General features: G+C 35.3%; 1 pseudogene; it reads right to left on the bottom strand.

Annotated features, from left to right (window-relative positions):
• Positions 1 to 13,422: 13,422 nt before the first annotated feature.
• LOC110221560 (serine/threonine-protein phosphatase CPPED1 pseudogene) lies at positions 13,423 to 69,343 on the bottom strand (annotated as a pseudogene).
• Positions 69,344 to 72,089: the final 2,746 nt, after the last annotated feature.

Genomic DNA, 72,089 nt, shown 5'->3' with positions numbered 1-72,089 from the left:
AGACTTAGGTCTTCTCAGCAATGCAATGATCTAAGACAATTCCAAAAGACTCATGATGGAAAATGTTATCCATATCCAGAGAAAGAACTATGGAGTCAGAAAGCAGATCAAAGCATACTATTTTCTCTCTCTCTCTTTTTTGTTTTTGTTTTTTCTTTCTCATGTTTTTTCCCCTCTTTTTATCTGATTCTTCTTTCACAACATGACTAATGCAGAAGTATGTTTAATATGACTGTACATGTATATCCCATATTTTATCCTCACAACAACCCTGGGAGGTACAGAAAGGAAAATGAGGCAAATAGAAGTTAAGTGATTTGTCCAGGGTCGTATAGTTATTGCATAGCTGAGACTCTTTTGGAACTCTGGTCAAACTGACTCCAGCCCCAGTGCTCCATCCACTGTACCACCTACCTACCTACCTGACTTTGTAATTTATGTCTGTGCCTTTAAGTAAGGAGGACTTTGTTATGCTTTTTTAGATAGTAGTTCCCAGGATCCACGGCCAAAACAGTCTACTAGTTCCCACGATTTTGCATTATAAACAATTTCTACTGTGACTATGCAATGAGATATAAGGAAGAGATAATGTAAAATTGTGAGGCTATTGTTGGCAAATTGCCTTCTTTGTGTTCTTCTCTATAAATCAAGAGAGCACTGGTCAGTGAGTGGGGATTTGTGAATGTACAAGCCTCAAACAGCCCCCATTGAGGCTTAGGGGGAATATGCTAACTAGAATGCTGTGTGTGCCTTGACATGCCCCCATCAAAGCTTGGGGGAATTTGGAGGAATTTAGGGGAATGCACAAAATGGAATGCAATGCCTGTCTCAAATGGCCCCCATTGAGACCTAGGGGTTTTTTGCTCCCACTTCTTTCTGGCCCCTGCAAGAAGGATGATTAGGGGATCCTGTAGGAGTTAGTACCACTATTATCAGGAACCCATTGAGAAGAATAAATTGTTATATAACCCTTCATAACTTCTCTGTTACTGTACTTCTGGCTGCCCAGATCAAGAATGAACCTGCTAGAGGCTGGAGCCCAAAACCTCCACTGGTGGCTCCTGCCCGATATTCTGTATAATTCTGGAAGGGATCTCTGGCCTAAACTTGTCTTCTTACACCTTATGCTGATTTCAAAACTCAAACTGTGGGCCTGTAAATTTTCAGTGCTTCCCGAATTATTTGATCAAGGTTAAGATCAAAGTTGGGTGACTGTCCTCTGATCTGAGTTCTACAAGTTCTTGACCCTGGTTTTGGTATTTCTTCTTGGTTGGGAGTTTCAGTAGACCACTGCTGGAATCAGACACTATTAGCCTGCTGAGTGGCTCTTGAAGTTCAGAGTGACTGAACTCCTAGCTCTCCTTTGGTCTGGAACTCCTGCCTCTATTATTCCACTGGAGGCTTCCACCCTGAGCTGGACAGTAGAGCTAAGTCCCACACCACTATAATTTGTTCCATAATTTTTTTTTCTTGCTCAGTGCAGGGCTGAGGCCTGTTGTTGTTGACCTGTGGTCCAGAAGTGGGTAGTGGGTGACAAAATTTCCATATGTCACTCTATTTTGCACAAAGGCTAGTTCAGAGACATTCTGGGATCTCTTTCTGCTTTTTTTTTTCCCTCATGTCCATTCTGAATCTTTTTTTCAGTTCTTGGGCAGTGAAATGCTCCCAGCCATACCGGCTCCTAGAGAGACTTTGTCCCTCAGTCTGAAGACCTTTCTGTCCCTTTCCCTAAGCCATTTTGGGCTGGAAAAATGATTAATTGTAACCCTTTTCATGGCTTTCTATAAAATAATTCAATCTGATGTATTTTTTAGGTCTTGATGAAATAGATAGGGTGGGAAGCTAGACTGTACTCCTCTTCCAGCTTGACTCTGCCAAAAGCCTCTTAAATCAGTTTTTTTCTTCCTATGTGGTACAGTAAATCAGGCAGGAGGTGCATTAGTTAGCATAGGGTCCTAGAATCAGGAAGAACCAAGTTTGAATTGGACCTCTGACACTGAATAGCTGTATGACTCTGAGTAAGTCAGTTAAGCTATGTTTACTTCAGTTTCTTCAACTGAAAAATGGAGATATAATAGCATTTAACTCCCAGGGTTGTTATGAGGATCAAATGAGGTAAAAATTGTAAAACTCTTTGCATAGTGCTTGGCACATAGGAAGTGCTATATGTATGTTGGCTAGTATTACTGTTATTACTCTTTTTTTTTGTATCCCTCTTAGGGTCTTAATGTCTCATGTAGACTAAGTATATAAGGAAGTATTTTTGTTGTTGTTTAGTCATTTAGATCATGTCTGACTCTTTATAACCCTATATGGGGTTTTCTTGGTAAAGAAATTAGAGTAGTTTGACATTTTCCTTTTCCGGCTCATTTTACAGATGAAGAAACTAAGGCAAACAGGGCTAAGTGATTTGCCTAGGGTCACAGCTAGTAAGTGTGAGGCCAGATTTGAACTCAAGTCTTCCTGACTCCAGACACAGCACTTTATCTGCTGTCTGCCTAAGGAAATATATATATGTTGGTTAAATTGAATTCCAAGCATAGTATAATGTGATGTGGTCAACAAAAACAAAATAACATTTTTTTAAAAGAAAAAAAATTGCTGGCCTACCTGGTTTATGGCCTTGGTTTAAAAATTTACTAGTTGAGAGATCATTAGTGAGTCACTAAATCTTTATGATCTTAAATTTCTTCATCTGAAAAATGAAGGTTATAGTAACATCTGCCTCATAAAGTTATTTACAATAATGTTAGTGTATGTATAGCACTTTTTCAAACTTGAAATGCTATAAAAATCAAAGCTGTCATTATATATATATTCTCATTAACAAGATTAAATATATCCCTACAAATGTTTAATCATTGAAATATATTCATACAATTTAATCAAATCAATATTTATTAGTATATTCAGGGCACTGTGCTTTAAGTGGTCATAGTTACACAAATTAGCATGTGAGAAGTAACATTTCTCTGTGATTAAAAAGTCTTGATCAAACTTTATTTAGTTTTACTTTGGTGGTCAAAGGAGAGAATTTTTACATATGAAAAATATTATCTGATCTTTCTAAAGTATTTCTATGCCACTTGCTGGTGACATTTTAATTTTATTTTACTTTTTTAAATTCAATTTTTAAAAATGTATTCAACCTTTTATTCCTGCAGTTGCTAAGCACTGAGGATACAATGGTCAAAAATGACCTGTTCCCAACAAGCTTACAATCAAGCTTTATCTTTAAAACTTCTAAGTAGGAAGATTTTTAAAGGTGAGAGCATTTACTGTAAGAGCACTTTTCTTTCATTTATTATGATTCATCTTGTAATCAAAAGCAGCCTGCTTCTTCCACATCTATAAATTTCAATGTCTTTTGCTTATTTATGTATCACTTATTTTTCTATAGCACATTATGTTTGAAGGAAGACTTATTTAGGATTGAAAAAGTTACTTGATTACATTGTGATAAACAAATACAACATAAAATACATTTATATATATACAAATATATGCATGCACATATACATATAAATCTATACATGTGTACAAATATTGAAACTATACTTTTTTTGTTCCCCACACCTTGGGGTTTAAATATCATGATTACTTATTCCTCATTACTTTGGCTGCCTTCAGCAACCACTTAATTACTATAGAATTTTTATTTCCAGCAGTGCTAATAATACTATGAAGTCAGGAGGACCTGAGTTCAAATCCAGCCTCAGACCAAATGCTTGACACTTAGTAGCTGTGTGACCCTGGGCAAGTCGCTTAACCCCAGTTGCCAAAAAAAAAAAAGAGTGCAGGTATGTTTGCTCCACATAATTGTGGATGGTATGTTAACCAGGAGTCTGATCTGAATGAATGAACTAATCTACCTGTTTAGGCAGCTTACCATCAGTATAAGTCATTACACAAAAATTTTCCCCACCAGGGTCATAACCAGAAAGTATACTCAACTGATTGTGATAATGGGAATGATAGTGAGAATGGTGATAGGTTGCTAATCTCTATTTCTGACAAGATAGTTAATATTATTTTTAGACATGCTAGCTTCTATCTGCAAGGTACTTAATACTGTCAAATAGTTCAACGTCATAAACGAATATAAATTTATCAATGGAGCTGACACTAAAGAAGATGCATTACCATCTGATTAGTTGCAACACCCTAAGACTATCAATCTTTCCATTCAGCTTACAGCTCAAACATCCTGTGTATGTGGGCTCCTGTAGAATATGAGCTCCTTAAGAGCAGAGACTCCATTGTTTTTCTGCTTTTGTTCCTGTATTTAGTATACAACTTTACATATAGTAAATATTTAATAATTTTTAATTCATTCATTCCCTGCACTCCAAATGAATGTCAAACATATGGTAAAGTTTCATTTCATATTTGAACACTGGGTCCCAAATCTCATAATAAAATTTGACCTTGCTTCTCAATTGAACATTTGGATGCTATTTTTGGATAATGTCACATTAAATGGATAGGAGAATTTGTCAGTCTGTATCATGATAACTTAAATGTCTGATCAATGAACTGGATTTTTTAAAAATTCTCATTTTGAACTTCATCTTATTACCATCATCTAAACTTCATCTAGGATAGCTAGATAGCATAGTGGATAAAGTGCTGGGCCTGCAGTCAGGAAGACTTGAGTTCAAATCCAGCCTCAGATATAAGCTGCATGACACTGGGCAAGTCAATTAACTCTATTTACCTCAGTTTCTTTATCTGTGAAATGAGAAGAAGGAAATGGTGAACCACCCTAATATATTTGCCCCCCAAAACAAAGAAACAAACAACTAAATGGGGTCACCAACAGTCTAGCATGACTGAAAAATTACTTCCAAATTTCATCTAATTCAGACAGCCATGGCATAGTGGATAGAAAGCTAGCCTAAAACCCAGGAAGCCAAGGTTCAAGTCCAGGCTGTGATTTATATTTCTTGTGTGACCCTAGGCAAGTAACTTAACCTTCTTGTGTTTCTAGATCATAATTGTCTAACACATAAACTGCTGAGAAGGTAAGAACTGAATTTGTAGATTATATCTCATGCAGGAGTTCTCTATATCAATGAAATCATAGGTCTAGTCCCTATCTGTAAGTATAATAACAATAGTCTCAAAAGAACTAGAACACAAAGCAACAATTGTTTTTTACTTTCAACATTCTATTTGAGGTTCTTCTACTGCTGAAGGTCTTTCACCAAAAGCTGGTTTTAAGCCAGCTTTCTATCCACAATGCCATGACTGCCTAAATTAAATTAAAGGACTTTTGGAATATTCCTTATCTTTTTTCTTCTGTAGTGTGGTGGCCAATCCATTCCACTGATCCCCAAGAAGCATATTGACTGCTGACTCTTTTTAAGAATCTCACTAATGATCTGGGACTTATCACTTGTCAGATCCTTTATCTGACTGTCTTATCCAATCCAATTTGTTCTTTTTATTATTCAAAGAGCTACTTAAAATCCAGATCTTCAGGAAGCACCCCAAATCAGTTAGAAATACACTATTAATAACTTTTACTCCCTTAAATTTTTCAAGTAATAAGTTTTTCATTATTGTTGTTTTTACTATTGCTTTTATTATTAATCTGTCCTTCGCACTATCCCTCACAATGTCCATCATGAGCAAAAATAAAATAAAATAAAATAAAATAAACCCCTCAGTACATATCTGTGTAGTCTGGCAAAACAAATTTTCATTTTAATCATGAAAGTGTATGTCTCTGCATTTTAAGTCCATCATTTCTCTGTCAGGAGGTGAGTGGCATGTTTCATCTTCATTCTTTTAGAAATTTGTTTTATCATTGTATTGATTCTAAAGTCTTTGAAAATTCTTTTTATTCTATAATGTTACCATTTTGCTAATTCTTATGGTTCTGCTCACTTCACTCTACATCAGTTTATCAATATCTTCAGTTTTTTTTGTCATTCCTTACAGTGAAATAAAATTTATTAAATTCACATACCATAATTTGTTCAGCCCTTCCTCTTCCCCAGTTGATAAGTACCCCATTAGTTCCCAGTTGCTAGAGGAACTGCTATAAACATTTTTGCGCATAAAGGACTTTTTCCTTTCTTTGATCCTTTTATATACATATATAGACATATATATGCTTAAATATGTGTATATATATATATATATATATACACACACACATATATACATATGCATATACACATACACATTACATGTACATACCCATATATATACACATATATGACTAGTACTCTTGTCACTGAGTCCAAAAGTATGTACAGTTAAGTATGCATAGTTGGAGAGCCCATAATTTATTTTCCAGAATAGGAAGACCAATCAACAGCTTTACCAACAGTGAATCAATATGTCTCAAACTTACAGAGAGAGAGAGAGAGAGAGAGAGAGGAGAGAGAGAGAGAGAGAGAGAGAAAACACATTTACACCTTTTTTGTAATGGTTCTATGTTGCTGTTGTTCAGTCGTTTTCCAGTCATGTCTGACTCTTCAATCCCATTTGAGGTTTTCTTGGCAGAGATACTGGAGTGGTTTGTCATTTCCTTCTCCAGCTCATTTTTTTTTTTGGCTAGGCAATGGGGTTCAGTGACTTGCCCAGGGTCACACAGCTAGTAAGTGTCTAAGATCACATTTGAACTCATGAAAAGGAATTTTCCTGACTCCAAGCTCAGCACTCTATCATTTTCATCATCTCCCTGATATCATGGTCCTTTTTAAGAAAGAAGGACAAACACAACAACAAGTGGCTCTTTGCTTTTCCTAGGAAAAAAAGGCCCATTTTTAATACCAATATTCTTCTGATAATGTTATATGGATTAAGACCTAGTATACACAGATTTTGAAGAAATCACTTAAAGGGCAATGGAGATGCATGAGTCTGCAACAACCAACAAATAAAAAACAATATGAAGTGGGTATAAAGAAAATCATTAGTATGATATAAGGTTTCTCTAAAGTCAGGACAGTTTTAACTTTTAATATTTTAAACTTGTTTGTAAGCAAAAAATAATTGGTAAGAGCTATTGATAACTAGAAGATAGTCTTGAGTATTCCATTGGTATACCAACAATGTTAAGAAAATTAGAAAAAGGCTCCTAGCACACAGTGGGGAGTCCCTGTGGAGGATGCATGGGAGGATTCTGAGAAGAGTATCAATAAGATGGGCAGGCTTGGATGGGTTGCAATTTGTACTGTTGGGTGTAGTACCCATATTGATGAGATCACAGACACATTGGAGTATTGGTATATCTCTATTAAAGGAATCTACTTCAAATGGAAAATCCACAGAGTGTGAGTTTCCTGATAGAGGATTGCAAGTAAATGGACACATCAAATACACTGGAGTAATGGCAATCCACTCTCATTAAAAAAATAATAACCACAAAACCTTTCACTAGCTCCTATAATCTCTTCAATCTATGATCCTTTATTTCTTCTCACTTTAATAGCCCAATTTTTAGAGAAATCTCTTTGTACTCATTGCTTTCAGTTCCTCTCCTCTAGCTTCTAAACCCTTTCAATCTTTTAGCTCATCACTTAACTGAAACTGCTTACTTTAATCTTAGTACTTTCTTTTAGTTGTCAAAACTGATATTCTTTTCTCAGTCTCTATACTATTTTAACCTTCTTTAAGCAATTAAAACTATTGACCAAACTCTTTTCAAAACTCTTTTATTTCAGTTTCCATGACACTTTTCTCTTCTGGTGACCCTCCGACCTTTGTGACCTCTCCTTAGTATTCTTTTCTGAATCATCATTCATAACATAATCTTTACTTGTGGATATACCCTAAAGCTTTTTTAAGTACTTCTCTCTCTATAAGCTCTCACTTGCTGAGCTCATCAGTTCTCATGGACTTAATTATCATCCCTATACAGATAATAGATCTACACACCTAGCTAGATGAGAACTTTTTCGAGTTCCATTCCAGGATCACCTACTGCCTATTTGATATTTCAAACTGGATAAGCCATAGAAATCTCAAACTCAATATATCTAAAAGACATAACTCATTATCTTCAGCCTTAAATTCATTTTCTTCCAAACTTCCCTCTGTCAATGGCACCATCTTTCATTTATTCCTTATTCTCCCTCATCACACACATGTAATTAGTTGCCTTATTTTATCTTGTTACTACCTCTCCAATATCTGTCAAATCCTACTCTCCACTTTTTCATGCAGCCATTACCTTAGTTCAGGTCTTCAAATATCTGGAATATTTCAATGATCTCTTTATTGATCTTCCTAGCTTAATGCTCTCTCTGCTGTCATATAGCCTCTACAATTTCTATGCCAAAGTGATTTTTCTTTAAACACTCATTTTTAATTTATTGTATGCTAAGCAGGGATATGCTGGTAAACCAACTTGCTCTCAAAAAAAAAAAGAAAGAAAAAATACATATGACACACTTTTAATGATGATGATGATGATGATGATGGTAACAATAGTAATAATGATAGCTAGAATTTTATATTGCGTCTAGTAGGGGCCAGGAACTTTGCTAAGCACAAATATTATCATTTAATGATCACATAGCTTGTGAGTTAGATGCTTTTATTATTTGCTTTTTTAAAGAGGAGGAAATTGAGACAAACATAGGTTAAGTGAATTGTCCAAGGTCACACAGCTAGCCAGCTAGTAAGTATCTAAGGCTAAAATTTAACTTTGGTTTTCCAGCATTTTATCTCCTAAGTCACCTAGCTGCTTCTTCTAAATTTAATCTGTGTTATTATTGTGTCTGATCACTTTCTTAAGCCTAAATAATCAATAAAACAATAAATCAAGTCCTGATCTGTAGCATTTGCAGATTTCTAATGTTTAAATTCTCACATTGAAAATTAAACAGTGAGCTCTCCTAAGGCAATCATAGCTGGTTCCAATATAGGCCTTATCCTACCCTGTTCTCATGTTGACAGTTATTGTGCCCACATAATTGCTCAAGGGATTATGTCTTCCCAATTTAGAAAACAGTCAAGAAAAATTTACAGTAATTTCTGCTGTCCAAGCTCTCTTGCTACACTCCTGGGTTATCAAATAACATTACTTCTTGTTGAAATCTAGTAGAAAAATCCTAAAGTTTTAGATAGGTAGAACATTATTTATTTTGCTATCACATCCCCCAAGTACTTGTATAATGATGCTTATTAGCTAAACCAGGTGTAAGTCAAGAAAATAGGCTTGAGGGAGATGAAGAAGGTCCATTATAAAGCAGCTTAGTCTTATAGGTGGGGAACAGATATGGCTCGTCAAATGCAGACCAACTTTTTTATTGTGTTTATGTATCTAATGTCAATGTGAGGCTACTAGGTGGAGCAGTGGATTGTGTGCTGGATCAAAGTTCAAAGCCAGATTCAGACATTTAATAGTTTGTTACCCTGGATAAGTCATTTAATCTCTGAGTGCTTCTGTTTCCTTATTTGTAAAATGGGGGCAGTAATAACACCTACCCACAGTTGTTTTGAGGAAAAAATGACAATATTTGTAAAGTGCTTTGCAAACCTGGAAGCTGTATACCAAAGCTAGCAATTATAATTATTATCATCTCCACCATACCCCTCACTTGGAAATAGCTACTCACTTAGCACAAGCCAAAAGCTATTATAGTATATGTATATATATATATATATATATATATTATATATATATATATATATATTATATATATATATATATATATTAATATATATATATATATATATATATATATATATATATTACAGACTATGCTGGTAGCACATGCAGTGACCAAGCATTGGATGAGGAAATGGCTTGTGAGCTACATAAAACCCATAGGTCACCAACCTCTATGGGAAAAGATTCCAGGACAACTTAAAGCTACAGATTTTCATTGGAGGAAAGGGGCAGGATCTTACCAACCCTTTCATCAATTAAAGCAATGTGCCTACTACCTTCCTATAGTTGCTAATTGTTTTTGAAAATTAAATGTTTAAGTAATTTACTTCAATTCAGAGTGGGGAATGAATGATAATCATCACAGCAAATGAATATATGATTTTGGAGAAGGAACTGAAGGAGAACTTGAAACCATTTTCAAAAAAATTAAACCTTTAGGGTTTTTCAGGCTTGCCTGATTCCTTTAGGTACTAGTGCCGTTAACCTCAAAAATTCCCTTTTATCTATTTTGTCTTTATTTTTAATTATATTTATACAGGTTTGTCTTCCCAAAAAAAAATACGAAAATTCTTTGAGGGAAGGGACCATTTCAACTTCAGTCTCCATATCCCCAGTGCCAAGCATACTGCCCGATACAGAAGATAATTTATTGAGAACTATGTGATTAGGCATCTAAATTATTCTTGATTGATTGGGAAAGATAGGTTTTGTAGGGATTGTCACACAAATGTAGTCAGAAATCCATCAAAATATCCATGATTAATGGTAAACTATAACCTGAGCTCTGGAGAAGTACATGCTGTTCACCTCTCTGCAATTTTTCCCACCTTCTGAAAAAGTACATTTCACTGTCTTAAAACCAACCAAAGATTGATTTCAATATTTTCTTTCCTTTCTTGAAAAATAAACCAAAATGGATAGTTTCTGTTATTCTCACTTAGTTTTATCTCAGATAAAGAAATCAGAATTTGTTTGTTTTTCCTATTTTCTACTTCTGCCAAAAGGAGAGAAAAGCAATTACTAGTCTAAAATCATAGTTTTGTTTTAAGCATTTCTTCATTCTTTTTTTAAGTCTCCTGCCTCCTTTAAAAGAAAAAAAAATGTGAGAGGCGATCTTGATTTATCATCTATTGAACTAATTAATTTCGAATTGCATGATTTGAGGAGAATGTGGAAATGAATAAACCTGGAGAAAAATATGAATACAAGTTAACATTACTAAGAGCAAAAAGAAAATCTTTAGGGAAACATAAGGGAAATTCATTTATGAAAAGAGTGTCTTGTCCCAGCACAGCAATGAAAATGGGGACAGGATAACACTGACAATTGTAATCCACAGATAATGCCTAAATTTCATTTTAGAAAATTATTGCAGCTATCTGTAATAGAGAGTTGAATGATATGAATTTAACCTTTGTGATGACCCCACCCTCCCTCTAGTAGAGATATTAAGATGTCACAAAATGGCTAACAGGGAAGTGACTGGAATGAAAGGAGTAAGAGGCCTAGTTAAGACACTCTAAGATATTTGGCTACTGAATAATTGACATTTGACTATAGTTCCCCTTTGGTCTCATTTTTAATTCATTTCCTTATACTCAGAGTAGTATATTCTTTTTGGAGATGATTCATTTAATCTGCAATTTTTTTTTCAGTTCTATCTGCATTCCAGTTTTATGCATGCTTAGATTTAGATGAAGAAAAGTGAATTTTGACCACATCCGAGGCATTGATGGCCATTAGCATGCTTTTCAGAGTCAGTCTACTATTTCCCTGACATAACTAATCATAACTTTGTTTTGATGAATTAAAGAAATCAATCTAACTATCCTCAGAGAAATCTATTACGTTACCTCATCATGACATGGAAATGACCCTCAGTTGCGGAAGAATATAATAGAAGAGCATGAGTTCTGGAAGACACTGCCAAGCCAGAAAGGTTTCAATTATGGTTTATAGGCTAGAGACTACACTTGCTTTCCAAGGACCAACTAAGTAACTAAATAAGCATCACCAATAAGGAGGCCTCTTGGTGAGGAATTATTTGGCCGTGCTAACACAAATCTACACGTAAACCACATCCATTACTGAAAAAAATAAATAGGAAATGTCTTCCACAAGTTAAATCTATCTCTTAATATACTTATTTTGTTTCATAGATTTGCAAGGGCAAGAAATCTAAGATTGTTAAGTAAATGCATGGTTGTCTTGGCCAAACTGCTGATGAGCCAATTGCTTGAAAGACCACTTTTGGTTTTGCAATTCACATAGAACTCGTGCACTTTTAAAATCATTGTGGGGACTAATTCAATTTAAAAAAATTCTCTCTCATTGTAGTTTTATCTCCTACTGAATTGTTTAGAGGAGTCCCGGGATAGGTAACAAAAATACTATTATTGCCCTACTACTAGGAAAAGTATATGGGTTTCTTCAGAAGGAACATTGTGCATGCTATTAAATAAGTCATTCTATTGAATTATTTTTTTTTAAGAAATGGTAGCACTTCCAGAGAATAATTGTTAGTATGAGCAGACTTTATATTAACAGGCCATTCTTATACAAACTAAAAAGATCAACCACCACAGATCTACTAAGTTACTACACTGTACTAGGAAGTGGGAATGCAATAGGACAAATGAAACAATCCCTTCTCACAAACATTTTATACTGTAATGTGAAATGAAGGAAAGTAGGCTTACTAGTAGTAACAACAATCTTCATTTTGTATATCAATGTTATTTAGGCAAGTTTGAAAATCATCATGAAGCTCTCAAAAAGAGACATAACAGTCATTTTGGTTATGTAATCTTAGTTCTCTTAAAGCAGACAGTCACAGAATCCCAAGAGTAAGTTTAAGTTGTGTTACAATTGTATTTATCCCTATGATGTTCACTAATGCTAATACAGGTGGTGTAGATAATTATGTCTAAGTTGTGCTGCCTCAGACTACTGAGTAATTGGTATCTTGAAATATATTGCCTATCATTAAATAGCTTTGAAAGCAGCTGTTTTCGGGCTCTGTTTTCGAAGCCTTCAAAGCTTATGACATTTCTGTCAAAGAGGAAAACAAGTTCAGTTACAGAACTCTGTATCAGTCCATCCTAGAATATGTTATTGCCATTCATGCAATAAACACTCTTTCATTAATCAACATCAGAAAGATATCTAAAATATATTTAGTTTATTTGTCTGTTGGTTATGACTAGAAGGCATGTATGTGTGGTAGCATCTGTACGTTCATTAGAATCATGTTTTCTAAGGGATATCTGTCTTTGGCACAACTGCGAAATAAAGGAGTTTGTCTTTAGAATCTTTATCTTAACTTTTTGTGCGTTCCATTGCCTCACTCCCTCTTTAAGATATGGCATGAATTACCTAGTTACAACTTGCTCTCAGAGAAGAGTCTAATATCAGCCCTTTTCAACCTAGTTTAAATTTGAGTCAGTGTGTAAACTTTCCCAAGAATGTTGTATTTTAAGCCTTATCTCTAAGGAATAAAAGGGCATGACTATGAATTAAAGGTGACTTATAGTTTCAAATGTCAGCAAGTAGACTGGAAAAATTATTTCATAGAAAAGATGATTTTGGAAATTCTTTCATAAAGGAGGGGAAGCCTTTCATTTTGTTATTTAGGAGAGAACAAAGCTAACTTTTAAGCATATGTATCACCAAATCACAAATCTTCAAGGCTCTGCTGTTGTGTTTCAGGGAAGTATTCCTTAGAAATGCTGTTCAATGAAAAATCAAAAGACATAAGTCAAAAATGAGTGGCATTTAAGGAAAAATTGTTACTCTTGCTGAATCTTATCCATTGAATCTTTCTCTATTCCTTCATTGCTTAGTTTATTTAAACTGTAGTAGAGATGAACAATTTTCTTGGGCTGTGGCCACCACGACACAGAGTCCATGGGTATCTTCACCTAACTGGTGGCCAATTGCAGATGATACCACCATGTTGAGGTCATTGCAGAATCCACCAGCATTCCTGTGGTAATGTCCAGAGCATATAGCTTTAATGCCTGCATTGGTGAACTTGTCCACTAACTCTTGGTGACTGGCTTACTTATATTAAAGTAATCATCTTCTTTATTGACAGTTTTGAGGAAAAGAGGGATGTGCTAGAATATAATGGCATTCTTACACATCCTTTGTTTCACCATTGATAGTTGGGTATCAAGCCGTTGGTCTTGGGCCTGTTTCAAGTTGGAGCATACAGAGGAATCAACATATAATTGTGAATTCAGGACAAGAAAAAGCAGTCCTCCAACCCAGAAGCTGAAATAGTCATCTCCAAGTAAAGCAGTACTCATCTATAGCTTCTGATGTAGGAACATTACTAATGTCATGGTTTCCACTGACAAATACCAATGGGATTTCTTTGTCAACATCCTTAAAAACTTTCTTTAAATGCTTGGTCTCCATGGAGTTCCAGGCATAGCATGTATGAGATCACCACATAGAACAAAGAATTTAGGCTTTGGGTTGAGCTTGTTAATAGTTTGCACAGCTTATTCAGTTAATCTGATCTCTGCCCATTCATCATCACAATTATTACAGTCACCAAGTGCCCAGGCTTTTATCAGTCCAAATTGTGGATCTGCTACTGGGATAAAGTAGAAAGGGGATTTCCAGAGAAGCTTTTCTTCTTCGAGGAAAGCATCTAGTGTCCTGCCTCGGGCACTGAGGAAAATATCCCTCTCCTCCTCGGGTATGTCTCTTACACCAGCGTGGAGTCTGAGTTGGTGCAAAAGATATGGCCCACTGAACTAAACTGTCTGAACTCAGAGCCCTTTGCTCAGGGCAGGCCATAAAGTGATTTTTAAAGAAGGATAGGGATTCTAAGAGATTAAAGTAAAGAGGGGTTGTATGTGAAGAAAGGAAAATGAAGACAAGTGAAGACAAGACCATTCAAAGGAATGGAGATGGGATATGATGGAGTATGATGAACTAGGAAGAGGAAGAAGGTGAGCTTAGGATTATGAGAAAGGGAATAGTTTATAATTAACCAGAAAGGTAAATTGGAAATAGGCTGCAGAGGTTTTTAAATGCCCCAAAGATAAATTTGTATTTTATGCTAGATTGATGAGGAGTCATAGGAACTTATTGAGCAGGGATGTGCTGTAGTTAGACCTCTCAGTCCATCAATCTAGAGTCAACAAGCTTTTATTATGTGTGTGTGTGTATGTGTGTGTGTGTGTGTGTGTGTGTGTGTCGCACGCGCACATGCTTGCATACCCCAGGTGCTAAGTTCTGGTGATAGAAAGAAAGGAAAATTCAAAAAACAAAAAAAAAACCTAAAACTAAAACAAAACAACCTAATCCCTGTCCTTAAAGAGTATACATTTTAATGAAGGAGAAAATATGTAAATAATCAGATACATACAAGATATATACAGGTGAATATATCTTGGAAGTAAATGGAAGTTAGTCTGAAAGAGAATATCAGTGGCTAATGAAATGGGGAAAAGCTGCCTGCTGAAGGTGGGCTCTAAGGTGAGCCATGAAGGATGCCAATAATACTAAGAGGCAGAAGTGAGGAAGCTGAGCATGCCAGGTATATAATGTATATATATAATGTATAACCAGTATGAATATAATGTGTTTCAGGAACTGAAAGAAGGCCTAGGTAGTTGGATATAGAGTGTAGAAAAGGGAATGAGACTTAAGGATAGGAAAGGATAATCTTTAAATGACAGAAGACATCATATTTTTCCCTAGAGGTAATAGGGATCCACCAGAGATCATTGAGTGGGAGTGAGACTGAGTGTGACTTAAGATTTACATTTTAGAAAGCTCACCTTTGCAACTGAGTGGAGGGAGGATTGGAGTGGAGAGAGAATTCAGATAGAGGTACCAATTAGAAAGGCATTGCAAAAGCCCAGGCAAGATGTGATAAGGTTTTGAACTACTTTTGTGTCTATATGAGTAGAGAGAGGAGGATGTATATGAGATAAATTTTAAAGGTAAAAACAATATGATTTGGCAAAAGTTTTATTGCATAAGGTGAGTGGAAGTGTGGAATCCTGCATCAGTCGGTATGAATCTTAAGCTCAACATGTCCAGAACTCATTAACTTTTCCCCAAACCCTCCTTTCTTCTGAATTTCTCTATTACTGTTGAGAATACCAATTTCTTCCCTGCCAGAGGCCCACAACCTTGATGTTATCATAGATTCCTCATTTTCACTTATCTTAAATACCTTATAACCACTTGCCTGTTATTCTGCAGTACTTTTCTAACTGGTATCCCTGCCTCAATTCTCTCTCCACACCAATCCTTTTTTTCCACTAAGCTGCCAAAGTAAGATTTCTAAAATGTAAATCTTACCAAATCAAATCCACTCTCACTCCCACTCAGTGATATTCTCTGTCATTTAAAGTTCTTTATAACCTCATTCCTTCCTATCTCTCCTAAAGCTTACTCCTTTTCTTAAATTCTGTATCCAATTGAATTGTGATTTAGATATGTTAATGAAAACATTTTGTGTCCAATAATTCAACTAATTCCTAAATCTACAAATCTGTATTCTCATCATATCCACAACAATCTATTTCATCCTCCACTGATAGCATGAGAGCTTTTGCCAAATAGCTACAGAAGTTCACTGATCTGTCAATGTAGTAATTTTGCAAAAAAAAAAAATTAGTTTGGGCTGGCATGCCCTATTCTTGGCGAAGTCATTGTGACTCTTGTGATTTGTATTTATTTTTCTAAATGCTCCTCAGTCATTACTCTAATCACATGGTTTAAAAATATGCAAGAAATCCAAGTTGAACTCACTGACTTGAAATAATTTTGAGTTCTATATCTTTTTTCCAGTTTTTAAAATTGAGAAAATATTTGTTCATCTCTAGTCCAAAGGTAATTCAATTCAGTTAAACCAGCATTTACCAAGCACCTGCTATGTGCAAAGCTTTATGTTAAGCTCTGTGATATATAAAAAAACAAAGCAAAAAAACAAAAACAAAAACAGCCTTTATCACCAAACTTATTTTCTCCTGAAGGAAAGCAACATGTACTTAAGTAAATGAATATAAAGTGTTTAGAAAGCAAATAAATAAAAGTAATTTGAAAGTGATGAAAACATTGACTGTTGATATCATCAAAAGACTTGTAGAACCTATGGTAAAACTTGAAGGAGCCAAGGATTCTAAGGTCAGAGGTTAGGAAGATTGAAATTTGAAATTACATGAGTGAGGGACAGCCTATGCAAAAGCAGAGGTGAGAAATAGAAAGTCTCCTAGGGATAATGGAAAATATATCATTTAAATTAGAATGAAGGGGTTTATGAGAGGGAGTAATGAGAAATAAGTCTAAAAAGATAAGCTCCAAAGAGATGGATTTGGATCTTAACCTAGTGGCAATAGAGGGTTACTTAAAGCTTCTTATCAGGGAACTGACCTTTCATTCATTCAATAAATATTTATTAAGCATCTACTATGTGTCAGACACCTTTTAAGTATAGGGGATACAAAAAGAGGCAAAAGACAATCCCTGCCCTCAAGGAGGTAACAATTTAATGGGGGAGACAAAATGCAAGGAAATAAATGCAAAGCAAGCTATGTATGGCATAAATAAAAAAAAATAAAGGGAGGAAGGATTGGAATTAAGAGGAGTTGGGGAATGCAGTAAGAGTACTTTGTTTTCTTTCCCCTTAATTACTTATTTACTTTTCCACCTTGCATCTGCCACCCTGACTGCTTTCAATTCCATGAAACTAGTTACCAAGATACCTCCAGTGTTCCAAAGTCTGGTTTCCTACCTCCTTTCCTATGCTGTCTTTACAACATTAGATTGTAAGTTACTTGTGGGCAAGATCTGTCTTTCTTTTTATTAATTGTGTCACAATCACTTAGTGTAGTGCTTAGCAAGTCATTGTCGTATAACAAATGCTTATTGGATTGGACCTTTCTTCAAGATCTCTTATCTGGCTATTTGCAAATGCTTATTGGATTGGACCTTTCTTCAAGATCTCTTATCTGGCTATTTGCAAAGCAAAGAATCTGATCTTCTGTGGTACTTTGCATAGGAATTTTTCAAATGTCTGTCTTTTATTTAACAACCATCTTTTTCTCTCTTGATTATGTGCTGGCAGAATTGCAAGGTAGGTCACCTTGAGTTGCTTTGCTCATCAAAACACATTATCCCATTCCCTTCTGCAATTTCTGGTGAGCGCAAAATAGTTTTCAGTTATTCATATTTCCTTTCCATTATATTTGAATGTCTTTCTCCTTGATTACTTACAGAATTTGTTGTTTATCACTAGAATTATTAAATTTAACCACTATGTTTTAGAGTTTTAAGCATAGAATTTTTTTGTTTATTTTGTTTTGTTTTTTGCAGGTGATATGTAGGTTCTAAGGACTGACTTCATTTTTTGTGTTCAGAGTTTCTGTTATTTCTTGCATTATGATGTTCTGGTTTTGTTTTGTTTTTTGACTTCTCTGTTCTTCTGGGAGATCTATAGTCATTAAGTTGTCCCTATACAACTTCATTGGAAGTAATATGGAAACAACTTTGGAACATACTCATAAAATATGTGTATGTATGTGATGAGATCTAAAGGTTTAAGGGTGCTGGGACTCCAAAATCATAACACGCAGATCCTACCAAAAAGAATTCTACCCAAGTCTTCTTTCAGCCAGAGTCAAGGTTTGTTAAAGATTGGCCACATTAGCCAGACTCTTAAAGAATCTGAGCATCTGTGAGCTATTGACTAGATTGTAAGACTCCGAGCAGTGGCTAGATTTTAAGAGTCTGAGCACTTTAATGGGGACAAGATGGACCTTATATACAGAGGGACTGTGGGAGAGATCTAGGAATGGCCAGGTAGTCTGTGGGGACTGTGAGATAATAGAATGCCAGGGACCTGGACCACCTAGCCAAGGGAGAGTGAAGCCTAGCTAGGATTAAGGGTGGGAAGTGGCCAGGGACCATAGGGAGGTAAGACAATGGAGGGCTAGGCTAGGTTAAGGTAACAGAGAATTGGGAGATTGGGCCTAGCCACAGTGAAAGGCCAGTTGATGGGACTGTAGCCTCAGACAAAAGCCAGAGATTTGGCCATGTGGGAAAGCCCAGAGTTTTTCCTTTCTGGGGGCCAGATCCCATCCCCATCATATATGGGAACATCCAGAAAAATGTATTTATATGGAAGATCCTCCCCTTCAGTATCTACATGCTACTACAAGTCAGTCAGTCAGTTAGTCAATAAGGATTTATGAAGTATTTGTTATGTACTAAGCACTATGGGAAATGCTAAGGATACAAAGAGAGGCAAAAAGCCTTTAGTCTCAGAGTGCTCACAATCCAGTGGTGGAGACAACAAGCAAATACATACATACATACATACATACATACATACATACATACATACATGCATATATATATACATACATATATGTATACATATATATGTATATAAGCAAACTATAGACTGATAATTAAGAAATACTTAACTGAGAGAAGGCACTGGAATTAAGAGGAACTGGGAAAGGCTTCCTGTAGATGGAGGTTTTCAGGTGTTACTTGAAGGAAGCTGTGTAAGCCAGGAAAAAGAGATGAGGAAGGAGAACATTCTACATTCCAGGCTAGGGGATACCACAGAAAATGGCCAGAACTTAGATATAGAGTATTTTCTTTGTGGAATAATACAGAGGCCAATAAGGCATAACAGGTAAAGAGAGGTTTTTTTTAAAAAACTCAAAACAGGATTTTGTATTTGATCTTGGAAATGATAGGAAAATCCTGGAGTTTACTGATTATGGGGATGGGGGGGTGACATGGTTGAACCTGCTACTTGCTAGTTCAGTTATGCAGACTAAGCATTTATCTGAGCCAAGATAACAGCTACCTAGTCAGCCCTAAGCCTCTGGAAAGATAAGGAGATTCAGAGACCTATATACCATTCATTAGTAACTAAATTATTAAGTAAAACAGAAAGGCATTTTTTTCTCACTAAATAAAATAAAATGGTAGAATTATTTTTTCCTTAAACCTTGACTTACAAATTGTTAATGCAACATTAATTGACAAATAAGATTTCTGTCAACAGATTAGAAGTCCCCAGGAAGGGGAGGCAGATAGAACAACCTATTTACAGCTGTTGCCTGGCCAGTTAGCTTAACTTTCCCAGAGTAATTATATTTGCAAAGATTCTTTGCTTTCTGATAATAGCTCTTACCCTGTTTTGTTTCATGGATTGTTTTATTAGTCTGGTGAAGCCTAGAGATTTCTCCTCAACATATTTTTTCTTTGTTTTTTTAATGCATGAGAATAAATACATTGGATTACAAAGAAAACCAATTGTATTGAAATAGTTATTTTTTAAAATTTTTAATCGGCTCATAAACACTGAATTAAAAACTTCTAATTCAGGGTGTGCCAGTCCCTGTGATTTTACATTACTATATTTTCCATTCAACAGACATTTATTAAATGTCTATGACCATGCTAGGCACTATACCAAGCACTGGGACTATAATTACTGTTTTTAAAAAAATAGACAGGCCTGATCCTCATAGAGCTTATAATTTAATGGGGGCAGGGAGAGAAACCACACGAATCTACATTACATTACATTTACATTGTCTCACATTTTCCAGTTATTATTGAGTTGCTGCACATGCACAGATATCTATGTCTCTTCAACACATCATTATTGAAGTCTTTCTTCCCTTTTTTCTTTTCCATGAAAAGGAATCTTTATACTTCTTTCTTCCCTCAACTTTAAATTATTTGGCTTTAAATAATGATGAAGTTAATAAATAAATGTTCCCTTCATGAACTATTTCCTTTTTGGTCATGGGAACAACGGACACGACTTTTATTTAATTAGTATAAAGCATTTCCATGTGCAAACTCCACTCATTAATGTGAAAAATTCATCTGTATCTTGCAGTGTCCAATAATTTTAAAAATATTTTAGAAATACATTTCAATATCACTCCTATCTTTGTGATTCTAAGTATATCATTTTAAATATTTTTTAAAAATTATTCTGAGACATGTTTTACAAAACTGCCAAAGGGATACATGTCACCAAAAGGGAAAGAAATTCTCTTATACAGAATTTCCTAAGGTCCTCAGAGGTTAAATGACTTGCCCAGGGACACACAGACTGCATGTATCACATACGTAATTTGTCCCATGGTATTATCTGATTTCAAGCCAGTCCTCTTTCTATTGCTGCCTACTAACTCTCTCCAAGCTGCTGAAATAAAATAAAAGTTGAAAAAATTGATTTTATGACATTTTTCTCCTCTGGGGGAAATCACTACTTGTGTAACATAGAGCAGGGGAAACTTTCTCCTTATTAGTTGCCTTGAAGCAGAGGCAGAGTAATCATTTTAATAATTTATCTGATACATTATGGTAGACTCTTTCCAGTACAAGTTAGAGTATTTTTTTTAAAGAGAAGCTGCTTGTACTCCTCTGTCTCTGTCCCCAATATTCTGCAAATGAATTTATCTTATATACTGGTATTGTCTATCAGATTGGAAAGCAGATCAATTTTTTACTGCTTAAGGTGATATCTGTTTTGTTTTTAGGGATTCATATAGAATCTGGACTTGTTTTCTCATTATTAGAGTCAACTCTCTATGAGAAGAAATTCCCTCTACTAACACAGGCCAGCACTTTCTCTTTAATGTATAGACTTAAGTATTCTTTGTCACCATTATCATCATCATATAGTATTTATTTAGTGCTTTTTAACAACAATATTGTGAGATAGATACTGTTGTTATCCTCACATTAAAAGGCAATGAAACATGCCAAAAGGGAATAAGGGACTTGCCTGGTGACCCAGATAATATGTGTCAGAAGTGGAACTTGAACATTAAGACTTTTTCCCTTTTAGAACTACACCACGTTACAACTACTATAGAATTCCTTTAAAGATTATGGTAGTTTGTGTCAATGTAGTTTTCTTTATTTCCATGTATGTGTAGAAGGATAAGATGGAGGTGACAATTGTTTGTTTAAACAGGCAGGTGAAACTGTTGTAATTGCATTTTTTCATCATTATTATTTCTTTTTATTAAAATAGTTTGACTAGTTTCAGTGTTATTTGATATTTATTACCTTCTGAGTGTACCTGAAAAAATTAGCATAAGCCTTCTGAATGAATGTTCCATAAAACTTTGATTCTCTTTTTTTTCTTTATCTCAAATATATTTTTCAATTTTATTTATTCATTCATTTTTGCTATCCTCACTTACATCTAATTTCACATTGAAATCACTGAGTATTAATCAATGTATAGATTGACTAAGGTTTGAGGGGAGTATCTTGTCAAATTTTTCATAGAATTTCTTTTTCTTTTCATCTTCCTTACTGGAAGATCTCTTTTAATCTACAATTAGCCTCATGATGTTTTTTGTTTGTTGTTTGTTTTGATTTTTGTTGACATCCTTCATGAGCTTTTCATGACATGTGACCAAGTAGCTTATGAAATATTGTTTCTCATTTCTTTTGTGCATACAAAGAATATAATTCAAATAATTTGTTTCTTTAGGAAAATTAGTGAGGCATCTGTATCCTTACCTGAAATGTTATATCTTCTGGTTTAATTTATAATGAGAATCACATCATATCGACATGGTTCAGTTTATCTAGCACATCACTTCTTTGGTCCCTGGACAGAAGTTGCATATTTAAACCTCCAAGAGTTACATAAATGCTTAGAGATGGTTGTGGCACTGAGAAGAATTGGATATGAATTTTGCAAGCATCTGGACATCGAGGAAAAAGAACAATGATAACAACAACAGAAGCATAACAACAATAAAGAAAATAAATATGAAGAGAAAAATGGATATGTGACTGTGACAGTTTAAAATGACAGTCACTACCTCAATAAGCATGTGTGAATGGTTCTACTGGGCAGGGTCAGATAGGGCTTATTTTTATAAAATGAGTGAGATAGTCCTTTTGAACAATCCTTCTTTTCGTGTAAATTATTCTTCAAATTCCTTGTCTATTTTTAAATGGTCTAAAAACTGTTGTTCTTCATACCATAACCTTTACTTCTTTTTCTGGCATTCTGTTATCACTATAGAAATGAACAATGATCAGAGGAATGCTACAGTGGTCTTAGAGGTGCTCGGCCCCTACCCTAAGTAGGATGCTCACAGTGTTAGCATGACTTTTCTACTACTCACCACAAAATAGACAAGGCAGTCCATCCACTTGGAGAAGTGGGCCAGGTCAGATCTCAGATCATCTATCCATGCCACCCTTAAGTCACATCTATCTGTATGGTTATCTGTGTAAATGAAACTCCACTAAGTGTTGCCATAGTAAAAGTATCCATCACTAATCAGTCAACCTAGGTTTCCTTTTATTCAACTAGGCTGGACCTTGAATAGCAGATAGTTAGAACTTTCTTTTCTTTTTTCCTCTTTCCCTTTTATTTTTCCCTTTTCCCCTTTACTTTTTTTTATTCCTTTCCTTTTTTCCTTCCCTTTCCCCTCTTCCTTTTCAGCTCTTGTCTTCCATTCTCTTTTTGGCCTTCCCTTTCCCACTTTTCCTTCTATTTTATTTTTTTTTAATACAAATTTATTTATTTTTAGTTTTCAACATTCACTTCCACAAGTTTTTGAGTTACAAATTTTCATCCCATCTCCCCCCTCCCCACCAAGATGGCACATTCTGAAATACCCTTCCCCTAGTCTGTCCTCTCTTCTATCTCTCTCCCGTTCTCTTCCCCTTCTATTTTCCTGTAGGGCAGGATAGACTTCTGTACCCTATTTCCTGTATTTCTTATTTCCCAGTAGCATATGAAAACATTTTTTAAACATGTTTTTAAAACTTTAGGTTTCAAATTTTTCTCTTCCTCCTCCCCCCCACCCTCATTGAAAAGGCAAGCAACTCAATATAGTTGTACATGTGCAGTTATGCAAAACACGTCCATAGTAGACATGTTGTGAAAAACTAACTCTATTTCCCTTCATCCTATCCTGCCCTCCCATTTATTCTATTCTTTCTTTTGACCCTGTCCCTCCTGAAAAGTATTTACTTCTGATTACCCCTTTCCCAATCTGCCCTCCTCTCTATCATCCCCCTGCTCTCTTGTCCCCTCTCCCCCTATTTTCCTGTAGGGTAAGACAGATTTCCATACCCAATTGAATGTGTATATTCCCTCCTTAAGCCAAATCCTATGAGAATAAGATTCACTCATTCCCTCTCACCTTCCCCTTTCCCCTCCACTGTAAGAACTTTTCTGTTTTTTTTTGTGAGATAATTTACCCCATTCTACCTCTCCCTTTCTTCTTCTCCTAGTATAATCCTCTCTCATCCCTTAATTTTATTCTCCAGATATGACCCCTTAATCTTCAACTCACCCTGTGCCCTCTATCTATCTATCTACATATACATACATATAATTTTTTTCCTCCAACTACCCTAATACTGACAAAGGTCTCATGAGTTATAAATATCATCTTTCCATGCAGGAATGTAAACAGTTCAATCTTAAAAAGTCTCTTATGATTTCTCTTTCCTGTTTACCTCTTCATGTTCCACTTGAGTCCTGTATTTGAAAGTCAAATTTTCTATTCAGCTCTGGTCTTTTCATCAAGAATGCTTGAAAGTCCTCTATTTCACTGAATGACCATTTTTTCCCCTGAAGGATTATACTCAGTTTTGCTGGGTAGGTGATTCTTGGTTGTAATCCTATCTCCTTTGCCCTCCAGAATATTATATTCCATGCCCTATGGTCCTTTAATGTAGAAGCTGCTAAATCTTGTGTTATCCTGATTGTGTTTCCACAGTACTTGAATGTTTCCTTCTGGCAGCTTGTAATATTTTCTCCTTGACCTGGGAACTCTGGAATTTGGCTATAATATTCCTAGGAGTTTTCCTTTGGGGATCTCTTTCAGGAGGAGATCTGTGGATTCTTTCAATTTCTATTTTGCCCTCTGGTTCTACTATATCAGGGCAGTTTTCCTTGATAATTTCTTGAAAGATGATGTCTAGGCTCTTTTTTTGATCATGGCTTTCAGATAGTCCAATAATTTTTAAATTCTCTCTCCTGGATCTATTTTCCAGGTCAGTTGTTTTTCCAATGAGATATTTCACATTGTTTTCTAATTTTTCATTCTTTTGGATTTGTTTTACAGTGTCTTGATTTCATAAAGTCACTAGCTTCCAATTGCTCTATTCTAATTTTTAAGGAAGTATTTTCTTCAGTAAGCTTTTGGACTTCCTTTTCCATTTGGCCAATTTTTCTTTTTAGGGCATTCTTCTCCTCATTGGCTTTTTGGACCTCTTTTGCCATTTGGGTTAGGCTATTTTTTAAGGTGTTATTTTCTTCAGTATTTTTTTGGGTCTCCTTTAGCAAGCTGTTGACTTGTTTTTCATGATTTTCTTGCATCACTCTCAGTTTTTCCTCTACTTCCCTTACTTGCTTCTCAAGATCCCTTTTGAGCTCTTCCAAGGCCTGGGACTGATTCATATTTTTCTTGGAGGCTTTGGATGTAGGAGCTTTGACTTTGTTGTCTTCTTCTGGTTGTATATTTTGATCTTCTTTCACCAAAGTAAGATAATATAGTCTGACTCTTTTTGCTGCTTGCTCATGATCCTGCCAATTACTTGAGTTTTAAACTCTTTGTTAAGGTAAGAATCTGCTTCCAATGTGGAGAATGTACTGTCCCAAGCTTCAGGGGTTTGTATAGCTGTTTTCAGAGATACTTGTAGGGACCTGTAAATTTTCAGTTCTTCCAAGGTGGTATGATAAGGGGCGAGGTGTTTACTCCTTTCCTGGCCTGCCACACAAGTACCCTTTCTGTCCTGTAACTGTGAGGAGGGGTTCTCTCCACAGCCACTACAAGCTCCACCAAGCCAGCTCTCCTCCTCACCCCAGCACTGCTGCCCAGAACTGTGGCCCAGATCCAAACACGGGCAAAGCAAGAGATTCCTGCCTCAGCACTGGCAAAGAGATCTCTGCAATCCCTCTCTGATCAGCCACTGGATTCCCCCTCAGTCTGTGGGCTGGAAACTCGGGAAGCAGCTGCCACCCCCCAGGGGCAGGCTCTTGGGGAATGGAGCTAAGACCCTGCCTTCCTTTCTTAGCACCGACAGAAACAGACTTTTCCCACCGACCTTCTAAGTTGTCCTTGGCATTGGTGGATTGAGGAGTCTGGAAACCTCCACAGCTGCCCAAGATTCAGTCCTCTGAGGCCTGCTCCAGGTTCTCTGTGGCCTGTGTGCCCATGCCGCGCTGTGCTGTACTCACAGCCCGGGGCGATATACCTTTCTGATCAGTCATCCAGGTTGTCTTGGGCTGGAAATTTGTTTCACTCTGTGTTTTTGTGGGTTCTGCTGCTTCAGAATTTGTTTAGAGCCATTTTCTATGAGTATTTGGAGGGATTTGGAGGACAGCTCAAGCAAGTCACTGCTTTCACTCTGCCATCTTGGCTCCGCCCCCCTTTCCTTCTCTTTTTCCTCTCTCCATTTTCTCCCTCCCTTTCCACTCTTTCCTCTTCCCCTTCCTTCAGCCTTTTTTCTTCCCTTCCCTTTTTCTTACTTATTCATTGATCTATTTGATTGCTTTTTTTCCTATGCATTTGATTATTTATTTAGTGACTGCGCCTCCCTATCTAACCCGAGCAGGAAGTGCTGTGGCTATGCACAAGTTGATCCCACCTCTGCCACAAAAACTTTTAAGCTTCTCTACTTTCAACCTGGATCTCGTTGCCTCTCCTGAAGCAGCCTGTTCCCACTCTCCCTTGCCAAGTGGCTCAATGTATTTGTGCCAGATTTAATGCAGACATACGCTGTCTTTATCTCAGAATTCTTGAGATCAAGTAATCCACAAACCTGAGCCTCCAGATATGAAGCTTACAGGTAAACACCATGATGTCTGCCTTGTTGGAAATGTTGAGAATTTGTGCTCTGCTAGAATAAACTTCAAGAGCCCAGGGTTACATTCGTGACATTATGAGGCATTAGAGTGATTCTGTTGCAGGCAAAATAATCACCACAGCATGTGTGGCATCATGTGAATGGGCACCAGAAGGGAAATATGGAATTTTCTTCTCTAATGGCAGTTTAAATTTGATTTGGCTTTACACCTCTTTAAGCCTGCTTAAAAGCAAGACTATGAATGAAACAACCAACCAAGGTCCTCGGCATATACAATGTTTAATTAAAAATAGCAGACTCTATCTGAAATTGTGTAATGGAATTGTCTTTAAACATATTTTAGTTGTAAATAATAAATAAAATGCACATTATATTGGGAAATATGCACATTTGAAAGCTAATGTTCAGGAAGGTAAATATATATAAACACCTTTATTATATCACTCAAATAATATCTGACATAACATAATACCAGATTGTTTTCTTATTATTACTAAGCATGAATACTTTTTGGATAATTATTTGGAGTACAGTAAATTGATCCCCCTTAAGGAAACAACAGTGATTCTGAGAACATTAAACAAATACGAAAAATAAAAGTAGTTTTCATTTACATGGTAATTAATAAAAAAAATTGCAGATGACTTTTCAAAGTGAAATGCTTTTCTTCTTTGCTTTATGATTCATGAAATATCTCATACTAGTCTTAGAATGAATAGACCTGAGTTTCAGGCTATGCTTCAAAACTAGCTATGTGACCTGGGCAAGTGGCTTAACCTCTCTTTTCCTCATTGTCCTCCTAGGCAAACAATGAATCCCAACACATGGTAGTTGACTTGATATAGTAGAAAGTGTAATAGATTTAGAGCAGGGGACCTGGACTTGAATCATTGGTCTCAGCCTTACTGAATGACTGTCACTAAATGACTAAGTCATCTTTGTGGGTCTCAATTTCATCATCTATATAATAGACACTATTTCTGCTATGGACAAAACTGTTTTAAATAAAGCATTTTAATCAGCCTTAAAGTGCTATGGAAGAAAGTCGTTATTGTTATTATGAGTGGCTATTAATTGGTGGTTACTTATTGATCCTTATGTCTATAAATGTAAATAGAATGTAGCCTGGACCTTTGACTTCATTGGCATAGGGAACTCTCAGATGTAGAAATTTCCTTTACCTATGGAATTCTCAATTGACATTAGATAGATTGAAATTCAACAAGGCCACAATAATTATATTCATTTCAAAATAACTGTATCTGAGCACACTTCTTTGCAACTTACAGTCTTAAAGAGTTGCCTCATACACAGAGAAATTGAATAATTTGCCTGGTGTCACAGTGCCAGTATGAATCAGTGGTGTAATCTGGGTCTCCCTGGCTCCAAAGCCAGTTGGCTGGTTTGATAATTCTGAATCTTTTCTTCTTCCTCAAAATTAACTGTGAATGTCACCAGAATTTCCTTTTTGAGAACAATATTTTTCTGATTTACCTTTTTTTGTTCCTTTGTGGGGGAAGGGGAGAGAACGAGTTGTAAAATCATAGATTTCAAAGTATAAGGGACTTTTGATAGTTACTAATCAAATTCAGAAACTTTATGAATGAGGAGATTGAAGACCAAAAAATATAAGTGACTTGACTAGAGTTACCTAGGTAGTCCATGTTAGTTAAAGACAAGATTTGAACTCAGATATTTGGTTCCAGATTTGGATACAAAACTATTCCCTTTATGACAGAAGAGCTTCAGGCTAGGGTATACCATAAACCATTTCTCTGAACTTCTAAAGATCTACTCTTCTTTAAAATACATTCTAATATACCAACAGACAGAAAATTGACATGAAATAAACCTAGAACAACAAAATAAGGGGATAAAGCAGTTGTCCTCCTAAGACATCTTGAGAGGACCTCAGAGAAGACTCCAAGGGCTGAAATTTGGCTTGAGCAAAGTGTTAACACTTCCAGGCCAACTCCACTGAATGAACAAACAGTAGACTCTGAGGGAAGCAGATTAGGCTTCAAGAAATTTCACCTCAGGAATTTTTACCTCACAAACTTTCATCTAAAGAACAACAGATGGGCTGAGTGAGAGAAGATTGAAGGACCCCCTGCTGTTTAGGTAAGTCAGGCCTAGCAGTGCTGAACAGATACGGTCTCTGCCTATGTCTGTGGACAAGGAGCAAGCACCTGCCTGGTGAGTGAGGTACCTCAGGGAGCAAGAACATTTTCAGGCGTGGCTGAGGCTTAAGGGAAGGAAGACAGGAGTCCCTGAGATTGAGCCCCTAGACAGAATTCAGAAAACAACAGTTAAAAGGAACTGAGGCCTAGGACAACATTACTAATAATTTGGGATTAAAACTTGATAATAAAAATAAGTTATTAAAAATAAAATAGGACAAACTAAAAATAAAAATGAGTATGCACAGGAAAAAGAACATGATCATTGATAATTTACTTTGGTGTAAAAGAAGTTCTGGGTTCATATTCAGAGGAATATAGTAAGGTTTACAAAAAGGTCACTCCTACCCTAAAGAGTAACATCAAATGGTCATGAGCCCAAAAAGAAATCTTGGAAAAATTTAAGAATCAATTTAAAAATCAAATAAGAGAATAAGGAAAAATAATAAAAAAAAACATAAAAGCAATTCAAGAAAACTGTGGAAAGAAAGTTAACCAATTCAAAAAATAGATACAACATCAGAAGGAAGAAAATAAAAAGGAATTCAAAAATTAAGAGAGAACAAAGAAAAGTTAGAAAAACAGCAATCAAAGAAAATTATGAAAAGAAAGTTAACCAATTAGAACAGGAGATACAAAATCTTAAGGAAGAAAATAACTCCTTGAAAACTAGAATTGGTCAAGTAGAATCAAATAATGTTATAAGACACCAACATATAATAAAACCAGGAAGAATAGAGAAGAATCTGAAACATCTTATTAGAAAAACAGCTGATCTGGAGAACAGATCAAGGAGAGACAATATAATAATTGTTAGACTACATGAAAGTTACGATAAAAAAAAAAGAACCTGTATACAATAAGAAATTGTTAAGGAAAATTGCTCTGAAGCTCTCGAACAAGAAGGTAAAGTAGAAATTGAAAGAATCCACCAGTCACCACCTGAAAGAACTCCTAGGAAGAAATATACACAAATATCATAGCCAAGTTTCAAAATTCCTAGGTTAGAGAGAAAATATTGCTAGCAGCAAAGGAGAAAAAAACCAACAATTTAAATACTGCAGAAAAACAATCAGGATTTCACAAGACCTTGCAGCTTCTACACTAAAAGATCATAGGTTTGGAATATTACCTTTTGAAGATCAAAAGAGCTAGGGTTGCATCCAAGAATAACTTATCCAACAAAGTTGAATATAATTCTGAATGAAAAAAAGATGGACATTTGATGAACTGAAATACTTTCAGGTATTTGTAACAAAAAGACCAGAACTCAGTGGAAAATTCAATATAAAAAATCCAGAAGAAATATAAGGAAATCATTAAAGTCTAATTATAAGGCACTAGGTAAAGGTCTCATATCTCAAATATATAAAGGACTTTGTCAAATCTATAAGAATATGAGTCATTCCTCAATTGGTAAATGGTGAAATGATAGGAACAGGCAGTTTTCTGATGAAGAAATCAAAACAATTTGTAGTCATATAAAAAAATGTTCTAAATCATTATTGCTTAAAGAAATTAAAATTAAAACAACCTTGAGATAACATTTAACACATATCAGATTGGCTAAAATGATTGAAGGGGAAAGTGACAAATGTTGGAGGGGATGTGGAAAAATGGGACATTAATTCATTGTTGATGGAGTTGTGAACTGATCTAATAATTCTGGAGAGCAATCTGGATTTATGCCCAATGAGTTATTAAACCGTCTGTACCTTTTCACCCAACAATACCACTATTTGTTCTGTTTCCAAAGATGATCAGGAAAAATATATATATATGTTCTAAAATGTTTATAGTAGTTCTCTTTCTGGTGTAAAAGAACTGGAAATTGTGGAAATGCCTATCAATTGGGGAGTGGCTGAACAAGTTGTTGTATATGATTGTGATGGAATAATACTGTGCTATAAGAAAAGATGAGCCCTATGATTTAAAAAAAACATAGAAAGACTTGCAAGAAATAACAAAGAGTGAAATGAGCAGAACCAAGAGAACGTTGTGTACAGTAACAGCAATATTATTTTAAGAATTACTTTCAGTGAGTGAATTATTTTGTCTATTATAAATACCTAAAATAACTATAAAGTATATATGAAGAAAGGTGTTATCCACATCCAGAGAAAGAAGTGATAAATAGACGTATGTATAGAACAATTTTACATATATATACACACATGTGTGTATATATGCAAGTACATGTATACACACACACACACACACATATATATATCTATATATATCTATATATATCTATATAGATCTATATAGATATATATAGATATATATAGATATATATATACATGTATAAACACATACCTAAGTAGATTTGCAGTTTCATGTACAATCACCTTTTTAGTTGTACTTTATTATGGACATGCTTTTTTATTCTATAAATTACAAATACAATTTTAAAAGTACATTTGAAACTATGTATCAGACTAAAGTATTTATCAGACCATCCATGACATTTTACTACTGTACCTATCTGTCACAAACTCTAAGAAGACATGATTAGAATTTCACAAAATTCCTATTGTTTTTATTTACCAGCTAGTTCTTTATTGGTTAAAATCAGTTCTAGAATAGCTGCCTTCCTCACCTTCTAAAATGTAAAATTATCAGTAAATCAAATGAAAAAAAGTGTGTTCTAATTTTAACAGCAAGGAAGCTCCAGATATGTATCTGGGGATATATGTATATGTATACACACACACACACACACATATACATACATATATATACATATATACACATATACACACACACACATATATATATATGTACATATGTATAGAATTCCCCTAGCACAACCCATATCCTGCTTCCATGCCAACTTTGTGTTCTACATCATAGAACTGTGATCATCAAAAATTTTGTAACTTCCCGAACATTTGTAAGACAAATACTTTTAATTAATTTTAGTTGTGTACTTTTAATTATATTATATTTAAAAATTAGTAAATAAACTGATTCAGAGATAGAATTTTGGAGCATGAGAATCAAAGAGCCTGTGACCCATTGTCCATTATTTGACCTTTAAGAATAGGAATAAGAATAAGAAAGGAAAAACTGCTTGGCCTTTTTCCTAACTGTGTGCAATTTCCCCCCCAAGTTTGCGAAGTACAGATTGACCTTACTAGACCTTTGAACATGCCTGAGATAAATAGAGTCAATCAAACATGAGTCATTATGAAGAGCGCTTTTACCACAATGGTTTTGGAGAATAGATTGAAGGCAGTGCCATTAATAATAGGAAAAGCCATTGTATTTTGAAAGAGTTGATGGCAGTTGGAATGGAAATAAATTACTCTGTGTTGTGTTAAGATGGATGCTGCAGATTTGCATAAGTTATTTATCAGTGCATGATCTAATTTTTTTCTTAACTGATATGATTTGTTGTTTTAGGAGATAGTAAGAAATGTAGAAAACAACATGGCTAGATTGATAACATTCAGTTCAAATACACAGACACATATACACTCAAACAAGCAAGTATATGTTTAAGAAATGCTCAGATAGTAATAGGGCTAATCTTGTCATTTCAGCAGTCATAACGTGTAATTTTGCAAAAAGCATTGATTGTAGTGATATATATCACTGACAAAGAACTAAAATGATTGAATTGACCAAACTCCATGCTGCATTTGTGAAAGCATGTAAACTAGAACTTATTTTTCTAGATAACTGTGAATTGTTGAAGATATAAAAATTTTTTTTAATGTCTAAATGATGACAAGCATGTAATGAAAGGAAACTAAACAAGATCTTAATTATCTATGAACACTAGGCAATTGTTCCAAGGAGCATCTGAACCAAAGTGCTTTATCTTCACACTCATAAATACAAATCAGAGTTAAAAGTCTTATGATTTACTCAAAATAGACTAAGAGTAATAGGGTCCAGGGAGAGAACATGTAACATGTCACTTGAGCTTATGGCTCGGGAAATTTGCTGGTCCATATAATTTAAATCTTTCCATTGACAAAATTAGTTACTTAATTAAAAAGACATTTCAAAAAGGAAAATTAGTCAAATGGATGTTTTAGCCATTCAATGATGAAAGATTTCTTTTCAAATATATATGAATGGATCAATAAAAAAAAATATTACATGCTTACTATTTGCCAGGCTCCACTGTGTAAAATGCTAGTGATATAAACACAAAAAGAAAGATAATAAGGGCCCTCATGAATCTTATGTTATTACGGAATTAAACTTAAATGAATTAGTATTTTGATTTATGTGTATACAGAGACATATTCAGGAATAAAGAGGCTAACCATGTTCTTGATAAAGTTATTTTAGAATATCCTGAGTTTGTTAATGAGCCTTACTTAATAATGAATGAGGTGTCTTTTTAAAAGCAGTAGGTGGAATCTGCTTAGAAGAAAAGTTGTTTGTGGTTTGATAGATTTGACTTGATAAGTTTTTAAAGATAGCAAAAAAAAAAGATAGTGTTAGAGCAAAACAATTGCAGGGAAATTTGGATTTACAAAATTGATATAGTACTAATAACCTTGGGAAAAACAATCTAAGATTTTTTTAAGCTCCTTCTTTGCTGTTGCTTTCTCAAATTACTACTCTAAAAATTAATTATTTCAATTCAGGATGAGAAAACTTCATAATGAATGTTGTACATTAAGCAAAACCAATGAATATTGATTTCTTACATTTATTAAAATTTTTTTCAGGCATTATTTTTTCTTTTGGGTGGGCAAGAGGAGTTAGAGATAGAGAAATTTAAGAAAAGAGATGCTATGTGAATTGTGCATTTTGAAAGGAAAAGAATTTCTTTGACGTGTATTTTTTGATCACACCAAAGAAATGAGACAAGCTACAAAGGATATTGACTAAGAACATTCCAGAAACATCATCAATGTAAGCAGCATAAATACATATATTTTAATCCTTTCTTGTCTTGTTATCTTTTCAGTTGAATGTAATTTTCATATTCTAGAGGGGTTTTTTTTGTTTTGTTATCTATTTGAGTTTGTGTTTTGCTTTACTGTAAATAAAGTAATTAGAATAATATTTTGGGGTAAAATACAATAAAAATTAAAACCATCAACATGTATTAAGTGGATTATAAAAATTAATTAAACCCAACCAACTCTAGAATGTTCTACATGAGACTGAGACATAAAGGACAAACCTAAAGGGTGCAATTGTTATATAAATTATCACAGTGCTTCATAAATCTTTATTGCATGAAGAAAAACCCATCAATTTAAGAATCCATCTATTTATATTATCTCTCTAAGATTATATTCCTAGATTTATCTTATTTTTTTTCAAAGATTTTTAGTCTCGTAATTTAGCGCTTCCTGAGGCAGACTATTTTCTGTAACTATTAGCTCTAATTATTAGGATATTTTCCTATAATATAATAACAACAACAACATTTATATAGTGCTTACAATGTGCTGGGATCTTGCTAAGAGCTTTACAATTATTATTTCATTTGATCCTCCCAACAACTCTGAGAGCTAAATGCTATCATCATCCCTGTCTTAGCAATGAGGAAACTGAAACAAGCAGAGGTTTAAAAGCATTTTCTTTTAAGATTCATTAATTTACTTATTTTGAGTTTTCAACATTCACTTCCACAAGATTTTGAGTTCTAAATTTTCTCCCCATCTGATGCCTCCTCCCACCCCAAGAAAGAGTGAATTTTGAATACCCATTCCCCTAATTTGCCCTCCTTTCTATCTCCACTGCCTTCTCTTCCTTTTCTATTTTCCTATAGGACAGGATAGATTTCTATACCCTATTGCCTGAATATCTTATTTCCCAGTTGCATGTGAATACAATTTTTAACATCTGTTTTTAAAATTTTGGGTTTCAAATTTTCTCCCTTCCTCCCTCCCCACCCACCCTCATTGAGAAGGCAAGCAACTTGATACAGATTGTACTTGTGTAGTTATGCAAAACACTTCCATAGTAGTCATGTTGTGGAAAACTAACTATATTTCCCTTCATCCTATCCCACCCTCCCATTTATTTTATTCTCTGTTTTGACCCTGTCCTTCCTCAGAAGTGTTTGCTTCTGATTATCCCCTCCCCAAATCTTCCCTGGCCTCTATCATCCCCCTGCTCTCTTATTTCCTCCCCTCCCTTTTTTTCCTGTAGGGTAAGATATATTTCATACCCAAATAAGAGAATGTGTTATTCCCTCCTTAAGCCAAATCTGACGAGAATAAGATTCACTTGTTCTCTTTCACCTTCTCCCACTTCCCCTTCACTGTAAAAGCCTTTTCTTGTCTGTTTTATGTGAGATAATTGACCCCATTCTACCTCTCCCTTTCTTCTTCTCCCAGTGTAATCCTCTCTTACCACTTAATTTTATTCTCCAGATATCACCCATTCATCTCCAAATCACCCTGTGTCCTATATCTATCTATCTATCTATCTATCTGTCTATCTATCTATCTATCTATCTATCTATCTATCTATCTATCTACATATACATAGATATAATTTTTTCCCTCCAACTACCCTAATACTGACAAAGGTTTCATGAGTTACAAATATCTTTCGATGTAGGAATGTGTACACTTCAACCTTAGTCAGTCCCTTATGTTTTCTCTTTGCTGTTTACCTCTTCATGCTTCTCTTGAGTCTTGTATTTGAAAGTCAAATTTTCTATCCCGCTCTGGTCTTTTCATCAAGAATGCTTAAAATTTCTCTGTTTCACCGAATGTCCATTTTTTTCCCTGAAGGATTGTGCTCAATATTTCTGGGTAGGTGATTCCTGGCTGTAATCTTATCTCCTTTGCCCTCTGGCATGTCATATTCCAAGCCCTGTGGTCCCTTACTGTAGAAGCTGCTAAATCCTGTGTTATCCTGATTGTGTTTCCACAATACTTGAATTGTTTCTTTCTGGCTGCTTGCAATATTTTCTCCTTGACTTGGGAACTCTAGAATTTGGCTACAATATTCCTAGGAGTGTTCCTTTGGGGATCTCTTTCAGGAGATGATTGGTGGATTCTTTTCATTTCTATTTGACCCTCTGGTTCTAGAATATCAGGGCAGTTTTCCTCGATAATTCCTTTTTTTTAATTTAAATTTTTTTATTTTTTCCATATGCTTTTGAGTTGAAAATTTTTCTCCCTTTTCCTCCCCCCCACCCTCCCCAAGATGGTGCACAATCTGATATAGGCTTTACATTTACATACCCATTAAACATATTTTCACATTAGTGAAGTTGTAAGTAAAAATTAAAACCAATAGGAGGAACCATCAGAAAGAGGAAACAAAACTCAACAGAAGGTAAAAATAAGTAATAGCGATTCGACTACCATAGTTCTTTCTTTGAATGTGAACTGCATTATCCATCCTGAGGCCTCTGGAAATGTCTTAGATCCTTATAATGCTGAGAAAGGTTCAGTTTAACAATTTTAGTGATTGCATAACATGGCTGTTATTGTGTACAGATAATTTCTTGAAAGAAGATGTCTAGTCTCTTTTTTTTTTTGATCATGGCTTTTGAAGAGTCCAATAATTTTTAAATTATCTCTCCTGGATATATTTTCCAGATCAGTTGTTTTTCCAATGAGATATTTCACATGGTCTTCTAGTTTTTCATTCTTCTCTGACCTGGGAATGATAGACCTTTCTAATCAACCATCCAGGTTGTCTTGGGCTCAAAATTTGTTTCACTCTGTCTTTTTGTGGTTCTGCTCCTCTAGTATTTGTTTAGAGCCATTTTTACAGGTATTCAGAGGGGTTTGGGGAAGAACTCAAGTAAGTCACTACTTTTACTCTGCTGTCTTTTAAAAAAAAGCATTTCTTCAAAAGGAAGCATAAACCTTAAGAGTTACCTTGAGAATACTGAGGTCATTAGTATATTTCTTCTTCAAACCCCAAACCATGAATTTGAATATGAATTCACTGAAGTCAGCCTATAAAGGATGGACTATTTTGTAAGAGTTGACATATCAACACCTTCTTACATGTGATTGTATCCTATAACTGTATCAACTTAGCTGGGATTGGTGGCTATACTAAATTGTGTAACCCTGATATATCATGACATTCATATATCATGCTTTATTCAAAAATTTCTTAATCATCTAGTCCCTATATTGTCTTTAGCTGTTTAACCAATATACACAGCCAAGTCACTAACCAAAGTTAGCTGAATGCTACAAGTTGCAATGAAATCCATTAATTAATTCACCCAGCCTTAACTTTGTGTAGACCCTAGCTCCAGGAAACTATTTGACTTGTGCTTAAGGATTCCTTTTAAAACCTAACAAATCCTTGATTTAAGCCTGCATCCTCACATTACTTTTTGAGACTTCCTAATCACACACTACCCTCCCCCCCGCCCCAAGAGATAAATGGGGACTGTAATAATCAAGATCCCCCAGAATCCTTCAGGAGATGTTATATCCAATGGAAAGCCCAGAAAATTCAGCTGCAGAACTGAATTGGGTTGCAGAAAGGAACAGGCTGAGGAAGCCAGCAGAGTTGTATTCCACTGTGATGTAAGGATACCTTGAGAAGAGAGAAAACACAAAAGAATCTTTCAGGGCAAAAGGTATCAGTTGCTTGGGACACCTTTCTTCCCCTTATTTGTATCTCTCTAATAATCTACTGTCTCTGAGTGCTCATTTTCCTTATTGATACTGTGCATTTATGGGACAGTAGGCTCTATTTTTTTTCCATTGGAGGTCTGGAGGGTATTTTAAGACAATTGTCCATATTTTGCTATTTCAGTAAATGCCTTTGCTTTGGGCCAATTGTGTCAACTGTGTGACTATTAAAGGCAAGCACATTGTTAGGGCTAATGAATGGTACCTTTATGTGTACAGACACATAGAGTACCTTGCTTGAACCTTATGTCATCACCACCTGCTAGACTAAAGTGAGGCAGTCTAAAGGTACTGATACACTACAAACATCTCTTACATATGTCTCTCTCTTTTTTTTAATTGTACTACCCTACTTCAGTCTCCTATGACATCTTACTTCATCTTCAAAAGCTTCTAAGTTGGTCTCTCTGATTCTAATCTTTTCGTTCTCTGCTCCATCCTCCATACAGCTGTCAAATTCGTAATCCTAAAATATATCTGGTCATTTCATTTCCCTGTGTGAATATCTCAGTATTTCCCTATTCCCTCTAAGATAAAATATAAACCCTTTAGCCCTAAAGTCTGGTTCTTCTGCCTTTCCAAGCTTATCTATGTTTCTTCCCCTTATAGACTAATCATTCCACACAATCAGACCTATTAGTTTTTATATGAATTCAATGTTCCTTCTCTGCATGTTGTGTCTTTATACATCGTGTCCAGTCCTTTGCACAGGCGCGCGCACACGCACACACACACACACACACACACACACACACACACACACACACACACACACTATTCCTTACCCCAGAAACCACCTCCTATCAAAGGCATTATCTGATATCTTCAACTTTTTTTCTCTCCCTCTTCAAAATATCTCATATTTACTTACCTATATTTAAGTTTTGTAACCCAGTAGATTCTAAGGGTAAGAAGTTTTCATTTTTGTCTTCTGATACAAGGGAATAGCCAATGATAATGGAGCGTGGGGTAGAATACTGGAGTGGAATGTGCTGAAAGGACTAGTGAGTATATGCAGCATACTCCCCTGATACAATCTGCCTGACGACTTTAGAACATTTTCGGATATTCTGTAATTAGTTCTGTTTGCTAAGCAAATGTTGTAAAGGAAACTTTTTTAATTAGTTGAGAAGCTAGAAGTTGGATGCACTCAAAAAGCACTAACTAGCTAAAGGGAGACTCAGGCTGGTATGAGAATGAGTTGAAAAGGACCTGTATGGAGACTCTTAGGTCCCCTCTTCCCTGGAGCAGATTGAAGTCAACAGCACATAACCCTGCTGTTGTTTCTGTTATTGCTGTGTTTCTTCTAGTTTACGTTTAGATGAAGTTATACTGAAGATACTATTGGATTCTGTAGGGAAGTAACAAGGAAAGAAATTTTCTCCAGTATCTGCCCCTTCTGCAATTGTGTTGCAAAAGTGTGTAAAAGTGTAGCAACTCACCTGGTAGGAGATATAATACCAAATAGAGAAACGGGCAGAAAATAAAGCCTCTGGGTTGAGTTGGGAAGAGTAGCCAGTTCAGTAAATCTGAAAGAGTGACATGTTCTTTATTTGAAGAAACCATGACAAAGAGACCTTTCTATGATAGAGATGTGGTCATTTCAATACCCTTTATTTGTGTCCTTTGTAAACTTCAAAATGTCATATTGGTGAATATCAGTTGTTCAAGAACTACAGCCCATGCCAGAATTTGCTGGAAGGTAATTTGCTCAACACAGCCCAGGGGTAGCTTAGATGCGTACTCATCTTTCATTGACTTTGCTACATTTGAAAGTAAAGTTGGGTGGGTCCATGGCTTTGAATAAACTACTTAAGTTTAAGGTCACTTTCCCCTGGGACTAAGGTGGTTTAGAGGATAGCATGATCTCTGGTCTTTGAGGAAAATATTAATGATATATCTTTTCAGTAAATATCCCTATGGACAAGCTAACTGATGTTAAATGAGTATATAAACTACACTGATGACTAACATTGGGGATCACAACAAAATGGTAGATCAAGCTGTTATCATGAGAGAAAGATGTCTCTAATCCTCAAAGGTACCCAAGAATCATAAAGTAGGAGATACAGCTATTTTCTTTCTGGGAGAGTGAGTTCAAAGTATACCAAAGTATATTATAGTCTTTTGGTAATCAGTCCTTAAAAAGAATGCTTTAGTATTTCTTGAATTACTATCTCAATGCTCTAATCACAGAGACACATAATTTTGGGGATGTTGAAAGAATAATTTGATCCATCAAACATTTATCAAATACTTTCTAGGAGCAAATTAGTTTGGGCTAAAAAGAAATGATTTCAGAATATATATTCCACTTAGAATAAAATATTACCGCAATAGGTAAATAGAAGGTAAGGTGTGAATATATAAGTGTATGCATGTAGATCTCTATAGCCACACATAATCTATAAAAGCATAGCTATGCACACAAATATATGGCACAATATTTTCTATATGGGACAAAGGTCTTATGGCAGAATTTGACAAAAGTTGATGCATTTTACTCTACAAATAAAACTACTTATTTGTTTTGACTAACTTGACAAGTCATCAACTGAAGATGATCAGTCAAAATTGTCAAAACACTTTGACTATGATGACACAGCCACAACTCTATATCATTTTCATGTTCTAGGAATGTCTCATTCTGTTTTCTCAAGAAAGATGTGCAGTGTCTTTTACCATTTTATTACAAGGAAAGTAGAAGATATATATATTTGCACAGTAAAGAAGTGATGTTGATAAATGTGAGTATGATCAATGTGATTTTGGTGTATTTTTAAAATTACATATTGATCCATGCAAATTTAAATTATAATTTTAGATTAAATGCATTAAATATTTTGAAAATTTTTTGACTTTATACTTTATTGTATTTTGTTTTGTCCTGTGCTTTATTTCTTTTATCCTGTACCCAAACATCTTTTCAGGACTTCAGCACAGTTTCTACAAATAATGTTATATGTATTTGTTATATATTTGTACTTATCTGGAATATATCACTAACAGAGAAAAAAAATGTGTAACAATAATAGAGGAGACTTCTGGTACCCACAATGGCAGAATGAACAGTACATCACTCAATCCCCAAAACTGACCTCAAAAAACCCAGAAAATATCACCCCAGAAAAAATCCTGGAAGAGTGGAGACAATAGAAAGATGGGGTGGAACAGTCTTTTAGCCTGGGATTCTAAGGGGAACAATGGGAAAGGTCCCTTTTTCTCTGGTGGAAGGGGAGCAGTAGAGAATAGGAGGTATCCCAGCCAGCCAGAGGGAAGCCCACCTCAGCAAACCAGCAGGAGATCCTGAACTCCAGGGTCGTGGAGAAGGCAAGCAACAGTACCAGCCCCCCCCACCCCATGTGCCTTGGCACAGCCAGGGGAAGCAGCAGACTTCAGCTCAGAGAACCACTACATGCATCCTCCATCAGCTGAACCTCCCATGCTTCAGCACAACTCCAGATGGGCAGGCATCCTCCAGGAGCCAGACCCCACCCCCACCCTGAGAGCTTCAGAGTAGCCCTGGGGAAATGCAGAAAAACCCCACCATCAGACCTCAGCACACTCAGACCACCACTAGGAGCTCAGCTCAGCACCAGGCACTTACAACCTCCAGATGCCAGCACCTCGGGCCCCAACACACAAAGTCAAAGACCAGGCCCCTGGCCCCCCAGCACAAGAAGCTTGGAATAACGCCCCCTGTGCTACAGCAAGAGAGCTCAACTTTAAAAGCCAGAAAATAGGCAAACATCATGAACAAAAAGCTGAAATGGACAATGACCACAGATTCTTTCTATGGGGAAAGGGAAGATCAAGACAGAAATTCAGAGCACAGTGGATAGAGAACTAGGTCTGAAGTCAGGAGGACCTGAGTTCAAATCTGGCCTCAGACCATACACTTGACACTTACTAGCAGTGTGACCCTAGGCAAGTCACTTAACCCCAATTGCTTAAAAAAAAGAATAAATAAAATAAATTAATTTATTAAAACAATTCCTTAAAAAATACAGTTGGCCAAATGGGGAAAAAAAAGCACACTGAAGAAATCAACAATATGGTGCTGATACCTAAACCAGGAAGAGTCAAAACTGAGAAAGAAAATTATAGACCAATTTCACTAATGAAGGTGGATGCAAAAATTTTAAGTAAGATATCATCAAAGTATTATCATGAGGATGACTAGAAAGGATTTATACTAGGAATACAGGGCTGGTTCAATATTGGGAAAATGATCAGTATAATTGATCATATCAATATCAAAACTAACAGAAATTATATGATTATCTCAATAGGTGCAGAAAAAGCTTTTGACAAAATACTTCACCCATTGCTATTAAAAACACTAGAGAGCATAGAAATTAATGGAATCTTCCTTAAAATGATAAGTAGCATCTACCTAAAATCATCAGCAAGCATTATTTGTAATAGGGATAAGCTAGAAGCATTTCCGATAAGATCAGAGGTAATGATCCATTATCACCATTGTTATTCAATATTGTACTAGAAATGTTTGCTTTAGCAATAAGAGAAGAAAAAGAAATTGAAGGAATTAGAACAGGAGAAGAAGAAACAAAGCTATCACTTTGCCGATGATAAGATGATATACTTAAAGAGTCCTAGAAAATCAGGTTAAAAACTTACTTGAAATAATAAACAATTTGAGCAAAGTTGCAGGATACAAAATAAACCCACATAAATCCTTGGCATTTCTATATATTACTAATACAGCCCAACAGCAAGAGATAGAAAGAAAAATTCCATTTAAAGTTCATGTAGACACCATAAAATATTTAGTAGCCTACCTGCCAAGAAAAATCTAGGAACTATATGAACACAATTACAAAACATTTTTTACACAAATGAAGTCAGATCTAAATAATTGGGAAAATATCAGTTGCTTATGGGTAGTCTGAGCTAATATAACAAAAATGACAATTCTACCTAAATTAATTTACTTATTCAGTGCCATTCCAATCAAACTACCAAAAAATTATCTTATAGAGCTAGAAAAAATAACAAAATTCATCTGGAAGAACAAAAGTTCTATATTATGAAGAGAATTAATGAAAAGAAATGCAAGGGAAGGTGGCCTAACTGCACCAGATCTTAAATTGTATCATAAAGCAGGAATCATCAAAATAATTTGGTATGGGCTAAGAAACAGTGGTGTATAAGTGGAATAGGTTAGGTACATAAGATGCAGTAGTCAATGATTATAGTAATTTCTTGTTTGATAAACTCAAAGATTCCAGTTTCTCACTATTTAAACTCACTATTTAACAAAAATTTCTGGGAAAACTGGAAAATAGTGTGGCAGAAACTAAGCATAGATGAACATACTACACCTTATATTAAGAATAAAGTCAAAATACGTACACAATTTAGATATAAAGGCTGATAATATAAGAAAAATAGGAGAGCAAGGAATAGCTTATCAATCAGGTCTATGAAGAAGGAAAGAATTTATGATCAAACAAGAGATAGAGAACACTGAAATGCAAAACTGATAATTTTGGTTTAAATTGAAAAGGTTTTGCACAAACAAGCCAATGCAATCAAGATTAGAAAGGAAGCAGAAAGCTGTGAAACATTTTTTTTACAACCAGTGTTTCTAATAAAGGCCTCCTTTCTTATGTATCTAGGTACGTATGTATGTGTGTATATATCTATATCTATCTATACCTATCTATCTATCTCTCTATCTATCTATATATCTATAACTGAATCAAATTTATAAGAATATAAGTCATTCCCTAGATGATAAATGGTCAAAAGATATGAACAGGCTGTTTTCAGATGAAGAACTTAAAGTCATCTATAGTCACGTGAAAAAAATGACTCAAAGGAACTGATGCTGAGTAAAATGAGCAGAACCAGGAGAACATTGTACACAGTAACAGCAAGGCTGTGTCATGACTAACTCTGATAGACTTTGCTCTTCTCAGCAATGCAAGGATCTAAAATAACTCCAAAAGACTCATGATGGAATATGCTATCCATATCCAGAAAAAGAACTATGGAGTCAGAATGCAGATCGAAGCACACTATTTTTTTGTTTCTTTCTTGTGTTTCCTCCCATTGGTTCTAATTCTTCTTCACAACATTATTGATGTGGAAATGTGTTTATTATGAATGTATATGTATTACCTAAATCAGATTGCACACCGTTTTGAGGAGGGGGAAGGAGAGGGAGGCAGAGAAAATCTAGTACTTGAATTCTTATGGAAGTGAGTATTGAAAACTAAAAATTAATTAATTAACTTTTAAGAAGAGAAAATGCCCAGAAGAAAATAGGACACCATCATGTGTTGTTTTTGTGAAGATCAGGTGAAAAGTTATTAATTATATAGAACAGGGTATACTTTGGATATCATTTAAAACAGGAAATTATGGCTTACTGTTCAGATTGATGAACACCTAGAGAAAAAGGGGATATTGACAGTGATGTCTTGTGGCTTTCAATCAGTATTCAGTAACTTATATATTTTCATTTATGAAAACCTCTGACACTTTTATTAAAAGGCAGGACTTAGCTTTTCATCAGAATGTGTATTAATGCCATCATATCATTCAGATAGTAAATCTTACATACTGCTAAACTGGTACGCCTTTTCCTTTTGAGCCCCACAATTCTGTTTGTGACTTACAGAGTGAAATATTGGGTCACTTTCTTGGTAAGTTGAGATTCCTGGGTTCTTTTCTCTTTCCTTATCTTTTTTTTTTCATAAAACAAGTGAGTAGTGTCTTGATATAATTGGTAAGTAAAATGATGGAGCTTTTAGAAAATTATTTAAGCTGTTAGATTATGCTGCCACCTATATGTAAGCAGACTCTGAATTGACAAGCTTAATTAATCTGTAAATTATAAAATATATTCATGGCAAATCACTACATAATAGATTGTATCCATCAAATATGGTGACTAATAAATCTGTTGAAATAGTAAAAGTGATAGAGTAGTGATTTTGATCCTATATTAATAACAAATCCTATTCTAAATATCTACATATCTTGCATTTCAGAATGTTGAATTATTTATATTCTCTGCCTATAACTTAGTGCAACTACCAAAATAAAGTTGGTAATAATTAAGTTCATAAGATTTCAAAGATTGACCAAATAATCCCGTTATTTTCCAAAATAATCAGGATGTCTCAATTTATTAAGAGGGATGAGGGAGGGGAGGAGAGACCCTTGAAAAAAGATACCATTGAAATTGAGATCAAGGGAACATTTTTATGAAAACAAGGATTACTAATGGTATACAGCAATGTCTGGCTTCCAACTCTATAGGAAGAAAATGGGTCAGCTAAAAGGAAAAGATAAAGTATGTCAAGTCTCTAGATCATAAGATCATAGATAGGTGGTTAAAACGAAATTTCTAGGTCATCTAGTTCAATACATTAATTTTTTATTTGAACAACTGAGGTACAAAGATGTTAAATATTTTGCTCAAAGTCTCATAGTAATATGAAGAACCAGGATATCTACCCACGTTCTTTTATTCTCACACCCACATCCACTCAGTGCTAAATTTAAGAATAACTATTAAATGCATATTAAATACAGTTCCTTTAACATGTCATTTGTCTCCATGATACACTCCTGACTATCTGAACTTTCTCTATTATGACAGTTTTTCTCCTTGGAAATCCATTTTACCTCTAGACTTTTCACACTGTAAGTATTCTTCATCTGTTCAATCTCTCCCTCTGATTGGGTGATTAGTCCCAGGACCTCCATGTTAAGGGGAAAAGCCAGGCCATCCACATAAAAGTTCCTCTCTAGGCAGCATCCAGGACTCTCTAGACTTAGGCCAATATCTCCCAGAAATTTCTTCTCCCTGGAAATTCACTCAACCCCCTAAATTTTCACACTGAAAGGACTCTCTGTGGCACCTTCCTCTGACTGACTAGTTCCTCCCAGAACCTTCCTGTCCTCATCTGTTTTTTGATTTTTCATTTTGTATTCACATTGTATTTCACATTTGTGTTTGCATTGTATGTTTTCCCCATATTTGTACTGTGCCTGAAAAATAGTAAGTGATTAATAAGGGGAAGGAGAGGGAATGCTACGTTTACACAGCTCTTACTATTTGATACTCAAAACAACCTGTGAGGTGAGTACTATTATCATCCCCATGATATAGCTGAGGAAACAGAGACAAAAAGATGTTAAGTGACTTGCACAAGGTCACATACTTAATAAGTGCCTGAGGTCATATTTGAGCTATAGTCTTCCTGATTCCAAGTCTTAAGGTCTGACCAGTGAATCACTAATTGCCTCTAATAAATGCTTGTTGATTTGAAATGTTTAAAATTCATTAATATTAATGTTTTTTGTTTTCTTGCATACTTGACATTATTCTAGTTCATAATAAAAGATATTTTACTGTTTGAGCTGATTTCTAAGGTTTTATAATGCATTGTTATGTCCTCTTTATTATTGCTCTCTAGAAACAATGTTTCTGACAACAGGGCATATTACTGGAATTAATTGGAGGTATTACTGCAGGGTAAAAAATAATTTCACACAAACAATGTATTTAGTTATTTCTATGAATGGAAATTTCATAAAATAATATGATAGGAGCTGTCCTAGAAAATACCAGATTAGGAAAATGGTGAAAGATATGTTAAATAGGATTAGGGCAATAATAATAAATGACTCCAATTATCTGTACACAAGTTGGCAGGAGTACTTATTTGGACAGGATGTGGAGACTAGATAAATAATTCTTTTCAAAGTAGTACATGTAATTTTTATCAGCATGAGAATTTCTATTTGCAATGAATACCTCTACATTTTTCTTGATGGTATTCATGAATAGTAGTGACCAAAAAGTGGAGAGCATGATAATCACTTGGGTAGCCAACCTTTTGAAAACTTAGCAAGGCTAGTCTTTCAATGAAAGTCATACACACACCATTATTTAGGACATCATTAAAGTCTTTTTGGGATTGGTAGAATCTTCCAGAACATGTTCTCAACACTGTGGTAGAACATAGGTATGTATCTAATTGACTGTAAATAATGGAAGGAAAATATGACAGAAAAGGACTGAAGAACCATGTAACCAAGGATGGATTTAACATTTTATTGATTTAACATTCAAATGTAGGCAAATAGTGGTAGTGTGCCATTATGATACTGGATCTATTAGTTATTAGATTAATATTAAGATATCTGAATCAGTATAATAAACTGCAAGTGGGAAAGATCTTGCTGTTTTGATCTGAATTTGTAGTCATTCAGTGGCCTAAGCAAGTGTTAAATTAGTGCTTGAACTTGTTATATGTATAAGATTCAGTTCCTGAAGTATCTCATTCTTTCAAAATGATATGGGTATAATTAGAACAAAGTAGAGAAGCTTGTGAAACAAAGATATAAATCTATTAAGTTCTGAAGTTAAAGTCATGAACTTCTTTTGTTTATCTTTTAAGGAAGAAGATTTCTATACAGTCAGTTATGTTAGTGGAGAGTAGTAACTTAAGAGCTTTCTTCTGTCACTTTAACTGGAAATCTGATTTTACTTACGTTTGTTATTTAATCTGTGTCAATCTGTGTGTAGAATATGTCCTGAAATGTATGCAAACTAGTCAAGAGTGCCCTTAAAGATATTCCCATTATTTAAAAGGATTCTGAAGGCAGTAGTCTGTGTTTATGTGTAGTTGAGGGTGGTTATGTAATAACCAAACATATTTTACTATAGATAATGTTTCATATAAGTTGCTCTCTGTATACAATTTGGGATTATTATATTTATACATCCCAGCCCAAGTCTTTTGTTGTTTGTTATTAAGCATTTTAAATCAAAATCATTTGTATAATATTGAACTTGGGGATGAAAAAGCATCTACTTACCACGAGTACCAATTACATCAGTATAACTTGTGATTTTCCATGATAAATCTCTTTTACCAATACAAAATTTTAGTCAATGCTTGTTATCCAGAATATGTTATCCTTGAGAACTGAATCTACCCGAAGTTATAATTATTACAACTTGTTATGTAAGACCTTATGGAACTTATGCAACTTATATTGTTACAGAGTCTGACTCCAGATATGATCATCAAGGAAGGCTGTTAAGCCAAAGATCCATGATGCCAGCAGCATATGGAGTTGACAACCATGAAATGCAGATGGAGTTCTCATTGGAAAGGTTGGGAAATTGACTTTTGGCATGGGCTGCAGTAGGATTTTCCAGACTCAATTTCCCCACCCAGTTTAGCATTTCTTCTTGAATGGAAAATATGCCACCTGGTTAACTAAGCCTGGCTCAATGCAATTGTTTATTGAGATAACTGTTGCTTGAAATTGACAGCATTCTGGAAGCATTACTCCTTTGATGTATAACTATATCCCTGATTCTTCTTTTATGGCAAATTTCTATAATCATATTAGGTGCTTATTATAAACAAAACTAAGCAGATCTTGTAGGCTAATGCTGAACTACATCTGAATACATCAGAATTACTATAAAAGATGCTGGTATAAGATAAGATTTGCATTATTTGACCTAGAATTTTAGTCCTTTCTATATTATAAACAGCTATGTAACTAAGTGTGTATATATATATATATATATATATATATATATATATATATTATATATATATACGTGTGTGTGTGTGTGTGTGTGTGTGTATTCCTATGTCAAATAAGGTCCTTTAATTTCTCGCTTTGGTATGGGGATAATTAGGCAAGTGATGCAAAGACTTGAGAAACAGGATATAATTCTGTTACTTAATGGGGTTAATATCAAAACTCTCACTTCAGTGTTAATGAAAAGAATAGCAGCACAATTAGTTATCTCAAATGAAAAATGGCTTGTTGTCTATCTTATTAATGACTTAAAGATTCAATTTTACCAAGAATTATTCATTTGAACATGGCTAGATGTCAAAAATATTTTATTATAAACAACTTACTTGATATGAACTGTTTTGAAATTGATTACTCAGGATATTTATGGATCTCCTTCCTGAACTTTTTGTTACAGTTGATGTTTATCTGGCAACTTTTAAATGAATTCATTTTTGTATTAGAGCATATCTTCTTATAAAATTACCATTATTAGTTACTTACAGAAATCTCATCCTACTAATGGATGGACTATGGCATCATGGACTATGCCAAGTATGAAAACTGGGTTTTAATTTTTGGTTTGTATCTGAGTTTCTTGGATATAGCAGCATGACAATTGGCTAACCTAAAAATGTTAAGTCTCTAGTCTAAAAGGTTCTAACTTGATTTTCTGATAGTAGAGATGTAATGTTTGAGCTAACTTTCACTATTTGAACTGGCTATTGGCAAAGTGAATTTAAAAGTGTTAAGAACAATTTTGTAGGAGACTTTTAGCAGAGAAAAGATAAAGACCAAGGGTGCTGAACCAGTTAAGCCAGTCAGCTGGAAACTGCTCAGAGACAACACCCAAACCAAAGGGCTGCATCAGATGTTTCTAGAGAATTAGAGGGTTGTATGGGATGAAACTTCTACAAAATGGGCACTTTTAATTAATTTATTTATTTATTTTACTATTTACTTTCTCACTATGTCCTTTTATCTGTAAAGTCTACTTATCAAAGAGAATATCAAAGATTAAAGCATACTTTTTATGCTTTATTTTCCTTGAGTTTTATTTTTTTTGTGTGATCTACATTTTCTTTCATTCATATCTAATACAAAAAATATGCTTTGCATGATTATGCATTTATAACCTATAATTCAACTGCTTGCCTTTTCAATGAGGGGAGTGGGGAGGAAGTAAGAGAATATGGAACTCAAAATTTCAAAAATAAATGTTAAAAATTGTTTTTGCATGTACTTTGGGGAAAATATAATAGTAAACAAAGTCAATCTGAAAAAATAAGCTAGAATTATTAATAAAATGATTTGTTCATGAATTCTTATTGCACGATAGTATTCCATTACATCCATATACTACAGCTTGTTTGGCTATTCCCCAATTGATGGGCATCCACTCAATTACCAGTATTTTGCTACCATGATTAAAACTGCTATAAATTTTTTTTTGCACATGTAGGTCCTTTCCCCTTTTTTATGATCTCTTTGGGATACAGAAACTATGTCTCTCAAAATTTTTTATACATCACACCTGCAAGTACTCAGGCTAATAAGAGATTAAACACAGACCAACTGAACATTAATGGAATATTACTTAATGTAACAGAAAACATAAACAACTAAAGCATAGTCATTCTGACAGTGTCACCATGGAGTTGACCCTTCCAGAATAAAGAATTCAGTTTTGTTAGGGATTCACTCAAGCTTTCTATCTAGTGAGCCTACTTTCCCAAGAAAAATATGTAATTACTATTGACTTATCATACCTAGCTGTGGAACTCATTTTTTTTTCCCTAGGGAGTCAAATGTCTCTCTCCTATGGAAGATGCCACCTTCATTTAGGAACAACGTAGTCCACACAACTCCAAGTACCAGCAAAAGAGTAACTCCATCTTTTGGCTCTATGTTATTATCCTTCTTCTCCTTCATATCTACCTCTGGTCATGACTGCTTCTGTTTCCACATTTCTGGCAATCTGTCAGTTTGTGTTTGTACATCAGGCTCTATTTCCCTCTGTTTCCACATGATTCCCAGATAGCTTTGTGATTTCCTGTAAGATTCCAGAATGGATTAGCAAATCTTTCTGCAAAACCATTAAAATTATATCTATGTGATCCTATTTCCATAATATTTTGAAATCCATTTCAAGGTCCATGTCAAGTCATTGACTCTTATGGCTCTTACAAGCTGTGATCTTGTGTCTGTCCTAGAATAAAGGCCTTTTCAGTGGAATAAGAAAATCATACAACACTTTTAGAATTCACACCTTGTCAAGGAAACAGAAGAGGAAGAAGACAATGATTTGTATATTATATAAGTACCTCAAGTTTAGAGTCTCCCAAGATCCCAAGTTTAGGTATTATTTGAAAGGAGTAAATTTTAAAAAGTTAACAATTTCCAGAAACTAAGTGATTTTTTGAAAAAGCTTATTCAGATCCCAGGGAAATATCTACTATACTAGGAATCTTCGTAGAAATCCAACATAAACAATATTCAATTATCAACTAGTACTGAATTATGGTAGTTCCCAATTCAACTCTAGCTAGAATAATAGGAATTCCCTAATAAATCATATTGGCTGGTTGCAGGGATGTGTTGTCAAAAAGTTAGGCTTTTTGTCTTTACTGACACTCGTGGCATATAGTGAAGAAATTAAAGCATTGCTTAGAGTCCTCTAAGGTCAGAAACAATGAAATGGTTTTAGTACTATAACATGTAGCTTTACTAGAATGGAGACAAAGTAAATTTTAAGGACAGTATCCTGAGGATTCTTTTTTTAAATTTATTTTGATTCAATTTAATAAACATTTATTAATCATCTTCTTTGTAGCATGCACTGTGCTGGGCATTAGGAAAAAAAATATTCCCTACACTCACACAATAAGACCTCAAAGAGTAAACATGTCCAAAAGGCATGTCAAATAGTCTTCCCTGGGACCTGTATTCATTTTTTTTTCTTTCATTTAAATAATATTTTATTTTTCCACACAATTACATATGAAGAAAATTTTTAGCATTCATTTCTATCAGATTTGGAGCTCCAAATTTTTCTCCCTCCCAGCCCTTCCTTCTTCAGAATATGGTAGGCAGAAAAATACAGTTTGTACATATGTTATGATGTGAAACATATTTCTGTATTCATTATGGTTGTGGAAGAAGAAACAGATAAAAAACATGAGAAAGAATAAAGTAAGTGTAAAAAATATGCTTCGATCTGCATTCACAATCCATCAGTTCTTTATCTGCATATGGATAGCATTTTCCTTTGTAAGTCCTTTGTGCTTATCTTGGCACATTGTTGAGAAAAGGTGAGTCATTCATAGTTGATCATCAAACAATGTTCCTGAAACAGTGTACAGTGTTTTCTCAGTTCTGTTCATTTCATTTTGGATCAGTTTGTACAAGTCTTTCAAGGTTTTTCTGAAATGTGTCTATTCATCAGTTCTTATTGCACAATAGTATCCCATTACATTTATATACTACAGCTTATTTGGCCATTCCCCAATTGATAGGCATCCACTTAAGTACCAACATTTAGCCACCATGAATAGAACTGCTATGGATATTTTTTGCACATGTAGCTCCTTTTCCCTTTTTTATTATCTTTTTGGGATACAGACCTAGTAGTGGCATTAAAAGGTATATTCAGTTTGGTTCCCCCTTGAGCATAGTCTCAAATTGCTCTCCAGAATGGATGGATCATTTCTCAACTCCACCAACAGAGCATTAGTGTCCCAATTTTACCACATCCTCTCTAACATCTATCATTTTCCCTTTTTTGTTATTAGAAAATCTGATTGGGGTGAGGTGGTATTTCAGAGTTGTTTTAATTTACATTTCTCTAATCAAAAGTGATTTAGAGCACTTCTTCATATGCCTATAGATAGCTTTGATTTCTTTATCTGAGTATTTCCTGTTCATATCCTTTGACCATTTATCAATTGAGGAATGGCATGTCCTCTCATAAATTTGATGCAGTACTCTACATATTTGAGAAATTAGGCTTTATCAGAGACACAAAGATTGTTTCCAAGCTTTCTGCTTTTCTTGTAATCTTGGTTGCATTGGTTTTGCTTGTACAAAAGCTTTTCAATTTAATATGATCAAAATTATCTATTCTACATTTCACAAGGCTCTCTCTCTCTTGTTTAGTCATGAATTCTTCCCCTCCCCATTGATCTGATGGGTAGACTGTTCCTTGCTGTTCTAATTTGAAGATGTAGTTTTCTTCCTTATTTTTTTTTAATTAGGTCTATTTTTGCTTTTACTTTGAGATCAAGACTGCTACCCCTTCTTTTTTTTTAACTTCAGCTAAAGCATAATAGATTCTGCTCCAGCCCCTTCCCTTTACTCTGTGTGTGTCTATCTACTTCAAGTGTGTTTCCTGTAAGCAATATATTGTAAGATTCTGGTTTTTGATCTACTCTGCTATCCACTTCTGTTTTATAGAAGAGTTCATCCCATTCACATTCACAGTTTTGATTACTGTGTATTTCCCTCTATCCCATTCTTCCTGTTGTCTGTCACTCTCTGCTTTTACCCTTCCCCATCTCACCAGTGTTTTCTTTTTGTCTACCACCTCTTCTGATCAGCCCTCCCTTCTGTCGGCCCCCACTCCCACCCCCCTTTACTTAATCTTCTCCCCTCTTACTTCCCTGTTGGGTAAGATAGATTTCTATATTGAACAATATGTGCATTTTTCCCTCTTTGGGCCAATACTGATGAGAGTAAGGTTCAAGCAATGCCCATCACCCAGCCTCCATCTTTCCCTCCACTGTGATAGGTCTTTCTTGCCTCTTTATGTGAGATAGTTTACCCCATTCTACCTCTCCCTTCCCTCTGAACCCATTGTACTCCTCTTTTCCATCCTTTTTTTTTATGTCATTCCCTCAAATTAACCTTTCACCCACACCCTCTGTCTGCGTATATTCCTTTTATTTATACTGTTAGGATACAGCTTTCAAGAGTAACAAGTATCATCCTGTGTAGAAATATAAACAGTTTTGCTCTGTTGAATCCCTTATTGTTTTCTTTTCCCTTTTTATCTGTTTATGCTTCTCTTGGATATTGATAATAGAGGTCACATTTCTGGTCTTCTTATGAAGGCTTGAAATACTGTTTTGTTGAATGACTATTTTTCCCTCGATGTATTATGCTTAATTTTGCTGAGTAAGTGTTTCTTGCTTGTAGTCTTAGCTCTTTTGCCCTCTGGAATATCATGTTCCATGACCTCTTAGCCTTTAATGTTGTAGCTGCCAAGTCCTGTGTCATCCTGATTGTGACTCCCTGATATTTTAATTGTTTCTTTCAGTCCACTTTTAGTATTTTTACTTGATGTGATAGTTATGAAATTTGGCTATAATATTCCTTGGAATTTCTATTTTGGGATCTCTTTTTGAAATGATCAATAGATTCTTTCAATGCCTATTTTGCAATCTGGTTCCAGGATATGAGGGCAGTTTTCTTTGATAATTTCTTGAAAGATGCTATCTAGGTCCTCCTTTTGATTATAGCTTTTGAGTATTGTCTCTCTGGGATCTTTTTTTTTTTTTCCAGGTCACCTGTTTTTCCTATGAGATATTTTACATTTTCCTTCCACTTTTTCATTCTTTTGAATTTCTTTGATTGATTCATGATGTCTTATGGAGTCATTAGCTTCTACTGCCCTAGTCTAACTTTTAGGGTGCTGTTTTCTTCAATTAGCTTTTGTATTTTCTTTTCCATTTGGTCAGTTGCACTCTTTGAGTCGTTTTCTTCAGCAGATTTTTGTACTTCCTATTTTATATGATCAATTCTACTTTTTAAGAAGTTTTTTACACTGTTGACTTTTTTCATAATTCTCTTGCATCACTCTCATTTCTTTCCTCAATTTTTCTTCTGCCACTCTTACATGATCTTTAAGCTCCTTTTTGAGCTCTTCCCTGAGTTCTCTTTCTTTGCTTAAGACCACTTCCTATGATTTCTTTTGGGTTTTACTCCTAGGTGTTTTGACATTGTTGTCTTCTTCTGAGTTTGTTTCTTGGTCTTCCCTGTCACCGTGATAATTTTCTGTTGCCAGATTCCTTTTTGTTAATTTCTGCTTATCTTTTTAAGGGCCTTTTTCCTTTCTTTTAAATTTGATCTCTGCTCCCAGAGTGGAAGGGGCTCTGTCTCAGGCTTCTTGTGCCAGTGACTGCAAGCCATAGCTATTTACGTGGTGCTGTGCTGATGTTGTCCTGAAGTCTACAGCAGACCTTAGTGTCTGATGCTGTGTTGAAGGGGTACCCAGGGGGGTGGCTGGTGCTGCTGGAAGCTGTAGGGATCTGGCAGCTTAGCTGATGCTGAGCTGGGGTCCTAGCAGTGGTATCAGGCATGTGCTGAAACTAATTGGATTTTTTTCTCCATTTCCTTGAGGTTACATTGTAGCGTCTGGTGGTCTGGCCCCTAGAGGATGCCTGCCTGCTCGTTGCCTCAGCAAAACATGTGGAGGTCCAATCTCAGTAGAACACCTGCCCACCTGGAGTTGTGCCAAAGCACGTGGTGTTTCTCAGAGCTGGAGTCTGCCATTTTCCCAGGCTATGCTAAGGCACATGGGGAGTGCTGGTGTTGGCATTTTCCAGCTCCACCACACTGGGGCTCAGGATCTCCCATGGGTTTGCTGAGGTGAGAATTATTGCTAGTTTGCTGGAATTCTTCCTGTCCTAGAATGTGTTCTTCTTTTACCAGAGGGACATGAACCTTTCTTGCCGATTCCCCAAGTGTCTTGGGCTAAAAGACGGCTCTGTTTTGTCTTTCCTCTGGCTCTACTATTAAAGGATTGGTTCTGGAGTGCTACTTTATGGTTGTTTATTTGTTTGGTGGTGAATATGTAAGAGATACAGCAATTTACTGTTTACTCAGTCATCTTGACTCCCAGAAGTCTGACTTATTTTGGGACCTGTATTCTAATCCTTAATCAGGTCAACTTTGAACTGAGACTTACTCTAATTTTTATGTCTCCCAGAGTATGTGTGTGTGTGTGTGTGTGTGTGTGTGTGTGTGTGTGTGTGTGTGTGTGTGTGATATTTAGGTAGGTGCTTGGTCCTGCATGAGTCATTTCACTCTGACTTCTTCCTTTGTTGTGTAGCAGGGGAGAGGTAGGATCCTATTTTGTTTTGTTTTAGGTTATTTTCTTCCTGAAGAATGGAGCAGCAGGTAGTAATGCTGATCTCCCTATGGGTTGGACTAAGGAGTGACAAACAATCACTTGGTCTCCTCTCTAATTTTCTTTCTTTCTCTCTATCTCTTGCCTTCTACTCCTCTTTATCTCTCTTGAGCAAAATTTTGGCTTTGTTCAGGGGCATTCCATTTGCCTTCCATCCTATTGTCTAATAATACTACCATCTTTGATGGGAAAAGTATTGCCTTTTAAAGAAAAGCAGTTAGGCAGTTGTCTTTCATTTTTGAAGAGGACCAATGACATCATGGGCCATGTCTTGACTTGTGCATGAATTGAATTTAAGTGAAACAGAATTGCACAAAGTTGTCAGCTTTACTCTTTTCATAAGACAGCAAAGTCCAGTGGCAAGACAAAAATCAAGAGGGATGGTGATGGCCCAGGGTATATTGGATGATCTTGGCATCTTTGATGTCGACCAAGCTCTAAGCACTCGATAGTCCCTGCTTCAACTGCCTTCATGGCCTTGGAACAAAATATTCTCATCTGTCCATTCTACCATGGAAAATCTTCACATGCTTGGAGGAGACATCTCTCTAACTCACCAACATGTTTGAAACCTGTTTGTTACCTTCCACCTGGTTTATCCTGTCTGCCTAGATAGTTTACCCCACAAACTGAAACCAAAAGCCTGGATTACTACTACTGACAGGGAAAAAGTCTTTTTTTTGGGGGGAGGAGGCATCTTTTAAATCTCAGTAAAATGTGATAGGTCTTTATACAGTTGGATGGATGTCTCGTAGATTGTGTCCTTCAGTACTTATGTCTTGGACAGACATTTAAAATAGACAAAATGAACTATGCCAAGAACTGAATAAAAGGAACAGAGTAGGGTAGGTTACTTTTGGGTATTTATTAAGTACTTGTAATGATCCCATGTTTTTTTTTTTAATAAAGGCCTATCTTTCACCCTCAATATTATTCTAGTGATGCAATTGAGAGTAATGGAGTGTTATTATTTCTAATGAATTAAAACTGCAGAGAAGAGACAGCTCATGACAATGCATAGACTCCAATAGAGTACTAATATGAATTTGTAGTAGAATGGTAATGTAAATGTTGTTATAAGAGAGATTATATAATCAGAATGGGATGTGTGCTGGTTGCAGGAGAAGTATAGCATGTAATCAATGGGAAGCACAAATTCTTCTCTGATATACAAGGAATATCAAGAGATCTAGAGGAAGGGTCACCATTTCTTAAGAGAATTTCTTGTGGCATAGTTATAGGAGGCCATAGACAAAGGTTGCACAAGATGAGAAGATATTTATGGCTGTGACTTTAAGTCCAGAAATCTCCCTACTACACCATACTGATTCTAGATAAAATTATAATCAAAACAAGTTAATAATTTATTCAATACTTTGGTTTTATAAGAATGAGTCTGGCTTATAAATGATAGTACTAAAAGAAACAATTCCTCAGAATTTCCTCTATTGCCCTGAGGAAATAAGAGACTCAACATCATAATCTACTGTGATTTTTTAGAGTGAGCCAAGAGGCTATAGTCCACTTTGAAAGTCTTATCTGGGGTAAATGTTATTAAAACATTTACTTTTGTGAGAATTCACTGGAGAGATTGTTCACCAAAGAATATCTTTATTAGCTACAGCTTTTTTTATACTGCTTGCCTTACTTGTAACATGAGTCCAAATTGCTTCTCTGAGATATGATGGACTGGGATACATAGGATAAGGTTTTTCTGCTGAATAAAAAAAAACCCAACAACTTATATTTTAAAAGTTTTGGGGGGAAGGTTGAAATAATGAGCCTAAATTCTTAATACTTTTTCAGGGGGGAAGCTTATACCTCCTTGAAGCATTTTCTGAATTTATTTTCCTTTTGATTAAACCTGTTTGTCCTAGGGAAGAGTGAGTTAGAAAATCCTTTGGAATTGTGCTTGTCGTATTAGTGTTCCATGAAACAGTTCTGAACCTGGAAGAATTTGTCTGGACTTCATGTGTTATGGGAATCAGTGAAAGATACAGCATTATTATTTTTGTTCATTTATAATCAGGGTTATGGGGAGATACATCATTTTCTGAAAAGTTGGAATTCATAATGTACATTCAAATGTGAATTTTTAAATTTAATATTTTGCATTAAAAATCTATGTTCTCTCTATTCTACCTCCTCCCCTGTTTAATAAAATAGAAAGGAAGGAAGAAAGGAAAGAAGCAAGGAAAGATAGCAAGATATATTCTTATCTTTTATCTGTCTCTATGTCTATATCTATCTATACATATGTATATGTCTGTCTGCATGCATGCATGTGTATATATGTGTTATATAAATATATATATATATATTATATGTATGTATGTATAGTAACCACTTCAGAATTTATTTTGACTGTGCATTAGTTCATTAGTTATGAATTTTTTCCCCTTCCGTCCTTCCTTCCTTCCTTCCTTCCTTCCTTCCTTCCTTCCTTCCTTCTTCCCCCCTTTTTCCCTTACTCTCTCTCTTGCTTTCTTTTGTTCTTTCTTTTTTTCCCCCAGAAACAGTTTCTTTATTTTATTTTCTGGTAAATAGATTATCTATCATCTACCTATCTTTCTCATTCTGAATCCTGAGTCAATCACCTCTTTGTCAGGCATGTGCTTGCCTCATGATTGCTACTCAAGAATCAAGGTACTGAACCATTTCCTCATGATTTCATTCTACTTTTCTTTCCTCACAGAAAAATTCCAAACCCCAGAAGTCGTTTTATAGATGATCATCTTCTCTAATATTGACTACATCTTTCCATTTACCCGATTCACTGCACTAGTTACAAGAGTAGACAAATTCTTTTTCCTCACTGGTACTTCTAGATCTTTCATCTGCTGCCATTACTTGGCACCTTTCCTTTTTTTAAAAGATATTTTTGCAATCCAGCTATATCAATCTATCAAGATTCTGGCAGCAATTGTCTATTTGCCCTAAGGTGGCTCACTCCAGTCATATGGAGTTCAATACCTGGTTCCAACTCTTCCTCTCCACCCACAACTCCTACTGTTATGTTTGGGAATTTTATCAAACACCTTTTTGACCTCCCAAATGAATAAAGGGAATATGAAGATGGATGCATGAATGGAAAGAGAGATCAATGAAAAATCATTTATTAAGTACTGAGTATGGACAAAGCTGTTAAGCATTGGAGCTACAAATAGAAAAACAGTGCAGCCCTTCATCTCAAGCAGCTCACAGTTTAATAGAGGGAAATGGAGAAAATTAAGTAAAAAGGTCCCATGGTATACATATTTAAAGCAGATGGTAATAGAGCTCTAATATTATTTCTATTAGTAAAAGCATATCAGCTTGTAATGTTGAACCACTTGACAGTGCCAAGGACTTTAATGACAAAAACTTTCTTTTCCAGGTTTTCAGCAGCAGTAGCTACTGTGACTTCAGAGTTAATCGACTTCTTCAATTCTATAACCTATACCTTCATTACCACTACAGCCAGAACTGGGATATATATGGCTTAACCTAACCATCATGCCTAAGTATTCTGTTTCCATCAAGAACTTTGAAATTCCTCTGACAATGACCCTTTTCCATTTCATTTCTCTCTATACCTAACAACTGCCAAACCTAATTGGACTCATGTTCACTTACAGCCTCTTCTTAGGTTAACATTCTTTTCTTGCCAGTCTTAAAGTCATGGTGAAGCAGTTCTGCTATATATTGTCTTCTATTACCACTCATGTCTTCTCTCAACAGAATGTTGATATTAGAAACTATTTTATTTTTACCTTTCCATCCTCAACACAGCACAGTGTCTGGCACATAGTTGACACTAAATAAATGATTATTGATTGAGTAAACTCTTGACAAAATCTACCTTTGAATTAACCTCAACTCCTGCCATCTGATTTTACTTATGTGCTGCAGAGTGATGCTAAAGAAGGTCAGAATGTTGTGCAGAGTCCATTACAAATTTATCTTATCTAATGTAGCCTGAGACCCAACTACAGCAAGGTAATTCTTATGCATGTGTCTAACTTATTTTCAATCACTGTTTCCAAAAAGGCTATTTTAGGTAACATTTTCATTTTTTATTTTTTTTTCAAATACTTTATTTTTTCTAATTATGTGTAAAAAATTTCAACATTCATTTTTTAAAAAATTTTGAGTCCCAGATCTTCTCCCTCATCTCCTTCCTCTCATTGGGAAAGCAGGCAATTTGATATATGTAATATATGTGCAGTCATAAAAAACATTTCCATATTAGTCATGTTATAAAAGAAAGCACAGTATGAACAAACAAAAAACAGAAAATGAAGAAATCCAAAAAAAAGTATCTGCTTTTGTATTTTATCTGCCTTCAGACTCTATTATTTCTTTCTCTACAGGTAGCACTTCTATCATAAGTCCTTTGAAATTGTCTTGGATCATTGTATTTCTGGGACTAGCTAAGCTAGTCCTAGTTGATTATCCTTCTGTTACTGTTTACAATGTTTTTCTGGTTCTGATTACTTCACTTTGCATCAGTTCATGTAAGTCTTTCCAGGTTTTTCTCAAAGCACCCTTCTCATCATTTCTTATAGCAAAATAATATTCCATCACAATCATATACCACAACTTGTTCAGGCATTACCCAACTGGTGGGCATCCCCTCAATCTAAAATTCTTTGCCACCACAAACAAAAAGAGCTGCTATAGATATTATTGTACATAAAGGTCCTTACCCTTTTTTTTTTGAGATAGAGACATAGTAATGGTATTTATAGGTCAAAGGGTATGCACAGTTTTATAGCCTTTTGGTCATAGTTCCAAATTTTCTCTGGGATGGTTGAAGCAGTTCACAACTTCACCAACAGTACATTAGTGGCCCAAATTTCCCACAGCTCCTCCAATATTTGTCATTTTCCTTTTCTGTCATATTAGCCAATCTTATAGGTGTGAGGTAGTATCTCAAAGTTGCTTTAGAACATTTTTATATGACTATAAATAGTTTGTTTTCTTAATATGAGAACTATCTTTTCATATTCCTTGATCATTTTTTAACTGGGGAATGACATATTCTTTAAAAGTTGACTCAGGTTTCTGTCTATTTAAAAAAAAAAAAAAAGGTCTGTATCAGAGAAACTTGCTGTAACAGTTTCACCAGTTTTCTGCTTTCCTATTAACCTTGGCTACATGGGGTTTTTTTGTGCAAAAGCTTTTTTAATTTAATGTAACCAAAATTATCCATTTTAAATTCAATCATGCCCTCTATCTCTTGTTTGCTCTTAAATTCTTTCCTTTTCCATAGTTTTGAAAGGTAAACTATAATTTGCTTATTTTATCACCCTTTACATCTAAATCATGTACCAATTTTGACCTTATCTTTGTACACAGTGTGAAATGTTGTTCTATGCCAGTTTGGGCAAAACTGCTTTACAGTTGGTTTGTTTGCTTTTTTCCCCATATTTTTTGTCAAATAGTGAGTTCTTGTCCCAAATACTTAGATATATGGATTCATCAAATACAGATTACCATGGTCATTTGCTACGGTGCTTTGTATACTTCAACTATTCCACTGATCCATCACTCTACTTCTTAGCCATTACCAGATTATCTTGATGATTACCACTTTGAAGTAGAGTTTGAGTTTGGGTATGACTAAGCCACTTTCCTTCACTTTTTTCCCCCATTGATTCCTTTGATATTCTTGACCTTTTGTTTTTCAAATTTGTTATTATTTTTCCAAGCTCTATAAATATTTTTTGGTAGTTTGATTGGCATGACACTGAATAAATAAATCAATTTAGGTAGAATTGTCATTTTTATTATATTAATTCAGCCTGCTTATAAGCAATTAATATTTTTCTAATTTTTTAGATCTGCCTTTATTTGTGTGAACAGTATTTTGTAATTAGGTTCATATACTTCCTGAGTTTGTCTTGGCAGGTAGACTTTCAAGTACTTTATTTTGTCTACAATTATTCTAAACGGAATTTCACATTCTATATCTTGCTGGTGGACCTTCTTGTTAATATGTAGAAATGCTGAGGATTTATAAAGGTTTATTTTATATCCTGCAACTTGATAAAATTATTAATTATTTTAGCTAGTTTTTTAGTTGATTCTTTCGAATTCTCCAAGTATATGATCAAATAATCTACAAAGAGTGATAGTTTTGTTTCCTCACTGCCAATTCTAATTCCTTAAATATATATTTTTCTCTTAATATTATAGTAAGCATTTCTAGTTCAATATTGGGTAACAGTTGTGATAATAGGCATCGTTGCTTTACTCTTGGTCTTACTGGGTAGGTTCCTAGCTTATTCCCATCATAGAAAATGCTTGCTGGTGGTTTTAGATAGATACTACTTATGATTTTAAGGAAAGCTCCATTTATTCCTGTGATTTTTGTGTTATTAATAGGAATGAGTGTTGTATTTTGTGAAAAGCTTTTCCTATAGCTATTGAGATATTAATATGATTACAATTGGTTTTGTTATTGATATGGTCAATTATGCTGATTGTTTTCCTAAGACTGAACCAGCCTTGTATTCCTGGTATGAAACCCATCTGGTTGTATTATATGGTCTTCATGATATATTGCTGTAATCTCCCTGCTAGTCTTTTGTTTATTTATTTATTGCATCACTATTTCTTAGGGAAATTGGTTTACAATTTTCTTTCTCTGTTTTTGCTCTCCCCATATAGGTATCATCACTATATTAGTGTTGTCAAAAGAATTCATAGAACTCCTCTGCCTGTTTTTTTCCAAATAGTTAATATAGTATTGGAATTAATTGTTATTTAAATATTTGGTAGATTTCAGTTGTGAATCCATCTGGTCTTAGGGATTTTTTTTTCCTTAGGAAGCTTATTGACGGCTTGTTCAATTATTTTTTCTAAGATTGAAGTAATTAAATAATCTATTCTCTGTTCTGTTATTCTGAGCAATTTATATTTTTGTAAACCTTCATTTTGCTTAGATCAGTGGATTTATTTGATTTTCAAATTTTTTAATTTATTAAGTGGGAATTTTTATTTTGTTTTTTTTCCCAGTTTTTTACCTGTATGCCTTGATATATTTTCCAAGTCATTTGTTTTTCCTAGGAGTTATTTCACATTTTCTTCTTTTTTTTCATTCTTTTAATTTTGTTTATTGTTTCTTGATATCTTATGGAGTCATTAGCTTTCACTTTACCAGTTCAAATTTTTAAGAAATTATTTGTTTCATTGAGCTGAGCCGCTTTGTCTATCTGTCCAATTCTCCTTTGCAAGGTGTTCTTCTCTTCAGTATGTTTTTGTGATTCATTTGCCATTGGCCTAGTCTACTTTCTAAAGAGATATTTTCTTTCTTATTTTTTTGTTCCTTCATATCCAAGTTCTTGACTTTTTCCCCACCATTTTCTTGCATTGCTCTAATTTCATTTCCCAATTTTTCTTCCACTTCCCCTATTTGATTTTTGAAATTATTTTTAGATCTTTTAGAGGCTGAAACCAATTCACATTTTCCTTTGAGTCTTTGCAAGTAGGTGCTTTGATTTTGCTGTCTTCTTCTGAGTAACTTTTTGTGCTTACATTTTTTTTTTATTATTTGCTCATTTTCCAACTCATTTCTTGACTTTCAATTTAATATTAAAGTTGAACTCTGTACCATGGTTGGACAGGGCACTATTCTAAGCTTCAGATTTTTTGTGCCACTATTTTCAGAGATAGCTCTGGGCTTCTGCCAGCTCTCAGTGCCTGTAAGGTGATATAATCTAAGGAGAGTTGTGGTAACTTTTCTTTTAGCACGTTTTTGGTGAGTGACCATAAGCCCTTTTTTCCTCCCTTGAACTGTGACCATGGTCCCACTCCTGTTAATGATCCTCCTTGCCCTTGCACTGCAACCCATTACTGTGTATGGACAATGCAGTCAGTGTCAGCATATGCTCCCTTGTAATTTCCTTTTGACTAGTTATATGACCCCCTTGCCTCCTGTAGGCCTAGAGCTCTAGAAAGTGCTGCTGCCACTGATGCAGTCACCATCAAGGCTTGCTGTTGACTTTACAGGAATGGCCTGTGCTGATGGAGTTTCAATCTTATCCCAGTAAAACAGACTTTTCCTGTCAACCTTCCAAGTTTTCTTGGAAGGGAAAATCACTTCACCCCTTCCTTTTGTTGGTTCTGCCACTGGAGAATTCATTTTGAGGCATTATTTTAAAGTTGTTTGAAAGGGAATTCAGGAAAATGTAAGTGAATACCTGTCTTTACTCTGCAATTTTGGCTGTTTTTTGACAACTACTATTGAAAATATTTTCTTCTCTCCTCAGGCCTTCAATACCAACACATCTTTACTCTTTCAAAAGAGGTACTCACATCTTCCTTTTGCTAGAAAAAAAAAAGATCCATTCCTTTTCTCCCATTGTAGATCTTAACATGACTTAATATTATATTTCAGTTTCTTTGTTCCAATCTCTCATGAAGATTTGGCATTCTTTTCTACAAAGTTTGCCTTCCACAGATTTCAACTGCGAATTATACCATGTGTGGTTTAATTTTTTACATATCCCTATATAAACTCCTCTGGTAACTCTCTTAATGCATGCCAAAATACTCTCCATCCATAAAAGAAACCTTCATTTGACTCTACCATCTCTTCAAGCTATACTCTTATATATCTGCTCTTTCTTTTATGGCCAAACTCTTAGAAAAAGCAGCATGTCTAGACATTGATTTCACCTCCTCTTCTCTCACTCACTCTTCAGTCTTTTGTAATCTGGCTTCTGACCCCATTACTCAATTAAAACTGAGGTTGCTAATGATCTCTTAGTTGTCAAATTCTGTGATCTCTTTTCAGTCCTTATCCTTCTTGACCTTTCTGATGTATTTCAAATTTTAGCAACTTGTCCTACTGTGTGCCTTCACCCAACAGGGTTTTCATGAAACTGATAATTCTTAGTCTCTGTCTTGAATGCTCGTCCTGTGTGACTCCTTGACTAGTCAACATTTCTAACTGCATCAACTACAGACATTTCAAATGCTACATGTTTTATATAATATTCATTGTCTTCATTCCTCCCCCTGAATTCTCTCTATTCTTTTCAATAAAATAAAGAACTTATTTCTTTTAAGGTTACACCCATCTTTCCTTTTAACCAAGTACATGAGGTCATCTTGGACCCTTCAGTTTCATGCTAGCTTCATATTAAATCAGCTATCAACTGCTGTCAATTCCATCTCTATTACTTTTTTTCATGTGCTTCTACATATCAGCACTCACATAGCTATAATCCTAGTGCAGGCCCACATAATTTCTGTTCTACTGCATGGCTTTTTAATTGTTGTCTCTCCTTCTTACCCCCCCATAATACTTTCTTTTAATACACTTTTCATCCTCCAGTTGCTATATTAAAATCCCCAACACACTGGTTTATATTTTTGTGACACTTCCCTGATCAGAAATCTGAAGTGGTTGACTTAAGGATGAAATATACAGTCTCTTTAGCACTTAAAGCCCTTTATATTCTGGTACCAATCCATATTTTTAGGGTTATTGTATATTATGTTTCTTCATGCATTTTTTTTTCCTACCAAATTGACTAGCTTACCTTTTTCAGGCTAAGACTTTTGATCATCTATCTCTGAACCTTTCCTTGGGCTATCCATCAGTAGGATAAACTTTCTCTTCACTGCTGGCTCAGAGAATCCTTTGCTTTTCCAAGGTTCAGCTCTAGTAATGTTGTTGTTCTTCATTTTTGAAGAGGACAAAAATGACATCAGTAAGTTAGAGTCAAGTTACATTGTGTCTGAATGTGATTGATCTGACCAATACAAGCTCAGAATGCTCTATCGCAGGTTGGACAGAAATTGTCCATGTGAACATTTGGGGTGGATTCTCTAAATTTGCATATCTTGCATGTCTTTTGAGCTATTTCAGTTCTCCTTTGCTCATACAGCATAGCACCTTTTCTGATGAGGGTATACCACACTGGGCAGTCCTGTGGCAATGTCTCCCATGTCACACAACCAATTCCAGAGTTCTTAAGAGAAACCTTGAGAATGTACTTGTATTTTTTCTTCTCATTACTATTTGAGTGTTTGCCCTTTGTGAGTTCTCCATTCAATAGTCTTTTGGGCAAGCATGTGTTTGGCATTTGAACAACATGGCCAGCCCATCAGAATTATACTCTCTACAGCAGAGTTTGAATGCTTGGCAGTTTAATTCAAGAAAAGACCTCAGAGTCTAGTTGCTTGTCCTGCCAGGTGATCTTCAGAATCTCCTAAGACAAATCAAATGGAAGTGATTCAGTTTCCTGGTATGGAGTTGTTATACTGTCCAGGTTTCACAGGCATACAACAGTGAAGTCTGCACAAAAGCTCTGTAGACCTTAAGTTTGGTAGACAGTTTAATATCTCTTCTCTCCTACACTTTCCTTTGGAGCTCCCAAACTGAGCTAGCTCTGGAAATGCATGAATCAACTTCATTATCAATGTGTACATCCCTAGAAAGTATACTGCCAAGGTAAGTGCACCTATCTATAGCATTCAAAACTCCTCCACTTGCTGCAACCAATGGTTCCTTGTATGGATGATGCAGTGCTGGCTGAAGAAACATCTGTGTATTTTGGTGTTAAATGTTAGTCTATTAACACAAGCAGCAGAATTGATCCATGCTGTGCTGAATCTCAGCTTCAAGGGTTGCGTTGAGTGTACAATCATCTGCAAACAAACAAACAAAAAAAGTTCTCCAACACTCCCTCCACTTTCATTTTGTCTTGTAGCTTTTTCAAGTTGAAGAATTTACCATCAGAGGCAGTAGCTGACCTTCATGCTGTGTTTGTCCTCAGTGAAGGCATTTGACAATATGGCTGAAAACATGTTTAAAAGCTTGGGAGCAAGCACACAACTTTGTTTCACTCCATTGATAACTGGGAAAGCACAAGAGCATTGTTGATCATCCAGAACCTGGGCAAACATGTTGTCATGAAATTGACACACAATAATTTACCATAAACCCTCATGATTGACAGTATCAAAGGTCTTGGTCAGATCTACAAATGTGTACAGACTTATACTCTTGGCTACTTTACTGGAGTTGTGAGGCAGCAAACACAATATCACCTGCTCCTCAGCTTCTTCTGATGCCACACTATCAGGTAGATTATCATCCTCCAGGTGGAGGATCAGTCTATTAAGGAGGACTCTGGCAAGAATTTTGCCAGCAATGACTAAGAGAGAAAGACTCCCCTGTGATTGGCACAGGACAGTCTATTTCCTTTATCTTTATAAAGATGGACAGTGAAAGCATCCTTAAACTCCTGAGAGGTAACCTCCTCCTGTCATATAACCCAGAAAATTTCAGTCAGCTTTTGTATTAGCAATGGACACCCCGCCTTGTAAATCTCAGCTGGAATAAAATCAGCACCAGATCCTTTGAAAGGAGCCTAATTGCCTTCAAAACCTCTTCTTCAGTTGTAACTTCAGCTAGGGAGGGATTGACTTCAATTTGAATTACAGGGTCAATGGCTTCAGCATTGATTGATGAAGATCTGTTAAGGAAAACTATAGAAGTTTTCTGCCCATTTCTCTAGCATCCTGTCCTTATCACTAATAATGTGCACTGAATAGTTGAGATGCACCATAGGTCTTTGGCCCATATTGCTTTCAGGTCATCATAAAAGCATTTTGGATTGCTACTATCAGCATAAAATTGAATTTCATCTGCCTTCTTACTGAGCAAAGAATACTATATCTCCCTAAACTTCTCTTGTACTTTGCTTTTGATGTAATTTAATGCTGCCTTCTTAGAGATGGATGAACTATCCTGCTGGTAAACACTGAGGAGTTCTCATTTGTCATTTAGCAGCTTTTGAATGTCCCCAAAATTTTCATCAAACCAATCTTGATGTTTATGAGTGATCTCACCCAGATGAGCAAATGTAATACTGTACACCAACAGTCTCAATGCTGCCCACTCCTTTTCTGCTCCACTGTTGCCAACTGTGTGTTGGCTAAACTTTCTCTCCAAGTTAGCAACAAAACTGTTCCTGCTAATGACTATAGTAATCTATTATTTGATAAACCCAAAGACCCAAGCTTTTGGGATAAGAATCCACTCTTCAAAAAAAACTGCTGGGAAAACTGGAAAAGAGTATGGCAGAAACTAGGCATGGATCAAAATCTAACACCATATACCAAAATAAAGTCAAAATGGGTTCATGATTTAGATATAAAGGCTGATACTACAAGCAAATTGGGAGAGCAAGGAATAGTTTAGCTATCAGATTTATGGAGAACAGAAGAATTCATGACCAAATGGGAGACAGAGAACATTACAAAAAGCAAAATGTGTAACTTTGATTACATTAAATTGAAAAGTCTTTATACAAAGACAATGGAACCAAGATTCGAAGGAAAGTAGAAAATTGTGAAAAAATTTTTACAACCAGTGTCTCTGATAATGGCCTTCTTTCTAAAATATATGGAGAATTAAGTTAAATTCATAAGAATACAAGTCATTCCCCAATTGATATATGGTGAAAGGATATGAGCAGGTAGTTCTCAGATAAAGACATTAAAGCTAACTATAGTCATATGAAAAAATGATTTAAATCACTATTGATTAGAGAAATGCAAATCAAAACAACTCTGAGGTACCACATAACACCTATCAGATTGGCCAACATGACAAAACAGGAAAATAATAAATGTTGGAGAAGATGTAGGAAAATTGGAACACTTCATGCATTGTTGGTGGAGTTGTGAAATGATCCAACCATTTTGGAGAACAATTTGGAACTATGGCCAAAGAGCTATAAAAATGTGCATAGCCTTTGATCCAGCAATAGCATTTCTAGGGCTATGTCCCAAAGAGATCATACAAATGGGAAAAGAGCCCATATGTACAAAAATATTTATAGCAGCTCTTTTTGTGGTGGCAAAGAATTGGAAATTGAGAGGATGCCCATTAATTGGGCAATGGCTGAACAAGTTGTGGTGTATGAATATAATGGAATACTATTGTGCTATAAGAAATGATGAACAAGCTGACTTCAGAAAAACCTGGAAAGACTTGTATGGTGTGATGCTGAGTGAAGTGAGCAGAACCAGGAGGACATTGCACACAGTAACAGCCACATTGTGCGATGACTAATACTGGTAAACTTAACTGTTCTCAGCAATACGAGGATCTAAGACATCTCCAAAGGCCTCATGATGGAAAATGCTATCCACAAAGAAGAAAGAACTATGGAGTTTGAATGCAGATTGAAGCATAATATTTGCTATTTGTTTTTCTGTTGTGTTTTGTTTCCTCTTTCTGATGGTTCCTCTTACTGGTTCTAATTCTTACTTACGACATCACTAATGTGAAAATATATTTAATAGGAATGTATATGTATAGCCTATATCAGATTACATGCCCTCTTGGGACAGAGGGGGAGAAAAATTTAAAACTCAAAAGCCTATGAAAGTGATTGCTGTTAATTCAAAATAAATTAATAAACAGGAAAAAAAACTGTTTCTTCTCAGAGAAATGCTCTAATCTGTTGACATTAATTCTTCTGGTGGTCATTTTGCCTTGGGACCATGGCTTTTGTTGAATCTGTACATTTATCTTGGAGGGGATATCCATGATCAGCCCAGTGCTCTGTGCCACACATTGTCTTTGTTACTCTCACATCCTGTCTCTTTCCTCACAATCACATAGTCTGTTAAATACTAATATTTGCTGCAAGCGTGCATCCATGAAGCATTATTACATTGAAATAAATGGAAAACAATGTTGGTGATGAGGTCATAAGATGCACAAGTCTTTACTACTAAGTGACCATTGCTGTTGCTGGTTCTAACTCCATTCCTCCCAAGGACTCCTTGCCATGTCTGGTAGTTTGAGCCAACTCTAGTATTAAAGTCATCCAGAATTATAAGCTTGTCCTGTTTTGGCACATTAATGACAAGGGCCTCCAAGTCTCCATAAAATTTTTCTTTGACCTCATCAGGGTTTGTCATGGAGGGAGCATAGGCAATGATGACATGGCAGTCTTGCTAGTGGCAATTGCATTATCATGAGTTTGTTGTTCACTCTTTTTGGTAGGCATACAAGCTTGTTGAGTAGATTAGTTTTGATTGCAAAACCTACACCACCTTCATGGTGTTCTCCTTTCACTGCAGCCACTCCAGAAAAACACATATCCAGCTCCAACTTCAGTAAACTGGCCTTCATTTGCCAGCCTTGTTTCACTCAGGGCTGCTATTTGTGATACCTGCTAAGTTCGTTCACAACAAGAGCTGTTCGTCTTTCAAGTCTACTGGATTTTGCGTTCTCTGTCAGTCTGTGCACATTGAATGTACCTGTGGTGAGTAGAGTCATCCTTGCAGAAGTTTTTGTACATTTTTTCTTAAAAAAATATTTCAACCAGAGGGTTAGATCTCTGCCTATCATGGTGATCAGGCTAAGGTTCAGTAAGCAGTCAATTTTTGGGCACTTTGTCTAGCCTCTTTCTCACACCAGGCAGTGAGCAATGCAATCCTTAAAAGGCTTCTTGGACACCCAAGAGGCTGCTGAATCTCACTGCTGCTTCCAAAGAGATGAAGACCCTATGGTCTGGGCTGTCTGTGTACAGGGTTGCTGTGTACAACAGTGTATCCACACCTTCTGCTTTATCACTTGCCTGTCACCACAGGACTTTGAGGTAGGTAAAAATGATAAAATGGAATGGTTGATGTCTTTTGATTCATGAATAAATTGGATTTAAGTGAGGCAAAGTTACGTGAAGTCATCAGCCTCACTCTCTCTTCCAGAGTAATTACAGTCCAGTGGCAGGACAGAGTCAAGATGCCTGGTGATAGCTCTAGATGCAGTGGATGATTTTGGTGTCTTCAATATCTAAGCAAGGTCTAAGTGCTCCACAGTGCCTGTTTTAGCTTCCTTCATGGTCATTGGTGCAAATTGTTCTCATCCACCCATTCTACCAGGAAAAGTCTTCACATTCTTGGGATAGATGCCCCCCCTCCATTCACCAACAGGTTTGAGAACCCTCTGTTGCCCTCAATCTGGTTTAGCCCATCTGCCAAAGCAGTTTACTGAGGTATGGCTGCTGTGCATGCTCCAGCTTCTTAGAGCCACAGGTAAGAGTTAAGTGGATCAGGTGGAGACCAAAGATGGAAAGCAGCCTTGAAAAGGGCTCAGCAGCCCTCACACCAGAGGTACTGGTCTTCCTTGAACATACCCTACACCCCGGTTCTTGTGCTACCCCTTACTTGAAGTCCATCCCAATGCTATTTTGATGAGAAATTAATTTGACTTACACAGTAAGATTTACTATAATAATTGTAGCCCTTGATCCAGCAAGGTAATTATTGAGTACATACCCAGAAATATTATTAAAAATTAGCAAAAAGATACCAATTCAAGTATTTTCCCAGCAGCTTTTTATTTAATTAAAAAATTAACAAACATGGAGGCCAATATCCAAAAATAAGAAGATGGATAAACAAATTGTGATATGTTAATGCAATATAATACTCTAATACCACTAAGATAAACAACTATGATAGATGCAATGATATCTGAAGTATATGATCTTTTATAAAACAATACAAAGAAGAAATGGAAAAAGCAGAATCAAAAGAATAGATTACATCGAATGATCAGATAAAAATAAAATTGAATGAAATGGCGTGGACAAAGAAAGAATTCTTATGGGAACTTAAAGAATTAAGTGTTAATAATCACTAATTAAATTATATATTTATTATTCAATTTTAAATTTTCTTATTTTTGTAGAAAATAAAAAAAGATCTTATTGTTCCAAGAAACATATTACTTCTCTGCTAATAATATATTTTCAAGTAAAATGTCCAAATAATTTATGTCTGTGTTTACAATCCTACTCACAAATTCCAAAATCCTGAAATCTATATTTAAAATAATTTAGTATGTGAACACTGGCTATTTTGCCCCTATGACCACCCCTCAAAAATACTACAGACATTTTTGCATATTTACCAGATTAAGTTTATAGCTTAGTTATGAACTCCCATGTTTCTTCTGTAAGAAGCCTAATGGAAGACTAAAATGTATTATGGTGAATTCTTTACTACAGAAGCTACAAAAGGTAAGTTGTACCAATAAGAAATCAGATTGTATTTCTTTGATTTGTAGTGAAATAAAAAAAAGATCATATCTTATAAGGAATCTCCCCCAGGGTAGTTTATCTTTTGAAAATGTTAAAAAAATATATAGATTTTTCCTAGATAAAAAATTACCATTAACAAGCTGTCAAGTTTTCAGAAAACTACACAGAGGGTTCAAATATCCTCTTGATCTCTCTTCCAACAAGCAAACTTTTATCTAACCCTTTGACTACAGATATCTACCTTCACCTTGATATCTTACTGCCAAGTGAAAATGAACTTTTAAAAAAATAAAACTCTATATCATTCTCTACAAATACTCCCCTCTGGACAAATATTCAATTCCTGCTGGAGTTTATCTTGCCTATTCTTCCAGCAAAGAATCTGTGGATAATCTTTGTCCCTACACTCTCTGTTATTTCTACAGTAAAATAAATCATATAGCCACTTGAATCCTTTCATCCTCAATGAACACTGTTTAAAGTGTTTTAGAGGAAACAGCATTGTTTACATGCAACTGATTTGCTAATGGAAATAATTATTTTCTGTTTATTAAAGTAGTTTTCCAAAGGACTACTTGTTGACACTCCTTCCTTAATTCAAAGTCACCAATGTCCTCATAATGGCCACAAACAATCACCTTTTTTGCAGTAGTTATTCTCCTTCCTTTCTGTAGTGTATGACACTGTCAAGCACTTCCCTTGCACCCTGCGCTGCCCCCCCACACTTTTTCTGGTTTTGGAGGATTTTACTGGGTGATGTTTCATCTTATAGTCTCTGTGGTGGGGTAGGGATCATGAAACTAATGCCCTGATTCCCCTAGTTTGGACTGCTTAAAAGTTTTAGGCAATTCAACTTCTCCTCTGTTTACCTTGTCAGGGAAGTTGGTATGGTAAACCATTGGAGTAGTGAATTCTTCTTTTTCTTCAGTCAACCCAACTTGATTTTTTTCTGCCTTTATTCTCTCTCACTGAGTACCA

Source organism: Phascolarctos cinereus, unplaced genomic scaffold (assembly GCF_003287225.1).
Source record: "Phascolarctos cinereus isolate Bilbo 61053 unplaced genomic scaffold, phaCin_HiC Scaffold_726;HRSCAF=1367, whole genome shotgun sequence".
NCBI classification, from domain to species: domain Eukaryota; kingdom Metazoa; phylum Chordata; class Mammalia; order Diprotodontia; family Phascolarctidae; genus Phascolarctos; species Phascolarctos cinereus.
This window is presented reverse-complemented; position numbering and strand designations above follow the sequence as displayed.